The sequence below is a fragment of the Mytilus edulis genome, chromosome 1 (genome assembly GCF_963676685.1).
Source record: "Mytilus edulis chromosome 1, xbMytEdul2.2, whole genome shotgun sequence".
In the NCBI taxonomy this organism is placed as follows: domain Eukaryota; kingdom Metazoa; phylum Mollusca; class Bivalvia; order Mytilida; family Mytilidae; genus Mytilus; species Mytilus edulis.
In genome coordinates, this window is record NC_092344.1 from 113,332,663 (window position 1) to 113,389,301 (window position 56,639).

At 32.2% G+C, this 56,639-nt stretch overlaps 2 protein-coding genes across 5 annotated transcripts; both read right to left on the bottom strand.

Annotated features, from left to right (window-relative positions):
* Nucleotides 1-1,696: 1,696 nt before the first annotated feature.
* On the bottom strand, nt 1,697-14,736 carry LOC139500268 (uncharacterized). Its single transcript, XM_071289013.1, has 6 exons — nt 14,658-14,736; nt 10,925-11,005; nt 9,025-9,263; nt 3,462-3,606; nt 2,719-2,856; nt 1,697-2,476 (listed from the first exon to the last, which is right to left on the bottom strand). Exons 2-6 carry the CDS (start codon nt 10,995-10,997, stop codon nt 2,271-2,273), a joined length of 801 nt encoding a protein of 266 aa, XP_071145114.1. The 5' UTR covers nt 10,998-11,005; nt 14,658-14,736; the 3' UTR covers nt 1,697-2,270.
* A 17,309-nt stretch (nt 14,737-32,045) lies between these two features.
* Nucleotides 32,046-41,223, bottom strand: LOC139500279 (uncharacterized). 4 transcript variants are annotated; one of them, XM_071289030.1, is made up of 7 exons: nt 41,155-41,223; nt 39,380-39,470; nt 37,513-37,593; nt 37,021-37,259; nt 33,734-33,878; nt 33,128-33,265; nt 32,046-32,836 (listed from the first exon to the last, which is right to left on the bottom strand). In XM_071289030.1, the coding sequence occupies exons 3-7, from the start codon at nt 37,583-37,585 to the stop codon at nt 32,631-32,633; spliced, it is 801 nt and encodes a 266-aa protein (XP_071145131.1). In that variant the 5' UTR covers nt 37,586-37,593; nt 39,380-39,470; nt 41,155-41,223; the 3' UTR covers nt 32,046-32,630. The 4 variants fall into 4 exon arrangements, with proteins under 4 accessions (XP_071145131.1, XP_071145144.1, XP_071145136.1 ...); XM_071289043.1 differs by having other exon boundaries at nt 39,380-39,474; nt 41,180-41,220; XM_071289035.1 differs by having other exon boundaries at nt 39,380-39,474; nt 41,197-41,219.
* Nucleotides 41,224-56,639: the final 15,416 nt, after the last annotated feature.

A 56,639-nucleotide genomic window follows, 5' to 3' on the forward strand; every position in this document is an offset into this window, starting at 1 on the left:
AATATTTACTTGACACTGATTCCAAAAATATCTGATTCTACATACTTTTATTCTTATAAGGTATGAAAAATAGATACTTCCGGTTTACACAAGATCACTTCCGGTTGTTTTTTCAAGGTAAATGGTTTGAAAGCTATTGCAAAAAGTCCCATGGCTTTATCATGTATACATATAAGATAAAAGCAAAGGTCAAAATCTAGAACGTCAAATCAATATATGACCTTGAGATCAATTTGAAGGTTATAAACCAAGAACTTTAAATCAAAAGACTATAGGTCTGAATTATATTTGGTTTATGAGTTATGTCACCATACTCGTATTTTTAAATACAAGAGGGGAGAAAACTCTCTTTTGCGTTCAACGAACCCTTACAATTAAAATTTATGTGTCGCAACTAACAATTAAGTAAAAATTATTTGTCGATATCTTATACAGTTTTTGGATATAAGTAAAAATAAGCCAAAATCAAAATTTAGACTATGACCTTGACCTTTGACCTTGACCTAATTTTCATTTTTTGGACCAAGGACCTCAGATCAAAAGATCTTAGGTCTCTATCACTTATGTATATAAGATAGAAATGCATATAACTAATATCAAATGCATAAGGGGAAATAACTCTCATATGGAGTGTTCATATCGCTTTGGTCAAAATACAACAAATCATGCGAAAGATATAACGAGCAATTTTATAAAATAAATTTGTCGTAATCTTTCAGGGTTGCGAAGGAGTAGTGGACACAAGGAAAACAGTGTTTGGGGAGAAAACTCCTACAAAGAAAAGAATTCGGTTATGCAGGGTAAATTTCAAAGCTGTTCGATATCATATACCAAATATCTAAGCCACATATTGCGAAACAAATATTTATTGCAAGAACAAAATTAGGCGGAAGAAAAAAAAAATAATCAGAAGAAAAACAATATGTTTTTCCACAGACCTAATTATGTATCAGTGGAAAAGGTCTGTGGAAAAGGTCTATTATTTGTGGTGAAGAAAATTTTGTTTTCTAAATAATCTACAATACTAACAACGCGAAATTAAGGAAGGGATCATTGCATGTTATTATTCTGATGTCCTTTCTTGTCAGGTTACTATACGTTATTTTGCCGAGTCGTTATCTTACACTTGCAATCGGGAGTGCGTGATTTTGCACTATGACCTCACTGCGGCTTCGAGATAAAAATTAACAACAAAGCCGTTTTATAAGATATTTTTTTCTTCATGTGCAGTGCATGTAATGAAATTGTGTCATGATTTGATTTGATTTTTGGTGTTGTAGCGCCACTTTTAAGCACCGCATTTAGGCTATTTCGTAGCGGCCAGTTTTATAGGCGGAGGAAGTCGGAGTGCATGGAGAAAACTATCGACCTTCGATAGGAAAACTGACAATCCTAGTCAATTAAGCACGAGCGTCATATGCCACTTTAAAAAAATCGTATGTTTTATCATGGAAACGCTGGTTTGGTGTGTCATTTTGTTCATGTGAAGATTCTAGGGTCCAGTTACTGTATTATTTGTATTTAGTTGGTACTTTTATTGTAATTATTCCGGTTTTTGTCTATGATAATTTTATTGGTGTGTGTTTGTGTAATTTTATGCTGAGTTCCAGAATACTGAAACGAATTGGTCGTTTCATCTCAAATGTGTTGAAAATTACATTCACTTGAAAATAATTAAAAGATAAAAGTTTTGAGATAAAGATATGAAATTTAATATTCACAATTAAATATAAAAACAGTCAATGTACATAATCAATTAATCAAGAAAAAAATCATTATTTTTTATAAGATCGCATCGCATATACACTTTTTAGATAACATTTGCTTCTACATAAATCCTGAATAAATAAAAAGGTATATAATTTAAATAATGTAAACACAAACCATGTTTTATAAATACATTGCATTATTATTTCATCAAGTATTTCAACAACAATGCATTTTGACCTAGACTTATATAAAAAAAAGAAATCTTTGAAATGTATTATATAGACTCTTCAATACGGAAATGTTCCAAAGTTTTACATTTTGATTCTGTTACGGAACAAAATATTACCGTGACCATATGTCTTTTACACACTTAGTCGCACAAAACAAGAAAGGTCACACCATTGAACATGGCGTAATTCGTTGAGTCGACATGACATCCGACAATCTTTTTTTTAAAAATCAAGATGAAAATAATCACTATCACTGATTAGATAGACATTTCATTTAAAGAATATAAAATGGATTTCACATTAAAAAAAATAAGATATTTTTATATCGGTTTACATTTTTGAAGCTGTATTGTATGCTGGCGAAGGAGCATTGTATGTGTAGCCAGCAAACGCAGGCGCTGATGGAGTATGACCATTTCCGGTTTGTTGTGTAGGTTGACTTCCTGTTGGTTGAATGGGATAGCTTCCTGTTAGTGGTGGAGCATAGTTTCCTGCTGGTTGTGATGCATAAGGTGACTGAAATTGTCCCATCCTTACTAAAATGCAAAACTAGACAAATGAATGATACCCACCCAAAAAACAAACAAACAAGAACAAAAACAAACAAAACCCAAGTCAACGAAATTGTAGCTACCACGTTATTTATAGTCAATGTCTAACTAAATCTGTATTGACATGTTTTAACATTTTATGCAATGTCTACAATCAGATTGAATTAATGACTTTTATACAAAATAAAAATTCCAAGAACGACTACCATTAATAGATATAATCTTACCTTCAGTACCTGGGTTCATGACCTGTCCAGGTGATCTTCGTCCTCTGCAGGCTATACATAATATTACTCCAATAACTACACATATCACCAAAATACCACCAACAACGCTACCTATTATTATTCCGATAGTTGTATAGTCTGAAATCAAATTATTTGAGTCGTTACCAAACGAGTCTACATTTATACACAATTTCATAACTACATAAAAACTGAAGTTTGAACAATCAGATTATAAAGATATAACAATAACAGAGTTGGGTCAAGTCCTCGCCTTTGACTATAAATAATTAGTATGTTTTTTTTTCGCTGAACACTTAAACTTTGTCTTAGATCGGTTTTTCAAATCTCCTGATCATATTATACATGGATGTATATTTTTCTGATTTTTTTTAACCATTTTATACTAAATTTGATTAATAATAGGTGAATTTCCATACAGTTTGAGTTACAATCGCGAAATTCACACCTCTTCAAAATTAACAATGCCTCGTTGTCCTTAAATATGTATAATTTAATCTGATAATCTACAAACATGTCAAATGCACTGGTGTTTTATCAATATTTCCACACCTCAATTATCGTGTCGTAAAAAAGAAGATGAAAAATTCAAGAGCAAACTGCTCAACCTAAAAGACAGCTAAGAATAATATATATACTGAAAAATAACGTCAGTGAAGTGCGACCTTCAACTTCAAATTGCATTATAAGTTAATGACGGAAACTGTAATCATGTTGTAACTTACAATTGTACGTCATTACAGCTTCAACTGTCAGTTTCACTTGAACATTCTGACGATTTCTTGAACTTTTAGATTTTAGATAGATGTACATATATTCATCTTGTTCTCCACAATATTTCGTTGTTGGTTTGTCATAACAGGTATATTTCTAATAAAAACAAAAACAAAAACATGACTAAAAATAAAAAAATCCAAACGAGGAAATCTTTGTATACAAAGTAAGCATACGCATAAATTTGATTTACATGCCACTTAAAAACATAAAACATAAAACTGGGTATAAAATGATGCTTGATTGAACAAATGAAGAGTTCGGTCATAGAAACAAGCAAATCGGAAACATGTGTCTGAATTTATGCCACTAATGTTGAATATTCAATTTGTAATAGCAAATATGTATTTTCCTTCAGTGGGCCATGCACTCTGTGATATCGCGATTGCTTCCCCTGATCTTTGTTCAGTGTTCTAGACATCTTAGCAAACTTCGCTTTAGAAAAAAAATCGTCAGCATGTTTAAGCCTTTGCTCGTCGGTTTGATTTACGACTATAAAACAGAACCTCATGTATTGTTGTTACATGTAGAATTAACACCTAGTCAATCAGCTGGTTTTTTTGTCTGCCGTAAAAGGTTGACACAATATCTCCCCTTAGCAGCAATAAACTAAATAAACATGAGTATTGGATATACATGTCACAACCCGTTCGGCATTCAAGAGCTTGTAGCTGCTACTTACACTTTATAAAATGTCATCAGTGTCTGAGCTCAATTTTACGAAGTAGGGTTATGTCAAAGAACGTTTTGTTTTTATTAAAATAATTCATCGAAAGATACCAAAACCTTTTTGATATAAATTCCCTGTACATGATTGTCTTGAAGTATTTATTGTGGTTCTAACATTGATTATCATGGTAATTACGTGTTAAAATTTTTCTTTTGTTTGTCTAAATGACCTTTAAAGTTTGATCTGTTTTTGGTAATATCCTTTTGGCTTGGCTTGATATTCATCACACAATGTTGACAACTTGCCATATTTTGGTATTAATTTTGATTCACCGATAGGGACTTTGCATAAAAAATAAACACATTTACTCAAAAACCAGTTGTTGGTATATAAATAAAGGATCATATTCATCTAATTAATAAATTCATGATGGTATGATACGAAACCCCTAAAGGTTTGACAAATTTCGTTGACGAATATAGTCCCTAGTGTGGATAGTGTGTTACTTGCCAATTTTTTTACCCCTTTCTTATTTATTTCTTCATGTTTAATGCGTAAAATAGCAAGCAGGGAACGAACTTACACTGTTAAAAAAATTGGGTCATGAATTTTAAAGTGAAGTAGTGATTTAGTCCAGCTAAAAAAAGGTTAGAAATTTACATTTCAGAAGCTGTCAAAAGACGTCAAGACCCCCTGAACATAAAATTGTCTTTATTTTGAGTTGAAGTCGATGAAGTTTTCTTTAATTTTGATATAATTTGTCCCTAAAGTAGTACAAAACACTGTAAAAATATTTTTAAGAGAGCGCAGGCGGGATTTTAAAATTTTTTGTCTAAACGAAATGCGCTACGAAATAATTGTGTTTTCGGACCTAAAGGAATACTAAAGGTATCTATTCAATTATCTGACTCGGACTTCTTTTAAACTGAGGTCTACATTGGCTAGCGGTATATGGGGAGGGTTGAGATCTAAGTAAATAAAGGCAACAGTAGTATACCGCTGTTCAAAACTCATAAATCCATGGACAAAAAACAAAATCGGGGTAACAAACTAAAACTGAGGGAAAGGCATTGAATATAAGAAGAGAACAACGACACAACATTAAAATGTAGCATACACAGAAACGGACTAAGCATTAGACAAAATCCTATGAGAATAAAAAATATAACATCAAAACCAAATACATGAATTTTGGATAGATAAGTACCGTGACACGTCTTATAGTAATGTGAATTCATACTCAAAAATAAGTGAAAACAAACGACACAACGGAAACACAACGTTAAAATGTAACACACATAGAAACGAACTATAATATAACAATGGCCATATTCCTGACTTGGTACAGGACATTTTTAAAGGAGAAAATGGTGGGTTGAACCTGGTTTTGTGGCATGCCAATTCTCCTCTTTTATGGCCATGTGAAATATAACATTAAAATGACAACACAACATTACAGGACTACAATATAAATAAATAGGAGAACACAATTGACAAAGAAACACACGAATAATAGCTAACAAAAGGCAACAAGTTTAAAATTTTAATACGCCAGAAGTGCATTTTGTCCACACAAGACTTGCTAGTGACGCCCAGATACAAAAGTTTGAAAGCCGAAACAAGTACAAAATTGAACAGCATCGAAGACCAAAAGTTCAAAAAAGTTTTGACAAAAACGGCCAGGGTTTTCTGTTAAGTACCAGAACATCCCTATTATTTAGAATAATATATACTTTTGCAAACAGTTAATTTTATAAAATGACTATGTAGTAGTGTCATTTTTAAGCCTATCAAATAATAACAAAAATATCTTTAAAGTTCTTTAATTAATTGTATTTCTTATTAACGTTTAACTCTTGAATTTTGATAAAGGAATATTATTATTTAAATTCAAATCTACACTTACTTTTTATATTTAGTTCATGAATATTCAAAAGGTTCTTACTTTAAATTACGTTTTTGATTGGTCATTGTCATTTTCGCGGTCAATTTATATTTGGTATTGACCAGGTAAATTTGCACGGGAGATTGAGAATTACAGTCGCATTATATTGTATCTCGAATTTATATACCTGTATTATTGTGAACACAACATATTACCTATTTAATGTAAGTTAACTTCTTTGTTATATAATTAATATTTCCCCATGTAAATAATAAATTTAGCAAAGTTTCTATGTTAGGATTTCGTTCTCCTCGTAAAGTTTGGTTATTACATAAGTATGATAGATGTACCCGAGAATATTTTATTTAGCTTCGTGCTTCATATATTTTATTATCTACCGTTAATTTGTCACGATAGAATATATAGTACAAGATAATTTGCATAGCTATTTGATTATTGACACAGATAATTTATATTTCATAAATGGCGGCATATTAGACAAAATAAGGACAAAATAAGGAAAAGTGCTAAAGTTGATATTTATTAGTACACTTATATTATACATTGTAGTGATAGAAGTTTAACTATGAGTTATTTTGTCATATTGTATATTTTAATAGTTTACGAGTTCGAATCTTTATGATTGCATTTTGGTTTTAGGACTCCATTGATGTAATTATATAGAGAAGGTATTTGTGAACTGTGTCTTGTCCTTGCCAGTAAAAACTCACTCCACAAGTGGTAAGAGTATATCTATGAGGGGGGGACAGGGGGTACCCTTCTCCCTTCTCCCACCCCTCTTCTCCTTTCTCCTACCCCCGTTCTCCTTTCTCCCATTAGAATAAAACATCTCCTTTTGAGATATTTTTTCTTGAAATATTAGAAAAAATTTTAAAAGGAGAGATATTTTATTTTTTCTCCTTTCTCCAACTTTTTCTCCTTTCTCCTAGCCTTCCTCTCCTTTCTCCTTTCTCCCTCCCCTTTCTCCCTGTCTCCCTTACCCCTGTCCTCCCCCTCATCTATTTTTAACTATGTAATGTTGTAAACAAAACGTTATGGATTATTCCCCTTTAAATATGCGGTTTTAAGCATATTTAATATATTGGCTTAATTAGTCTTTATAAAAATAGTATTTACAATTTAATGATTGTTGTAATGTAATTGTATGTAAAGAACAAACAATATATTATGTTCCGATTAGTTTAATGTTTTATTTGCAGTTTTAACTTTAGTTTTGTACCGTACACATAGTAAACCAGTAAACACTATATAGTATATTATTTACGATGAAGGGTTACATTGTTGTGTAGTGTAGCACAATGAGAAATAAAAGTACACGTGACATCAGCTCACTGATTGTCTCTTAAATGTATTCGTAGTATAGTACACAATATTAAAGTGCATTGTATTGTACCATTACTATATGTGATAATGTGTAATTTAAGATACTTGTGTTTTATAATAGAACTGTTATTTATAATTGTGATATTGTTATTTCAGAGTTTTATCTTTTTTACTACTGGTATAATAAATCATCCGAACCCTAAACAGCGTTTATTATTACTTGACCCAAGAATTGACCCTGTTACAACTATACAAAAGATATACATGATAAAACCGAAGTATTAACTAAATACAGGAAACAACCGAAATACATTACTTAACCCGACAAAATGAAACACAAAAAATATACACATATGAATAAGTTAAAACCTCAACGCCAAGTGACGTCATATTTGAAAAACGTTTAACCCAGCCGTATTTTTGCGCCTGTTCCATGTCAGGAGCATCTGGCCTTTGTTAGTCTTGTATGAATTTCACTTTAGTTCATATATTTGTTTTGAAGTTAAGTATGACGTCCATTTTCTCTATTTTTTTTTATTTTGGCGCCAGCTGAACCCTGTCTTCGGATGCGGGATTTTCTCGCTGTGTTGAAGACCCGTTGGTGGACTTAAATTGTTTTCTACTCTTTGGTCGGATTGTTGTCTCTTTGAAACATTCCCCATTTTCATTTTCAATTTGATACTGTACCCTAATGTTTTACATTTTTACCTGTGATGTCAAGGTTTTTTTTTCACACAATATGTTCAAAATAGTGGAATTGTATGCGACTTTTATATCAGTGAGAGGTTTAGCTAGCTATGACACAAGGTTTAATCCACTTTTTTGTACACAGGGAAATGCCTGAACCAAGTCAGGCATATGCCAGTGGTTTTCAATTCATTTGATATGTTCGAGCTTTTGATTTTGCCATTTGATAAGGGACTTTCTGCTTTGTATTTCCCTTGATGTTCGGTAATTTGATGGTTGCAAATGTTTGTCCTACTCGTTGCAGGATGTTAAATCATGTTGTTGTAGCATCTTTTTTATATTATTTTATGTTTCTAAACCTAAGTCAAGTTTACTACACAAGATCTAGTATTATTCAAAGCTATCACTCCAAACAATATGTATTGATTTTACTGTATGGTAAGTTTTATAATCCTATACAAAAGATACACACATATCATCTGCATGCTTCTCTCTCTACATACCAAAAAACTCATCATGCGTTATATGCAATCTGAGGTAAAACCGACGGAATTATGCAATCAACTCACGTTGAAATGTAGATGTTGATATAGCCTAGGAGCCTATGAAAGATCTTGACAAAGAGGAATTGGTTAAAATTCATTTGAATGTCATATTTGCATTTTTAACGTTGCTGGGCTTCATTTAAGATTTGAAATCAAGTTTATTTATTGATGCTTTGGTATATGCTTGTAATGGTAGGTCATGTCTGAAGTCTTGAAAAGCAACACGACCAGACAGACTACGGTATATATGAACGAGACTGTAGATTAGGAACAGAATGACATTATAGAATTGATTCTTCAAAACTTTTTAGCTGAAAGTAATTGTTGAGTACATTACATATATATGAATATGAAAACAGGCGTAGTTCTGATCTTATTAATACCTTTAATGGTGTACCATCATAACTCTCCCTGTAAGATAATTCAACTGCACAATCAGGGTCCTCGTACACTTCCGGTGTTATACAGATCTCATATTCATTCAGATATCCATCATCTCTTCCGACAAAAGACATGTAATTACACCAACTGTCTAGATCATGTTGTCCATTGTATACAATTGTTATTGATTTGTCTTCGTTTATATGTTTAAGGGACACAGAACAGTCTTGTCCGAATGTATCTGAAAAATACAGTTATGATAAGTTAACGCTTTATTTTCTTTTAAATATTTATTAACAGTAGTATTATGCATTTTTTTTTAAATTTGAGGTTACAATTGCATATAGTCCCTAGTGTTGACAGTGGGTTACTTGCCATTAATTTTTATAACCCTTCCAAATTTATTTCTCCATGTTTTATGCCTCAAATTGCAAGTAGGGGGGTGAAATTACACTGTAAAAAAAATTGGGTCCAGAATTTTATAGGAAAGTAGTGATTTGGTTCAGGTGAAAAAGGTTGAAAAATAGTACTTCGGAAGCTGTCAAAAGATTTCAAGACGCCCTAAAGATAAAATTATCCTTATTTTGAGTTAGAAGCGATGAAGTTTTCTATAATTTTGATATAATTTGTCCCAAAAGTAGTACAACACACTGTAAAAGTTTCTTTGAGAAAGCGCAGGTGGGATTTTTTTTATTTTCATTTATGTTCTAAAAGAAATGCACTACGAAATTAAAAACCAATTGTTCAGAGAACCATTGATGGTCTTTCCACCACTTACAACATATTTTGATGTGAAAATATTAAAAATTCAGTTGATATGTCAGTTCCTATGACTTTATGATATCTAAATATGAATTTGGAGCAAAGGTCAAAATCTAGAACGTCCAATTAACCTATGACCTTGACCTCAATTTCAAGTTCATAGACTAAGGATCTCAAACCTAAAGACACCAGTTCTTTAATATGTATGGTTAATGAGTAATATCACTTTACCCATAATTCTAAACATAAGAGGGGCGAAAACTCCCATTTATTGTCTTCGCACCCTTTCAACCAAAATTTATAAGTGACGACATGTCGCAACTAACAATTTAGTAAAAATAATTTGTCGATACGTTATACGGTTTTTGAAAATAAGTGAAAATAAGCCAAAATCAAAATTTATAATATGACCTTCACCTTTGACCTTGACCTTATTTTCATTTTTTTGGACCAAGGATCTCAAATCAAAAGACCCTAGGTCTCTATCACTTATGGTTTACCAGTTAGAAATGCATATTCTTATATCAAACATAAAAAGGGGGATAACTCTCATATGGAATCTCTATACGGCTTCGGTCAAAATAAAACAGCACATCCTGAGGATATAACGAGCAATTTGGAAAAATAAATTTGTCGGTTTCTTATACGGTTGCGAAGCCTTAGAGATAACAAGGAAAACAGTGTTCGGGGAGATAACTCTTATTTGGGAAAGTATTCGGTTAAGCAGAGTTGGTTTCAAAAGCGTATAAACTGTTCGATATCATATTCCAAAAATCTAACGACATCTTGCGAAACAAAAAAACAGCGAAGGAAAAAAATTAGGCGGAAGAAAAAAAAAAAAAAATAATAATCAGAAGAAATCCAATAGGTCTTTCCACGGAAAAGTGGAAAGACCTAATAATTGTGGTCTCGGACCATATAATCAAACAGAAAGAAACTACGAAACTATAAATATAACCCGTGATTATATTTGTTTCACATTATGAAATTCGTATCAGTTTAGGTGATTGGTCTATTTTTCATATCACGAAGACGAAAAAAATAAGCATCAAATGTTTCCTAATCATTACTAGCTGTAACAAATAGTATACAATAAGAACTATAGCAAATTATAAATACAATAAAAGAATAAATTCTTACATGTTTTTTCACTCTTTCCTAGCACTGCTGTAAGACAATTAAGAAGAGACACAGTTGTGAATAGCAGTTTCATCTTGTCACCTGAAAATAACAAACTGAAGTAAAGTTATCAAATAGTCTTCATTGAAATTATTTTTTCAACTAGGATACACTTAGTATGAGATATGTAAAGTAAGTTGCAGCTGTAGTTAATAAAAAAAATTTATAAAGATGTGGTATATTAAGATAAAACTATATAAATTTTGTGCGTCCAAAACTACTTTGTGGATTAAACTTCATCTCGAACGCTAAAACCAAAACATTTGAAAGCTATGAAAATGTAAATTTGTATAATCGTTAGGAGTAATATGACCAAAAGATGACAAAATGACAAAATATGAATAACTACGGGTCACTTTGAGATCTTGTAACAACAAATTCTCTGAGACTTAAATATCGAACACTACACATTCAACAGAAGTTGTGAAAAGACACAATATGCAGTCTAAATAAAGAATGCATATGTCTAATTTCAAATTTAAATATCGATGGAGTTAAAAACCCATAAATGATAATTGCTGCATTCATAGCCGTGCATGAACTTGCTCTTTCGTTACTTAGTGAACTCGTATTTTTTTTACAAACCAACACGATCGTTGTGATCTGAAAATGATGCTTTAATTGAGATGCCAAAAAATGCACGGACCAAAATGTATGGTGAACGGATTTTAGATGAGGCCACGGGGATAAGCCTTCCAGCAAATCCTCGAAATGAACAATCACTTAAGCTATTTTAAAAAGGACTAAAGATGCTTTTAATCAAAGTTGCATGTCTCGGTTATTGTATAGAAAGGTATATACTATGAAAATTAGAGCGAGGGGCTTTGCCCCAAGCTCTTATTTTCATAGTATATACCTTTCTATACAATATCCAATTTAGCACATATTTACAACTTGAGTAATCCTGTAATTAGTCTATTGATATGTTTTAGCTGACTGGATGTAGCTCATTTACGTAGTTTTGTAAATCTACTCACTATAATATCATTGTAAAAATGGGATTTCAAAAGGCCCTTGACTTTAGAATGTAAAGAAGGTAGCTGCTGGTGTAAGTATGTTTATTGATATGAACGAAGCGTTGTTTTACTATACATGTACTTATTTACATGGTAAGATGACAAAATGAATTGACCAAGAGCAGACAATTCTTAAATTGCAGTGAAAGCTTTACATTCTTGAAAACATTTTTTTAATTTCACATAAAACCTTAAACAAGCTTTTGAATGAGTACAAACAGTTGGATCCCCCTCCCACATCTTTGGTTGAAACACCTTTCAAAAATGGCTGGATCTGCCCCTGGTATGTACCCATAGGTAGTCTAGTGGATAGTTTATATGCATGAAATATTTGTCACTGGACATTAGGCAACCAATAATCGACCAATTTATGACTAAATATATAAAATTGCTTTATTAATAATTTCCCTTTAAATGATTCATGGTTGACTCTTTTTGTGTACAAAGTAATTGCATGGAAGATAAAGGATTACAAATTTTAGATTGTGTTGTACTTTAATCAAGGTATAAAACACCATTATTATTACTCTTTATTTAAATGAAAGAAACTTTTTTAATTGTCAAAACAATATTTAATTAGATCAAAAGATTGATAAGTAGGATGTTAAAAATCTGTTTGAAAACTAATTACAAACGCTTTAGTTAAATTTGGAACACATTATTTATTTCAAAATAGCCAGTAGCAATTTTTGTTCTAATATCTTGATTACAATACAACGAAATCTTACCCTTGTGGTCATTCATGCGTAGTTACTTAGTACACGGAAAAAGTATGTACTATGAAAATTAGAAGGCAAATTCAAGCAATTTGATTGGACGAGAAGTTGTAAGTATGTGCTAATTGTGGATCGCTCATAGTATGAACCTTGAACCGTGATTGATTGTGTTTGACTGAAGTTGACTTGCTGTTATAATATTTTGTACATTTTAGTTTGATTTGTTTTGTTTTTGTATATTTTGATACGAGTTGATTTCTTGTAGTAACATAATTTATAAATACAAAATATTAGTAGCATATCAGCAATTTTTAAATTGATTAAGTTTAGACAACAATTATTGAAATGTTTACTGATTAATTGATAATTCTTTTAATCCACTTTTAATCAATTTGGTTTTTATGAGTCTTATTTTGTTTTACAAGTAGCTGATTTAATGTTGAATGATTTTAGACGTATCGAACTTAGTAGTTTCGTGTATGTACAATGTACGTGTATATATTTTAACATGTAAAGCGCTTAGAGTAATTTAAGTGTTATATAATGCGCTTTAAACATGTTCTTAATATTAATTGAGAACTAGATAGTATTTGAAGAAATGAAATTAAAAACAACTAACTATAAAATAAAAAAAACAAAAACGAATGTTCAAATCTCTTTGGTGTTACTATAATGTAAAACAGACAATCATTTAGAATAATCCCCATAAAGGAACCAATACAGCTTGTTTATCATGGGGTGATCAAAATATTTAGATATATCGAAACTTTTTATTCCAAAATTAGTGAAGGTTTTGAGGAACAAATTGTGACAAAAATCTGATTTGATAATCTATCAGTTATTCATATAACATTCATTGGAAGACTTAATATTGTTACATGCATCGAGGCATGTTTAAATATATCAAAAACTCCGAAATCCAAGGTAAATTCAGTTGAATGTCATTTTTAATAAATAATAATATTTCAAAACGTTATTCAACTGTGGAAAACGTTGCTCATTAGATGAACATGCGTTATTCAAAGTTTTCCCTGTAACCTATAAAATTCATCGAATGAATCTATCCAAAATATTACATGACAAGAGCGATGCCAATATGTTGCAATAGCAATTACCTCAATTCTATTTGTATTCAAGAAGTCAACAAGATATCGAACATCAGACATGATTCCACGATATTTCAAACAATCATGATTCAGTTCCGTAATTGAGTAAGCCTAACCCTCTTAGCGCATTCAAGATCATACCCGGTTTTTATCGGGATTTATTGTTGTGCATGGCCTTTAGCTGTTATGTTGTGTTTTGTGTACTGTTGTTTGGCTGTTAGTATCTTTCTCGTTTAGCCATGATGTTGCCAACTTACGAGTTTGACGTCCCTCTTTCCATAGTTATCAACTATAACCATTTTATGTTTTATGTTTGCTATTGATTTGTTTCTTAATTCTTCGATAAATCTTTTAGATTTTATTTTTATAGATTTCAAGATTTCTTTAAAGATTTAAAAGTCTACCTCGTTAACTTTGTTTTAAAAATGTTAGCTACCCTCGGCATTTGTCATATGAAAACGATGAATGTTAGTTAGTTGATAGTTTCCGATTTAATATACAAAAGAAGATGTGGTATGATTGCCAATGAGACAACTGACCACAAGAGACCAAAATGACACATACATGAACAACTTTAGGTCACCGTACGGCCTTCAACAATGAGCAAAGCCCATACCGCATAATCAGCTATAAAAGGCCCCGGTATGACAATGTAAAACAATTCAAACGAGAAAACTAACGGCCTTAAGACCTAATGTGTTCGACTTTGATCTTCCATTGAATGAAAAACTGGAATGATTTGGGATCTGAGAATTTTTAGCAAACCATGACTTCCATTCAATATGTTTATTATGAACTTTGATCAAAAATAAATACTATAATACAATAAAGAAAACAATTAGAAGAAATAACGTACATTTTTGTTTCTACTGACCACACAATGAAATGAGTTTAACTAACATATTACACTTATATACCCGATATCCGTATTGTGAAATGATAAACAGGTAAAACTTAAAAGATAAAAACATGGATACCAATCCAAAGTAATGATCAATACACACCTGGTTAAAGTATGGAATATCAAGGGCGACTATATTTCTAGTATTCTGTAACACATAAACGTGTTTATCTGGGTTTTTCTTTCAGTTTTGTATTCTATTATACTCATATATTTCTGTTTAGTAGATAGTTTTTCTCTATTCAATCTATGTCAATTCATATCGATTCATGGCATTCTTGTTCGGTAAAATATTCATGAAGGTATAAAAAGGCTGCAATGTTTTAGTGCCTTACAAAAAGAATGGCATTATGCACGACAAGATTTAAATGATATTGATTAGATATTGTTTTTGATATTTATTGGCATCGAAATAAAATATAGACAAGCTGATTGATTCAGATTATATCTGTAAAAAGATAAGATACCAAGTGGGCAATCAACAAAATATTAGATTAAGCACAAACAATACACACAATGGAGAAAAAACTACGAACAGACAAACAACAATAACACATTATTACACAGAAAACTGTTGTAGATTGAGGAAAACGAACACCACCAACAACCGGAGATGAACCAAGATTCTTTGGAAGAATAGGTAATATGACATAGAATTTGGTTTAAAATCATTTTCAAAACAATAAAGAACCAAGTCGCCACGCAGAACACCTTAGTTGTTTCCAATAACAATGCTAAACGTCTGTTGAAAATAAACTTTCTGCTTCATTTTCAAAATCCAGCATCTTCATTCAATTTGTTTTAATTTCTGGACATTATCTTTAATCAGACTGGTTTCTCTTTATCAATGCAAAAATTTACTTACCTTTCATAAAGTCACATTAATTATGTGTTTCATTCTGTTTATCAAACGGTGTAGAACCAATTCATTCAATCAATTTTTAAAAGTGGTGAACTAGTTTGAAGATAAAAAAGTAAACTTCAAAAGAGAGAAAATTGTATCGTGAGTTCACTAACAGATGTTTTGAACTATTTAGTATCCATCACAACACTCATCGAATAGACAGATTCACACGAAGTATGAAAACTTATGTTGGTTGCTAATAAAAAAAAAGGTTGCAAATACAATGAAAATAGGTCTTGTGGAGCATTTGGCAGATTCGGCGCTTATAACGTTATATGAAAGGATATTGCAATTTAGGTTTTCGTTCTTTTCCTGGGGTAAAGACAGTCATATTCTCTAACATTTTGAAGATTAAAAACTGACCTCCTTACCAAATCGACAAACCCTGGTTTATCTACTCTTAATGATCAATTATCATTATGTATTATTTTACCTTGATTTGAATTTTGACAATCAATTTATGATGACCAGGAACTTGATAAATACGAGCAACAGTATTTATCACTGTTCAAAAATAATAAATTACTGTCTCTAACACATGATTATTAGAATTAATTTCCTCCCAAGTAGTGAGAGTATTTATCTGTTTTCTAAGTGAATTGGCAATACACAATTCCTTTAGATATTAAAAATGATCATTGGATTTAAATGAATGATGATTCTTTATTCAAAATTACTCCAGTGACATTGCCACTGTTGACAAGCGGATGATGGTAACTAAAGTTACCACCATCCCAATATGGCGGATGGGAATACCCCTAAGATCTTTCCCTCTTAAATTCATTGTTATAACATAATTATGGCTAAAGAAACTCAGCCATCGGTTGGTTATTAACATTTGCAATGAGTCTGTATAATATTAACTGTAAACATAAGTAGTTGTCCGCTACTTAGAAAATAGAAGGTGACTGTTCATGTTATTTTTGAAAGATGTGGTTACTGATTTCTGGAATGGTGGTAACTTACCAAAAAGTTGCACAAAACGACAAACTAAGTACTAGTACACAATTGAAAACAACACGTTTGATAATTCCAATTCGTCCGAAGCGCTTTTCTGGGTTAACCTTCATTAGGAACGTTCATAGCCAAACATTTGAAATTTGAGGATGTGAAAGTATCGGAACTGTTGAAGAACTATATGTAAAAAAATACCTAAAATAAATACCCAAATTCATCTAGGTCAAGTTTGTCTGGTGGATTTGAAACCTTGATTCTTAATAATTCAAAATTTATAAAAAAATTCCGGACAATTATAGATAAGTTTGTTAAATCATGTCAGTACCGAAGTACAATTTAGCCGTGATATATGGCCCCTCGCCATTTCGTCATATATTATGATCCACAGTTGCCGCAAGTACTAAGTATCGGTATCAGGGACGGATTCAGACGCTGTGAAGACAGGGGGGGGGGGTTTAGTATTTTATTTAATATTCTTTAGTCAATTTGTCAAATGAAAAAGACAAATTTTCCAATAAAATAATGGGTGTCAATCCCCAGCACCCCCGGATCCTCCCCCTTTTTGGATCCGCTGGGTATCTTGATCTTTATTAATAAACAAATTTATAATACATATTCACCATTGATATTATTGTATTCTATCGAAAATACAATACTATGGAAGCCACCAACGAAAGTGAAAGACGCTTGATTGAGGTAAAAAATAAATTATATTGTACACTGGTCTATACTGGCCCTGTACCAAGTCAGGAATATGACAGTTGTTATCCATTCGTTTGATGTGTTTGGACTTTTGATTTTGCCTTTTGGTTTTTGATTTTCCTTTTTGAATTTTCCTCGGAGTTCAGTATTTTTGTCTTTTTACTTTTTTCTATACTAATTTTAAATTTTATTTATTTGCACCATTAAAGTTCTTAAATTTGATGATTGCTTTTCATATATTCTGTACAGAATATCTAGAATTTCTGTTTTACTTGTGTAAGACATAAAATGTGCAACCGATTCCTTCTATTCACTGTATGCTTTGATACATGAGACTGTGTGGGGATATGAATAGGGGAATTTAAATGACATATATACCTAATAATTGTAATGAATATGATTTAAAGGATGTGTGTCTGACAAGTTTGAATGGTATGAAATGTTTTCAAGAGATCGTGGTATAATTTAAAATCTGAAATTCGACCAGGGAAATAAAAGGATCTGTATGCAAAGCAACCCAATTTCTCAAGAAATATTGACTCCTTCATGCTAAAAGTGGACTCATGGTCACCATGCATGCTGTGTTAACGTGTGCTGAAGAATGTCGGTTTCATCAGTTGCAAATTTGCATAAATTGCACATAAAACCACCAACTGAAAAAACAAATCTATTATCTAATACTCGATATTCGCGTATGGTATGACCAGAAATCGAAATCAATAAATCTATTTTGTAATAGATTTGATAAATTATAACAGCGAATGAACGTGAGGGTGGTGTATTGCTATCGCCTAGGTTTCCATTACGTAATATTTGTTTTGGATTTTTAACCGATCTATAAAGATTCTATAAACATGATAATTACGGGGATATTAAAAATAGCATTTATTATCGTTTGTTATAAATACATATCTTCAATGGCTACTGATAAAAATATTTTGCTAAGAACATAAATATACAATATGCGTTCATTGTCGGAAAATATATAAATTATTTGTATGAGCTTTAGAAACAGGACGGGCTCTATTAGATTTTCTACTGTTTCGTAGCGAGTACAAATAAATATATATTTTCCAACAATGTGCATAAACTATTTCCTGAAATTTGCAACCCAACACTTTCGTTGTCAAATGTAAATCATTGTCCCTATTTTTTTCAAAGAAATCGACATAGTTTAACGCGGACCGCGAAGAGGACCTCAAAATGAACTGGTTTGCAAAATGAAAACTCGACATTACCCCGTGCTCAATATTGAAGCGGGGTAACAGAAGACTTTATTTGTACGTGTACCAATAAAGCAAAAAATTATTTGAAGACCTACTATTTGAGCAATAGTTGGCTGATTGAAGGATAAATTAATGATATGAAAATGTTTTGTCGTTTGATATATATATAAGTAAAAAATCATTGATAATATCTTTGAACAAGTACCGAAAAATCATTTTGTGTCAAAGCATGCGGAAGTATATCTCAAAGAACGTTTTGCGACACTCTCGGCTAGCTCTGGTAATTATGCCCGGAAGATTTATTTTTTCGGGAAAATATAAATGCCTACTCATATGTCCACCATCATGTACTTGCACTGCACTATTATTACAAAAGTAGAATATAATGATAAACAAATGGAAGAAAATTATATAAACCTGTAGGTTCTTGTGTATAATTCGGAGTTTAGTATGGCGTTCTTTATCACTGTAATAGTATAGACATTTATTAAGGGGCCAGCTGAAGGACGCCTCCGGGTGCGGGAGTTTCTCGCTGCATTGACGACTTATTTGGTGACCTTCTATTGCTGTCTGTTCTATTGTAGGGTTGTCGTCTCTGACACATTCACCATTTCCATTCTCAATTTTATGTAACTGTTATATGAATATAATATATAACAACAAACCATGACAAGTATATACTGATTTGTATCACCACAATATTATAGTTATTGCGGTGAGGTTGAATTTCCTGTCATTTATACAACATACCCGCACGAACTTGTCTCAGAAAAAAATCTCTTTACATTAATTTCAGTTTCATGTATTAATTTTGGGGCCCTTTAAAGCTTGTTGATCGGTGTGATCCCGTACATTGGCCTATAATGGTTTACTTTTATAAATTGTTATTTGGATTGAGAGTTGTCTCATTGGCACTCATACCACATCTTCCTATATCTATAGAGGTGTTTCTTTCTGTCATAAGTGCTTTTGGCCATCCACAAGAACTTGCAGTCAGCTGATGTTTAGTACTTCAGTACTTTGATTGATTTTGGTTTAAGATCTAAGTAGCAGAATACGTGTAAGAGAAACTGACATATTATATAAACAAAAAGAAATAAACAGGTTAAAGGCGACTTAGTTGTCTTTGATTGCTCTGCATGAGTAGAGAATTTAGATGGAACAAATCACACTTTTAAAGAAATAATGGACAGTGCAGTAACATATATAATTCGTTAGTTGGTATTACAACACTGTTTGTGAAATAGTTGCATTAAAGAAAGTTTCATTTTGATAAACATTTAAATTTGTTTACCCTACACATTTTTGTCTTTTGCGCTAGTATTGATCTATACTCCAATATAGCGGTTTCAGTTAACATGGGTTGTTGTGTTTCATTTCATGTATAGCGATGTTAAATTAAACACTGTATGATTTGAAAAAAAACCTCATGTAATATAAAAGTTACCATCATCTCCAAACTATTTTGATCAATAGTTACCATCATCCCATCTTGGAATTACCATCATCAACGCAGTTTTATTGTGTTCAATTTTCTCAGTAACGGACAACTGTTTACAGTTAATATTTTACAGACTCATTGCAAACGTTAATAACCAACCGATGGCTGAGTAATGTTAGTCACATTTATGTATCCTCAATGCTCATCAACTTTGTACTTATTTGGCTTTATAAATATTTTGATATGAGCGTCACTGATGAGTCTTATGTACACGAAACGCACGTCTGGCGTACTTAATTATAATCCTGGTAACTTTTATGTAAAAACAAAGAAATTAAGAGCGAAATTATTGGGATGGTGGTAACTTAAGTTACCATCATTCGCTTGTCAACAGTGATTGTTTCGTGTTCGTCGGGGTAGTAAGAGGAACAATCAAAACACCAAGGGCGCTATGGACAGACAAATAAATGAAAACCAAGGCAAACTTGGCAAAAATTAAGATGAATATTGTTGAAGAATTTCTCAAGTATCAAATAAAGAAATAATATTTGTTTTATTATTAATCTATAATAATTCACTTGTTTCAACTGATATTTTGATTTTTTTAAGAATGAAAAATCAAATGTAATATACACCTAAACCTGCCATTATAAATCAACCTCTTGACTATAAGTACCTTTTCTTGTGTCCTACTATCGTTTTTTATGTAGTATTGTAACTCGACAGCACAGTCCGGGCCGTCGTGATTCAGAGATGTAATACATAGCGTAGAATTATGCTTGAACTGGAAGGTACATTGTATTACAAGCACTGGATAAGCTTCCGCCTTCATACGAAACATAAATCTCGTCTTCGGGATTCACCGTTGCTACTACAGAACAATTTAGGCCAAAGGTGTCTGTAACATAAAATTTTAAGTGATAAAACCGTGAAATCATTCTTAAACAAAAAAAAAGACAAATAAAAGTATGATACAAAAATAAAAAGATGTTGTATGATTGCCAAAAATCCAATTATAAACCAGCGATAAAATGACGAAGATATTAGAAACTATAATAGTTCACCATACGGTCAACATCAAGCCAAACTTATACCGTATAGTTAGCTATCAAAGGCACGGGAATGGCAAAGTGTGAAATAATTCAAACGAGAAAACAATAGAAAACAATTAAAAAAAAGATGATGCGTAACGATCAACTAACTACAATAAACAAAATAGGCTTCTGACTGAGGAGAGGCACAAACAGAACTAGGCGGGTTAAAAAATGTTATCCAGCGCTTAAAATAATAAAGGTTTCGACATGGTTAGCATTGTTATATGTTAAAAGAAGGTAAGCATTCGAGTTTGCTTTAAGTTAAAGTGAACCCCTTTTGTTTTTCCACTTATCGAGATCAAAAGGGCGACATATGATGTTCATATGCCAGGAACCTCACCAATGGGTAATTGAAATGAGAAGATGTGGTATGAGTGACAATAGACCACGCTCAATCCTAGTCACAATGTGTAAAAGTAAACAATTATAGGTCAAAGTGTGGCCTATAACATAGAGCTTTGGCTCACACCGAACAGCAACCCTCAAAGAAAAATATACATGTACTAAATTGAGCAATTGCTGGTTTTTGATGAAAATAGGTATACATTTAGAACTTGTTGAGCAATATATTGATAGGGAATAGTATTATATGTGTAGTATGTATCATACCAGAGATTTTATTTATAGTTTTCTACATAAGGTAATGCCTGTACCAAGTAAGAAATATGACAGTTGTTTTTTCATTCGTTTTATGTATTCGAGCTTTGGATTTGTCCATTTGATAAGGGACTTTCAAATTTAAATTTTCAGTATTTTTGTTATTTTACTTATAATGTACATAAAATTTCACAAGTTGGTATGTTATCGAAAATGTGATATAAGGGTTTCTTTGCAATTATATAAAGACATGTAAACCATCAAAGTATTGATTAACATCGGTAACATGTGTCACGGTATAGAAGTTCCTAAGTAGTATAAGTTCCAAATGGAAAAAGTATTCGGAAGATTATTTCAACTGGAATACATATCACAGTATATTTTCATAACGGAATAAATGGTATAGAATATTTGTTCCAACAGGAATAGATATTATGACATTGTTTATAACAAAGTTTGTAGTGGAACTTCTGTTAGGTGGAACAAATATATGTTGACACATGTACATCTTTGTTTGAACTTACAAACTGTCTGCTCTGAAGATTGGTGTAGTGGTACAATGCTGAAGATCATCCATATGACAGGAGTCTTCATTTCTGCAGTAAAAAGCAACAATATATATGGAATATGAGATTGGCGTGTTAGAGTTATGTAAAAAATAGCTTCCATGTGCATCAAAAACAGTTTTCATTTGCGTCAAAATAGAAACCTTTTTATTTAAATATTATATTATCCGCTTCATTGGTTAGTTGATTGGCTGATTGCAAACGGAAGTGGTATGTATTGATTATTGGGTTTTCTACACATTGATATCGTAAAATATCAGCCTCGAGTCACAATCTGAACCTATTAAAAAAAAGCTTCACATTGTGTCGAGCGGCTGATCTCTATCTATACGAAGAAAATCCGATTATTTGTTAATCGTTCTACTGCTGGTCGTATTCTTCTCACTAAGACAGTTTAACGCCTGATGTTAATTGATGAAATAATATTCTCAAAAAAATAACATTTATTGTATGACTATTTAGTTGCTCTTTTCTCATTGACTAAAAATGCTTCTTAGTTAAAACGTTTTATTCCCTGCATGCTAATATTGATAGCGAAATTATCATTTGATTTGTTGAGACTACCCCACGTGACGTCGAACAAAACTTCGTATTCCCCTCTGAGTAGCATATTCCCGTCTGAACATCCATGCAAGACGTTACGCGCGATTAATTTTTTTCAGAGATAGTTTAGTAATTTAGTTTTTAAAATTATTTTAGATCTAAAACTAAAACAAACAGAATAATGATTAAATTATGATCGGTACTGATTTTCATTGTAAATGTCGTGTTTAGTTATTTAAAACTAGCGGATAAGAAAAGAAAGTTTTCGCAGTTGCCTATTTTTTAGTGACCAGGGATTAAACCAACGAATCAGAGAGTTCATTATTTATTTGATTATCTATTTCATCATTGGTAATCGTGACTACCTTAGGTACCGCACTAGTGTAGAGCAAAATATTATCCTATGAAATATTGTACCATAAGACAACATTTCACAACTATGTATCATGAAATATTGTCCTTGTCTATGGAAAAATGTCCGGAGAAGGACAAATTTTCATAGCGAAATTTTGTTTGTATATAAACAATATTTCACAGATAAATACTATGGAATTTTGTCTTGTTAAAAGGAGGTTATTTGTTGTGTGAATTGAGACAATATTTCACAGATTAATACTATGAAATTGTGTCCTGTTAAAGGGAGGTTATATTTTGTGTGTATTGAGACAATATTTCACAGATGAATACTATGAAATTTTTTTCTGTTAAAGGGAGGTTATATTTTGGTTATATTTGTGAGTATTGAGACAATATTTCATAAACAGATTGTCATGGAATTTTGTCTCAAGAAGGGGAGGTTATCAACATATATTCATGTTAGAGAAGGTATATAGGATTTTTTTTCTGCGACACATTCCTGTGTATATATTTACAAAATAAGCGATTGTCAGTACATTACTTATATTTTTACATTTATCTTTATTTATTTATATTTTTACAGTATAATTATATGTAATAAAATGAAATATAAGTTAGACAATTCTTTAATCTATAATTAACCATTTGTATAGTATCTATGCAAATTTGAAACTCACTATTAGTAATAATATAAATTCCTTACTGAACAAAACAATTTCAGTTATAAATCTAAAAATGTGCATGCTGCATGCTTGTGTACTATAGTATTTCTAATTGTGTAATAATTCAATTAAAAAATATTTTCAAAGCCAGTATTTCATAGTGAAGTATTATCATGAACAGAATTTCCTAGTGAAGTATTGTCCAGATTGAGGTGACAAAATTTCATGGACAAGGACACTATTTCATAATGAAAAATTGTCCAAGACAATATTTCATGGGGGACGATATTTTATGTTACACTAGCACTGTCTTGTTCTAGGCTAACTTTGGATGATATGGGAGCTTACTTGCGTCTACGTTTCAATAAACCAAAGACCATTTGAGACTCGTTGCTTTATGCGTTTGGTGCGTATAGTGACTGATCTCTGATATAATTACTATCACTTAAGTCTAGTATTAGAGTTTTTGTCTCATTTTTCATAAAAAAATAAGGAAGTGCTTATTAAAAGCTCGAAGTTCTGCCATAGATAGTGATCGAATCTTACTGAAATGTCTATCCTTAATCAGTTTTTTTTACAGATAAAAATTTGATTGTTTCCCATGTGACAGATCAAAACGACTAATCTGATCTTTGACATTCATTATCGGTATTGACAATAGGCCTTTTAAAAATGCACAGAGGTCAAAGTCCAAGTCCGATGAACCGTTTACCCGGAGGTGAATACAACGGTACTCTAGCTCTAGTATTGTGAGTAGATGTGGTGTTTTGATTTGTTTTACAGATATGTTCAGATAATTTTGAACAAGATGCAAAAACAATTTTCGTGAGCAAGTAGAAAAATGTACGTTCACTTACGGTCTGTCTGATCATGAATTATATTCCACATACACACATTTTTTCAAAGAATATACTCCTATGGAAAAGTAACAAATCTAATAATCTCAGGAGCGAATATAAAACACTTCCATCACAAGGGGCTATAACTCCGCGCTTTTGTTTAATATATTATATTCATGAAAATGATAAATCATGAGAGGTTACTTTAAGATTTGTATCTGCTTTTAATAGCTCATAAATGATTATGTACCAAAATTTGAGCAAATTCTAGATTTGTTCTTTCGATTTGAGATCCAAATAATACCAATTCAAATATAATGTAAAAGTCCGAGTCTTTTACCACTCTGTGTTTTTGTTAGATGTATTTCTGTTTGTATCAATATGATGAGTTAAGCCTTTTTCAACTAATTTGTATATTCGTTCTTATGTTGTACTGTTACACCACTGCACAGGTTAGGGAGAGGGTAAAGATCCCGCTAACATGTTAAACCCCGCCACATTCTGTGTGTATGTGCCTGTCCCAAGTCAGGAGCCTGTAATTCAGTGTTTGTTGTTTGTTGATGTGTTTTTTTTCGTTCCTTTTTTTTGTAAATTAATTAGACCGTAAGTTTTTGGGATACGATTGCTTTCAAGCAATCTGTAGACTTTTACCGTTGACTCAGGGCTGCACCCCCTCACGTCATCCGTTTGATTCTAAACATTCAGCAACATCTCAGATTCTTATAATTGTCTTGCTTTAAAAGGTAAAAACAAGCAAAAGGATTGAACATAAACAACTTTCCTGTAATGTTCTTCTCATAATCTTCATGTTTGATATTTACTTTGACTTATATGCGTGTTTTTAACAACACGGAAAATCAAAATTAAGCAGTATTGATATTTAGTGTTTTTATAAATTTAGAAACACGTCAGAGGGAATTCCCCAGTTTTGATAAATGCGAGAGTTCTCTGAACTCCGATAATTCTATTTCTGTCATATAAGAACTGAAGTGGAGTTTTTCTATATTTTACTGTTATGAAACTGATATTTGATACTGTACTCTCATAAAGAAATGGAGAACCACTCATCATTTCATTAAATAAACGTTTTTGTTCCAAATCGCAAGTCGCGGGTTTGTTTATGTATTAATGCGCATGCGTATAGTTTTCTTGATTTCAAGGGGTATCAGATTGAGTGGTTGCTCTGGATTCCCTGCTTCATTTATTAATTTGAAACTCATGGGATTATTTCTATGTCTGTCTGCTATTGAAGGTTATTGTTGCATAATTTTAAATCGTATGCATCATTTAAATTATAAAAATAAATGTCCACATCGTTACGGATTTACCTATAACACCCCTTAAGCCGAAATGGAGTCTGCCATATTGTCGTTTCGAGTTGTTTTCCTTCCGGAAGTATTTTCCGTCAAAATTGATATACAGTGAGTACGACTCGTCAAGAAAAATAAACTCGTTAGATTTCGATAAACGTCGTATTATATTAAGAACGATCTCCATTTAAACAGAGGAGTGTGTACGGAAAGGAGTCATGCCCACTGATCCAAAGGAAATTAATATTTAAAGAGTTAGAAATGGGGTTCCTCCTAGAATTAACGGTGCTAAGATACGAAGTGAAATACCTTCTATCATTCTCAGTGACTACTGTGGAAAGTAAACTTGGAATTGATAGTACAAAAATAAAACACAATAAGTACGTTGCTCATAAACTAGTATGGTATATTGTATCTGGGATTGGCAATTTTTAAAGTTGAGGGACTATTTTGTTTATTACATTTTGCATGTGCAGTTGAATTAGTTTTGAAAATAAATAATACTATCCAGCTGTACCAGGGCTGCCAAAAATGCGTGAGACTCACGCATGTTCATGCTTTTTTGCGGCAGTATTCTTGGATCTATTTTTTCCCTCTTTGATATTTTAAATTTTGGCCAAAATCTCACGTATTTGCTTAATGAAAAGTTGGCAGAACTGCTATGCATGTGTCAATGAAAACCATGGCAATCGTATCCTTCAGAGCATTTTGCTCTTTGATTTTTTTGTTTGAATTGTTTTACATTGTTATTTCGGGGCCTTTTATAGCTGACTATGCGGTATGGGCTTTGTTCATTGTTGAATCCCGTACGGTGACCTATAGTTGTTAATTTTTGTATCATTTTAGTCTCTTTTGGAGAGTTGTCTCATTGGCAATCATACCACTCTACTTTTTTATATTCACAACCTATCACATATTTTAGCTTATTTTGTTCCTGAACTTTGCATTTTCGACTTGAAGTATCAATTTTAAAAGATCGAATTTGATATTTGAACGTATCCATCTTATCAAAACTCAATAATTGTATAATATATGAATTAAATGTCTCATGGTCAAGTTAGATTCAAGATCTCGAAGTTTTTTTTTATAAAGACAGAGATATGTGGTATGATTGCCAATGAAATATCTACATGTACTCATCAGAGTCAAAATAATTTAGAAACAAGGAATATAGAGCACAAGATGGCCTTCAACAATGAGTAAGCTTGGTAAGAAAAGTCTTAGTTTTTTTCCCATTTGTTTATTCTTATGTACATTTCCCATATGTAATGCAGCTTTCTCTGACATTGTCTGTTATAGTTATATAAGAGTTCGTCACCATAATACGAATCAGGTATCCATTATTATCTTACCTCCTATACATTTCCAGGAATATGGTTGGTTAAAAGCGTCCGCGTACAAACTGTGTATATTTGATATTAGGTTAGTAGGGAGGCGGGGCTTATCTCATTCACGGTTAGTAGTGGAGTTACGTCCCTTTTTATTCCATATATGGTAAGAAGGGGGCGGGGCTTATTTCATACACGGTTAGTAATGGTGTTATGTCCCTTTATAAAAACAAAACGGTACTGAGAAAAAAACTTAAAAGTTCCAACATGCGAAGAAATTGATGATTAATAAGATTGAAATAAATTCATAAATATTTTATATTGTCCATTTCGTTTACAAATAGTGTGAATGGATCGATATTTGCTTGGTTTCACATCGTTTAATTCTAAATAAGTCTATATATATGTTCCGGACCATATGAGTATTTGGACCATATGCGTACGGTAATGACCATATGCGTATACTCATATGGTCCGACCATACGCGTATGGTTCCACCGTACGCGTATGGTCGGACCAGATGAGTATATACTCGTTTGGTTATTAACGGGTCGGACCATATGAGTATTTGGACCGTATAGGTATTTTTTTCCAATGATATGTATTAGAAAACTTTATAAAAAACAATGATTACTATATGCAATTGTATTATTTACAATTTAAAGAACATTAAATATTGATGCCAAAGTTAGTTTTTATCGCTTAATTCTATACTTGCATGTATGCGTTAGGTGACATTTACTTCCACACGGTACTATAGCTATTCATGAGTCCTGGGTCATTCCGATGTTTCTACGGTTTTTTTTAAAAGCTCTAGATCTCCAATATCGTAACATGACGGAAGTACACCAGATCACCAGACAACTTTAAAAACTAGAATCCTTGCTGAAGATGTCATTTATTTAAAAAAAAACTAAAACAAGTATAAGTATAAACATTTCTGAACATTGCACTGCTAATGCTAATTATATAGAGTTTCAAAAGTAAGCAAATTATTAGACTCTTTATCCTGTCGACTTTAACGTCAGTCTATAGTAAAACAGTTCATTAAGATATGTTTGTCATTCACTCGTAATAACATATCGGTAATGAAAAAAAATGTGTTTTAATACTACAGTTTTGACTAGTGATGAAATTTACTTTGTGAAACTGCTTATTACATTTTGTTATTGTTATTATTAAATTTTAATAGATCTATAATAAAAAAAAAGACCTTTGATAGTGTCTTTTTAATAACGTGACCACTAAAAGGGTCATATGAAGAGGTTTTGTTTTAAGTATTATAAAAGCAAACCTGTTAATAACCCCGACCATACGCGTACGGTCCGACCATACGTGTCACAGAGAAATATATTAATTTAGAAATTAAACCGTGGTAAATCTTAAAAGGGTAACTTTAAAATGAATAAAATGGCCAAAGTATTGGTGACTATTGGTGTCCACCTTGATAATTAAAATATAATAGTTTAAACATGATTATTGATTTGACAGTTGTTATTTCTCTTTTTACAACTAAATGATTATTGAATATTGCCTCATTTCATTTCTTACCTTTGAAGTTAACTGTGTCCTCTTCAAATTTTGTATTTAAAATATACACATATTACGAAATATATAATTGTTTTCGTTCTTGATAATGAACTCGTACTGGGGACAATGTGCTTGACCTCTTTCATACATATTCTGTTCCATTATGAATTTCAATAAAATTGAATATCCTGGTTAACAATGAAACACAAGACAATGCCAATGCTTTGCACTGGTCAACACAAAATACACATGTACATGAATGGAACAATATATTTTATAGGTTTTATTCGGAATTGATGAAAATCTCACAAAACAATATTAATCATTTTAATTTAAAATCCATTTTGTAGTGATGGATGATTATATAAATTAAAAACCAATTGTTCAGAGAACAATTGAAGGTCTTTCCACCAAAAAACATGCATTCAAATATGAAAGAAACAAAATTAGATTTAAAATGTCATTTCAATCGTCAAATGATAGTTTATTGTACATTGATTAAAAAAATATATGGTTTCTTTTCAATATTTTTGGGAGATATAATTTGTTACTTCTGGTCTGAAAAATGTTACTTCCGATACTATTTGAATATTTTCTTGACACTGATTCCAAAAATATCTGATTCTTCATAGTTACTTTTATTCTAATAAGGTATGAAAAATAAATACTTCCGGTTTACACAAGGTCACTTCCGGTTGTTTTTTCAAGGTAAATTGGTTTGAAAGCTATTGCAAAAAGTCCCATGGCTTTATCATGTATACATATAAGATAAAAGCAAAGGTCAAAATCTAGAACGTCAAATTAATATATGACCTTGAGATCAATTTGAAGGTTATAAACAAGAACTTTAGATCTAAAGACCATAGGTCTGAATTATATTTGGTTTATGAGTTATATCACCATACTCGTATTTTTAAATACAAGAGGGGAGAAAACTCTCTTTTGCGTTCAACGAACACTTGCAATCAAAATGTATGTGTTACGACATGTCGCAACTAACAATTAAGTAAAAATAATTTGTCGATATCATAAACAGTTTTTGGATATAAGTGAAAATAAGCCAAAATCAAAATTTAAACTATGACCTTGACCTTTGACCTTGACCTAATTTTCATTTTTTGGACCAAGGACCTCAGATCAAAAGATCTTAGGTCTCTATCACATATGGTTTACAAGATAGAAATGCATATCACTAATATCAAATGCATAAGGGGAAATAACTCATATGGAGTGTTCATATCGCTTTGGTTAAATTACAACAAATCATGCGAAAGATATAACGAGCAATTTTATAAAATAAATTTGTCGTAATCTTTTAGGGTTGCGAAGGAGTAGTGGACACAAGGAACACAGTGTTTGGGGAGAAAACTCCTACAAAGAAAAGTATTCGGTTACGCAGGGTAAATTTCAAAAGCGCATAAACTGTTCGATATCATATACCAAATATCTAAGCGACGTGTTGCGATACAAATATTTATCGCAAGAACAAAATTAGCCGGAAGAAAAAAAAATCAGAATAAAAACAATATGTCTTTCCACAGAAAAGTGGAAAGACCTAATTATGTAGCAGTGGAAAAGGTCTATTATTTAACTGGTGAAGGTCAAATGAGCCAGAAGAAAACTTTGTTTTCTAAATAATCTACAATGCTAACAACGCGAAATTAAGGAAGGGATCATTGCATGTTATTATTCTGATGTCCTTTCTTGTCAGGTTACTATACGTTATTTTGCCGAGTCGTTATCTTGAACTTGCAATCGGGAGTGCGTGATTTTGAACTATGACCTCACTGCGGCTTCGAGATAAAAATTAACAACAATGCCGTTTTATAAGATATTTTTTTCTTCATGTGCAGTGTATGGAATGAAATTGTGTCATAATTTGATTTGATTTTTGGTGTTTTAGCGCCACTTTTAAGCACCGCATTTAGGCTATTTCGTACCGGCCAGTTTTATAGGCGGAGGAAGTCGGAGTGCATGGAGAAAACTATCGACCTTCGATAGGAAAACTGACAATCCTATCATATGTCACTTTAAAAAAATCGTATGTTTTATCAAGGAAACGCTGGTTTGGTGTGTCATTTTGTTCATGTGAAGATTCTAGGGTCCAGTTATTGTATTATATGAATAGAAGGTTCTGTCATTACTTAAATGTTTGAAAAAAAAATGCAGTTCAAAAGTTGAATTGATTACGTCATTTTCGATGTTCAAATATTGTGGTATACACTGAAACCCTGGTTTTCCCCTAAGCAATGAACGGTGTCACCGTCAAAAGCAATGACTGCCTGTAACAAACGCCAAAATGATTGTCAGAAAGGTCAACCATTTCTGTCCGGCACGTTTTGGTTTCTGTTTTGCACCCTTTGATTTTGCAGTTGTTCCACCCATTACAATGTGTTTTGTCAATTATGCGGTTTAAACTTTAAGGCTCTAAATGTTTTTCTGCAGTCGATTCTTTGCCAGTTCAGTTAATGGGAAACATTTATGGCATAAATCTGTGCAAAGTTTCATTCATCAATTTGGTTAGCAGTTGACGTTGCGGCCGTAGATCTGTCTCACAAATGCCGTTGTCTAATCAAATTCTATTGACGTTGCATTGTCACTACATGTTGATTTAGTCTTTGATGGTCTTCAACAAATCCAGTCTACCGGTATCATTGTCGGAAGGACAGTAAGACGAGTTTCTGACGTCAATTTTTTGTGTTGCAGCACGTTCACGTTTTCCTGTTTGCAGAATTCCAATGAGTTGATTCAGCTTTTCATTCCTGAGTTTTAGCAATATGGAGATGCAACATTTTTTAAATGATTAAAGTGTGTCCAAGGATTGAACGAACTGTTTTACAAAGAAAATAAAACGGAAAAAATCTTTTATTGGCTCGAAATTTCTCTTTTTGAAATTTCGTGCGATCTAAAAATCTGGTATGTTCAATAGCCACAGGTAAGTCAGATGTTTATTTTTCGAAAGGGATAGACATATGATGAGCATGAATAGTAGTTGTATAAGGATCAAACATTATTTGGTGAAAAAAAATCTACAAAATGAGTGTTGCGTTTTTAAAGCCAGTCAGTATATTTGTATTTATTTGGTACTTTTATTGTAATTATTCCGGTTTTTGTCTATGATAGTTTTTTTTTGGTGTGTGTTTGTGTAATTTCATGCTGAGTTCTAGAATACTGAAACGAATTGGTCGTTTCATCTATTGGCGTTCTTTTAACAGAAAACAACATTCAAACGATGCCTAAAAAATTGTGTTGAAAATTACATTCACTTGAAAATAATTAAAACATAATTTGAGATAAAGATATGAAATTTAATATTCACAATTAAATATTAAAACAGTCAATGTACATAATCATTTAATCAAGAAAAAAAATCATTATTTTTTATAAGATCGCATCGCATAAACACTTTTTAGATAACATTTGCTTCTACATAACTCCTGAATAAATAAAAAGGTATATATTTTAAATAATGTAAACACAAACAATGTTTTATAAATACATTGCATTATTATTTCATCAAGTATTTCAACAACAATGCATTTTGACCTAGACTTATATAAAAAGAAATCATTGAGATGTATTATATAGACTCTTCAACACGGAAATGTTCCAAAGTTTCACATTTTGATTCTGTTACGAAACAAAATATTACCGTGACCATATGTCTTTTACACACTTATAGTCGCACAAAACAAGAAAGGTCACACCATTGAACATGGCGTAATTCGTCGAGTCGACATGAAATCCAACAATCTTTTTTTTTTTTTTAAATCAAGATGAAAATAATCACTATCACAGATTAGATAGACATTTAATTTTAAGAATATAAAATGGATTTCACACTCAAAATAAAAACATATTTTTGTATCGGTTTACATTTTTGAAGCTGTATTGTATGCTGGCGGAGGAGCATTGTATGTGTAGCCAACAAACGCTGGCGCTGATGGAGTATGACCATTTCCGGTTTGTTGTGTAGGTTGACTTCCTGTTGGTTGAGTGGGATAGCTTCCTGTTAGTGGTGGAGCATAGTTTCCTGCTGGTTGTGATGCATTAGGTGACTGAAATTGTCCCATCCTTACTAAAATGCAAAATTAGACAAATGTACACTGTTTAAGATTCACATAGAGAGACAGTTATCTACCTTGAAATATAATGATACCCACCCAAAAAACAAACAAACAAAAACAAAAACAAACAAAACCCAAGTGAACGAAATTGTAGCTACCACGTTAGTTATAGTCAATGTCTGACTAAATCTGTATTGACATGTTTGAACATTTTATGCAATGTCTACAATCAGATTGAATTAATGATTTTTATACAAAATAAAATTTCCAAGAACGACTACCATTAATAGATATAATCTTACCTCCAGTACCTGGGTTCATGACCTGTCCAGGTGATCTTCGTCCTCTACAGGCTATACATAATATTACTCCAATAACTACACATATCACCAAAATACCACCAACAACGCTTCCTATTATTATTCCGATTCTTGTATAGTCTAAAACAAATTATTTGAGTTATTACTATATACATGTAAGCCTACAGTTATACGTAATTTCATGACTACGTAAAAACTGAAGTTTGAACAATCAGATTATAAAGATATAACAATAACAGAGTTGGGTCATATCCTCGGCTTTGACTATAAATAAATAGTATGTTTTTTTTTTTGCCGAACACTTAAATTTTGTCTTAGATCGGTTTTTCAAATCTCCTGATCATATTATACTTGGTTGTATATTTTTCTGATTTTTTAACCATTTTATACTAAATTTGATTAATAATAGGTGAATTTCCAGACAGTTTGCGTCATAAAAAAGAAGATGAACAACCTAAAAGATAGCTAAGAATAATATGCATACACAAAAGATATATATACAGAAAAATAACGTCTGCAAAGTGCAACCTTCAACTTCAAATTGCATTATAAGTTAATGAAGGAAACTGTAATCATGTTGTAACTTACAATTGTATGTCATTACAGCTTCAACTTTCAGTTTCACTTGAACATTCTGCAGATTTCTTGAATATTTATGTATTAGATAGATGTACATATATTCATCTTGTTCTCCACAATATTTCGTTGTTGGTTTATCGTTACATGTATATTTCTAAAAAAAACAAACAAAAACAAACAAAAACAAAAAACCCGAAAACATGACTTGAAAATAAAACAAAATCCAAACGAGGAAATCTTTGTAAACAAAGTAAGCATATGCATAATACATACATTTAATTTACATGTCACTTTGAAAACATAAAACTCGGTATACAATGATGCTTGATTGAACCAATGAAGAGTTCGGTGATAGAAACAAGCAAATTGGAAATATGCATCTGAATTTAGGCCAATAATGTTGAAACTTCAATTTGTGATAGAAAATATGCTTTCCCTCATTGGTCCATGATCTCTGTCCAGTGTTCAAGAAATCTAAGCAAACTTTGCTTTAGGAAAAAAAATTGTCAGCAGGGTAAAGCCTTTGCTTTTTAAAGCCGGTTTCATTTACAGCTGTAAATAAAGGCAACAGTAGTATACCGCTGTTCAAAACTCATAAATCCATGGACAAAAACAAAATCGGGGTAACAAACTATAACCGAGGGAAACGCTTTAAATATAAGAGGAGAAACACAGAACTTGATGTATTGTTGTTACATGTAGAATGAACACCCTGTCGATCAGCTGTTTTTTGTCTGTCGTAAAAGTTGACAAAATATCCCCCCTTAGATTCAATATATCAACTTCACCTGAGTATTAAATATACATTTCACAACTCGTTTAGTATTTAAGAGCTTGTAGCTGAGCACAAAGTTGATAAAACAAGGTGTTGTTTAAGAACGTAGTCCTTTTTCTAAAAAAAAACTCATTAAAAGATACCAAGACCTTGTTAATAATTATTCCCTATCAACTTCTTAAATTCAACATGAATGCCCTGAAGTACAGATTCTCCCATTTTTGCTTATATGCTGTGTCTTTAATATTCTGTTCACAAAACTTTGAATTTTTCGAAAAACTAAGGATTTTCTTATCCCAGACAAAGATTACCTTAGCCGTGTCTGGTAAAACCTTTTGGAATTTCGGGTTCTCAATGCTCTTTAACTTTTAACTTGTTTGGTTTTATAACTTTATTGATCGCGCGTTTGGCGTATTAAATTATCATCCTGGTATATGTACTTTTGATAACTATTAATGTCATTTTGTTTTCTTTGTTGTCATAGTTGTTATGTCATTAGAGTGGAATTTTATACAAGCAGGTTAAATCTATCATTTTCTGCATAAGGAAATTCCTATGCCAAGTCAGGAATATGACAGTTGTTTTCCATTCGTTTGATGTGCTTGAGCTTTTGAATTTTCCATTCATAAGGGACATTCCGCTTTAAATTTTCATTGGTGTACGGTATTTCGTTTTCTTACTTTTTATACCATACAGAAAAACAAGTCTGCAAATTGGTGGTTGCAAATGTGTGTCCGTCCCATAGTAGGATATTAACGCATGTTATCATGACATTTTGTATATATTATTCTATGTTTTAAATATACACATGATCTAGGATTATCCAGAGCTATCAGCACACATGATAAAATTGAGAATGGAAATGGTGAATGTGTCAAAGGGACAACAAACCGACCAAATAGCAGAAAATAACAAGAGGCCACCAATGGGTCTTCAATCCGCACCCAGAGGCGTGCTTCTGTTGGTCTCTAAACAAAAATGTGTACTAGTTCAGTCAAAAAAAGACGTCATACTTAACTCCAAAATATATAAAAGAAACTAGAATTAAAGATTTAACTAGACTAACAGGGACCAGAGGATCCTGACATGGGACAGGCGCACACAAGGGGCTGGGTTAATATTTTTTTAAGATCTCACCCCCTTTACCTCTAGCCAATTTAAAAAATCCAACACATAATAATACGCACAGCAGACTCAGTTTAAAAAAAGTCGAGCCAGATGTCAGAAAAGGAAAGTAAAGAAATTAAACAAAATGACAATAATATATAAATTAACAATGTACTACTAGCAGTTACTGACATGCCAGCTCCAGACCTAAATTGAACTAAATGAATGACGATGTCTTCATCATATGAAGACATCGTATTTCAAAATATGTAGAATATTTAGGTATTTTTGATTAAAGGTATGTTGATTTTTTTCAGTACAAGACACCACAAAAGTGTTGCTTTGAAATGCAATAATTGCCACTTTATTTGAACTTAAAACAAGACAGGTGTGCCTGTTTGAAATGGAGGAATTTAACATAGAAAGCAATGGGACCATGAATTAGTGTTGTACTTCCTACAAGATTAGTAGTGGAGTTACGTCCCTTTATATTCCATATAAGGTGATAAAGAGGCGGGGCTTATTTCATACACGGTTAGTAGTGGTGTTACGTCCCTTTAGAAAAAACAAAACAGTACTGAGAAAAATCTTAAAGGTTTCAACAGACGAAGACAGTGATGATGAAGTGAAATAAATTCATAAAACACATTTAAATATAACAAGTTGTCATTGTTGGCATCTGTTTTTGTAGAATCAAAGGAAGTAATTTCTTAATCAGGTTAATTAAGAGATAATTGTATTGTATTTGAAGCTTTAAGGACGCGTCGCCAGATAAACTTAATTTGCGACACTAAAACTACCGATGGACGTCCGAAAAGCTTCAAATACAATACAGTTATCTCTATTTTAATGCAAAACAAGTTCATAATTAAATTTCAATCATTATTTCAGTGTAAAATCTAGATTAAAGAAAATTCCGCGAAAAGATGTTATCTTCTTTGGTCCCTACACTAGGTGACGTCATAGGTATGTTTTCCGGTTTCCGGCGTCAAACATTAACACCGGGCGTTTTCTGGCTTCTTTGATAAAAAGAAGATATTTAGGTGCAACATTTGAGATTTTTGGCTTATTATTGTAGAAATTACATGTCAATACATTCAGCAATTCAAAATGTCGGCTTCCTTAGTTACATACAAGGAGATAGAGAATTTTACGCTAACTGTCATCCAATCAGAACCATTAATACAAAATAATTGCATTATACTGCTTACTGTATTGAAGACTTGCTCATTTTTATAGATCACTAATCTAAATTTCACACGTTCAGATAGTCGGTAAGATAAATTCGTTACATAGTGTGCTTCCCTCTCACCCCACACGGAATTTACGGACCCCATATATACCGTATTAGGTCACTAGTACACTATGTAACTAATAATATAAGTTTAGGGGATAGTTTTGATCTAATTATTACCTTCAATGGTGTACCATCATAACTCTCCCTGTATTGTAACTCTACTGCACAATCAGGGTCCTCGTACACTTCCGGTGTTATACAGATCTCATATTCATTTAGATATCCATCATCTCTTCCGATAAAAGACATGTCATCACACCAACTGTTAATATCACCTCGTCCATTGTATAGAATTGTTATTGATTTCTCTTCGTCTATATGCTTAAGGATCACAGAACAGTCTTCCCCAAACGTGTCTGAATTATACAGTGTCAGACAGTTGTATATACACGCTTTATTTTCTTTTAAAAAATTATTAACAGTAGCATTGTGCATTTTTATTTATTTGAGTTTACCATTGCAGTTAATCAAACAGAAATAAAATGAAAGTATAAATATAACCAGTGATTAAATTTTGTTTCACGTTGTCAAATTCGAATCAGTTTAGGTAAATTTTTCATATCACGAACTATAGCAAATTATAAATATTACCAATGCGTAAATTCTTACATGTTTTTTCACTCTTTCCAATCACTGGCGCAAGAAAATGAAGAAGAGACACAGCTGTGAACAGCAGTTTCATCTTGTCACCTGAAAATAACAAACTGATATGTGAGAAGTACAGTTATCAAGTAGTCTTCATTGAGGACATTATTTTCTTTTTAACTAGAATCACTTATTATGAGATTTGTAACGTATATAGTTATCAAAGGTTCCAGGATTATAATTAAATACGACAGACGCTCGTTTATTTGCACAGACTCATCAATGACGCTCAGATAAAAAAGTTATTAAGCCAAACAAGTTGAAGAGCATTGAGAACACAAAATTCCAAAAGGTTGTGCTGAATACGTCTAATGTAATCTGTGCCTGGGATAAGAAAATCCTTTGTATTTTGAATAATTGAGGCATTTGCAAACAGTTAATTTATTGTTTCCAAAACTAATTAAAAAAAAACCAAAACCGGAAAGCAAAAAACCCGTAAAGTTAAAAAACACCACAAAACGAAACCAGTCTCTTATTTATTGTAGTTAAATTTACAACAATAAATAAGAGACGGCTTATAATGTTATCCATTATAACAACAGTTAAAAAAATAGTAAAATCACATTAATATCGAACTCGGAGGAAAATTCAAAAAAGGAAAAGTCCCTAATAAAATTGCAATATTAAAAGCTCAAACACTTCAAACTTATGGATAACAACTGTCATATTCCTGATTTTGTACAGGCAATTTCTGAGGTAAAAATGATGGATGGATTGAACCTGGTTATATTGATTGCAAAACTTGTTACTTGTGTGACAGTCGCATTAAATTCCATTGTATTGTACAAAACAAACAGACATAATAGGTAAAAATCTAAAATTTCATATAAAGGGTTCAACATTATGTTATCATCCTAATCACCATAAAAACAAACAAATGGAACAAAGAAGCACACAAAGGCATACATCAAGTTTAACAACCTTATTCATTGCTAATTTATTATACTATTGTATTTATCTATGTAAAATCCAACGAAAAAAGATTGAAATCTTTTAAAGAACTGGAACAGAATCCCAATCATGACAGACACGAGTTAAAGGCAAAGGTAAATAAAAGAAACGTTTAAAGTTGATCAAAGGGTTGCAATGTATCTACAAACTGTAAATACTACACATATGACTTCACTTCATTAGGAGCAAAGTTTTGGAAAAGAAAAGATTTCATATGATATAAAGAAATTAAATAATTACAATATGATTGATTAAATGAGTCAAGTATGTCATATACGTTAGAGTGATTGAATCAGTTGAATGTCATATGAAATAAATAATAATATTTCTGAAGGCTATTTAACTGTAGAATTCATAGAAAACTTTGCTTATTCAATGAACATGCGTTATACAAAGTTTTCCTTGTAATCTTTCAAAATATCACCTGACAAGAGCGATGCCATTTTTTTTTGCAATAGCAATTACCTCTATTCTATTTGTTTTCATGATGTCAACAAGATATGGAAAATCAGACATGATTACACGACATTTCAAACAATCATGAATTAGTTCCGTAATTGAGTAAGCCTAACCCTCCCAGCCCATTCAAGATCCTACCAGGTTTTTATCGGGGTTAATTGTTTGGTAGCGCCTTAAGCTGTTATGTTGTGTTTTGTGAACTGTTGTTTGGCTGTTAGTGTTTTCCTCGTTTGGCGATGGGTTGTCAGGATATTTTCGACTTTTTGAAGGTCCGTTCGTCATTGTTAGAGTATAATTATTAAAATCGGAGATATATTCCTCTGTCCTTAGTTATCAATTATAACCCACATTTTTAACAATGCAATGTTCAATTGTACATCCAAATGATAAATTTAAGCAATCTGTACCCTTCAATACTTACTAGCACTTTGATTTTACTACCACAAACTGTAATTGAAACCAATCCACCACTGTTGACAGCTTTAGAAATCGGTAAACACCAGCGTTTCCCTCTAGCTTCAAATAAACAAATTTAAATAAAACATGTACATATATTTTTAATAACAATCTGTATATACAATCACTTCAATTGTTATGAAATATTATAATGAATTTGTATAAACATTTGTCAATCACGCATGCGCAACAACATGTGTTCTTCAGTATTGAAGCCGTGTTGACCTTAAAGAAGAAGAAGAAGAAGAAGAAGAAGAAGAAGAAGAAGAAGAAGAAGAAGAAGAAGAAGAAGAAGAAGAAGAAGAAGAAGAAGAAGAAGAAGAAGAAGAAGAAGAAGAAGAAGAAGAAGAAGAAGAAGAAGAAAAAGAAAAAGAAAAAGAAGAAGAAGAAGAAGAAGAAGAAGAAGAAGAAGATTAATCGTTCAGTGCCAAGAATTAAAATAGAAACAAATTTATCCACTAAATTCTTTGGTTACTTGAGAAATAATATACATGAAATTTATCTTATCTATCTTAAATATATACTGAAAATAATCACATTTGTTAACAATACTGTACACTTTCCGTAATCATGGAACAATATATTTTGCAAAATGTATACATGTAATAACCATGAACTGTAAAACTAACTATAAATATGAATTCACTGAATAAATTCCCTGGTTATCCAGTGACTAATACACAGGGATATTCAGCCAACTGCTGTAGGTCGAGTAATTTGTCATAACAGCAAAGAAAAATGCAATAAAGATATTATTTAAAGAAACAAAAACAAAAAACCCCCAAAAAAACCATTGTTAACTACAATTTATTGCTGACCTTAAAATATTGACTGTATTAGACAATTTATGAAGTCAACATATAAAATGTTCCGTTATCAATACACACCTGATAAAAAAGTATGGGACACCAAAGGCGACTTTATTATTGATGTTCTGTAATGTAACTTAAAGCTCACAGTTACACTGTTTCATATCATAACATATACATATGACATGTTTTTAGTATATGGCGCATATATTTGTAATACAGATATACACTTGAAGAATAATACAAATTGTATTCCAATATAAATTTGCATTCAAATAACAACATCAAAGAATGACACGACCACATCAAAAAATGAAACAAACACATCAAGTAGTGTAAAATCGTAAAATTTTGAAACATCATTACGTAATGTTAAAACCATATAAAGAATAGACAAATCATCATTACGAAATAACAAAACCACATCATGTAACGAAACAACTACATAACGTTAAGTCACATTCACATTTAGTAATGTTAATACCACATTAACTAATGTCACAACCACATCGAGTAATGACACGACCACATCGAGTAATGACAAACCATATTGAGTAATGACAAAACCATATCGAGCAATGACAAAACTTTACCAAGTCAATGCGAAATCATAACGTGTAATATCGAAACATCATTAAGCAAAATTAAGTAAAGACAAAATATCATCAAGTAATAGTTAAACAACATAAAGTTATATCAGAGTTCCACATAAGACAGCTGTGGCGTTCCATAGATTGTTTCCAATTTAAGACCTGATGTGTTCGACTTTGATCTTCCATTGAATGAAAAACTGAAATGATTTGGGATTCAAGAATATTTAGCAAACCATGATGTATATTCAATATACGAATTATGAACTTTGATTAAAATAAATACTATAATACAATAATAAAAAATAGATGAAATAAAGTATACTTTTGTTTATACTGACCGTACAGTGAAATGAGGTTACTAACATATTACACCTACATACCCGCTACCTGTATTGTGAAATGATAAACAGGTAAAAATTTAAAAGATGAAATGGAAACCAATCAAAAGTAATGATCAATACACACCTAGGTAAAGTATGGAATACCAAGGGCGACTATATTATTCGTATTCTATAATACAGCAACGTCTTTTTCCGTTTTTGTCTTTCAGTTGAACAGTTCTGTATTTTATTATACTCATATAATTTTGTTTGGTATATAGTTTTTCTCTAATCAATCTATGTCAATTCATTTCGAATCATGGCCTTCATGTTCGGTAATATATTCATGAATTGTCGGACGATATAAATAAGCTGCAATGTTTTAATGCCTTACAAAAAGAATGGCATTATGCACGACAAGATTTAAATGATGTTGATCCGATATTGTTTTTGATATTTATTGGCATCGTAATAAAATATAGACAAGCTGATTGTTTCAGATTATAACTATAAAATGATAAGATACTAAGTGGACAATCACCAAAATACACACAATACAATGAAAAAAAAAACTACGAACAGACAAACAACAATAACAAATTATTAAAACTGTGGAAGATTGAGGAAAACGAACACCACCAACAACCGGAGATGAACCAAGATTCTTTGGAAGAATAGGTAATATGACATAGAATTTGGTTTAAAATCATTTTTAAAACAACAAAGAACCAAGTAGCCGCGCAGAAAACCTTGGTTGTTTCCAATAACAATGCTAAACGTCTGTTGAAAATAAACTTTCTGCTTCATTTTCAAAATCCAGCATCTTCATTGCTTCAATTTCTCTTTATCAATACAAAATTTTGCTTACCTTTCATAAAGTTACATTAATTATCAATACACGTGTTTTTCATTCTGTTCATCAAGCGATGAAGAACCAATTCATTCAATCAATTTTTAAAAGGGGTAAACTAGTTCAAAGATAACAAAAGTAAACTTCAAAAGAGAGGAAATTGTATTGTAAGTCCACTAACAGATGTTTTGACTATTTAGTACCAATCAGCACTCATCGAATAGACAGATGCACACGAAGTATGAAGGCTTATGTTCATTGCTAATAAAACACGGTTGCAAATACAATGAAAAAAAGTCTTGAGGAGCATTTGGCAGATCCGGTGCATATAACGTTATTTGAAAGGACATTGTAATTTAGTTTTTTGTTCTTATTCTGGGGTAAAGGACAGTCCTGTTCTCTAACATTTTGAAGATTAAAAACTGACCTCCTTACGACACACCTTGGTTTATTTACTCTTAATGTTCAATTATCATGTCATATTATTTTACCTTGATTTTAATATTTCAATCAATTTATGACCAGGAACTTGATAAATACAGGTAACAGTAGTTATCACTGTTCAAAAATCATAAACTACTTTCTCTAACACATGATTATTAGAATTAATTTCCTCCCAAGTAACGATTGTGAGAGGATTTATCTGTTTTCGAAGTTAATTGGCAACACACAATTCCTTTAGAATAGTTATCAAAGGTACCAGGATTATGATTTTGTACGCCAGACGCGCGTTTTGTCTACATAAGACTCATCAGTGACGCTCATATCAAATATTTATAAAGCCAAACAAGTACAAAGTTTAAGAGCATTGAGGATCCTTAATCCAAAAAGTTGTGCCAAATACGGCTAAAAACACATATTTAAAATAGTCCTTTGATTTTAATGAATGATGATTGTTTATCACTCCAGTGCCATTTTTCGTCTTCGTCGGAGCAGAAAAGGAACAATCAAAGCACCAAGGACGCTATGGGCAGACAAATAAAAAACCCAAGGCAAATTTGGCAGAAGTTGAGATGAATATTGTGGAAGAATTTCTCAAGTATCAAATAATGTTTGTAACGTAATGTTTAAACTATCCAATTCTTCCTCTTCCACAAAAGTTATTCCCAATTTATTTTTCAGATTTTAAGTCCAATCCTACCTTTTTCAAAAGTTATTTCCAATTCATTATTAAAAGATTTAATGTCTGAGAATATATGCACATACACTGTTCCATGTTAGGGGAGGATTTCGTGACAGTTACAATGTTTAACCTACTACATTCTGTGTGTACTTGTCCATAGTGAGGACCCAGTACTGTGGTGATTGTTGATTGTTGCTGTATATCATATTTATTGTTCATAATTGTTTTGTACATAAATCAAGCTGGTTTAGTTTTATTGTTTTACATTTGTCATTTCGTGGTCGTTATAAGCTTACTTTTGCTCATTGTTGCTGCAGGCTACATGATCTTCATACTAGATAGTAATTTAAAACTTCTGAAATCTTCTCCATATACTGAGGATTGAATTTATCTTATGTAGGAATATTCTTATCAGAATACATATTTCAATAATGGTGTCCAACAGTGGTGTATGGTTTAGTTTCACTATGTACTAGAGTTTGAATATGCCATATAAGAGGTTTAAGTTGGATCACTATGCACAAACATTACATTATACCCAGAAATATCTGAAGTTGTGTAGTTTTCTTGTATATCAATTTCTATCACACTAAATGTTAATGTTATTATAAAGGTCTAGCAATGATGCAACATATAATTTTGGAGGCTCGACGGTTGCCTATAATTGTTTACATCCATTTGGATTTTGGTGGATAGTTATCGCATTGGCAATCATACCACACCTCTTTTTTATAATAAGTGCACATGCCTTATCTACAAAAAGCTGTTAACGAAGAGACATGGCTTGCCCTTTTGTTATTTTGATAATGCAAATATTATAATTAAAACAAAAATACTTTAATATGAAAGTGATTGTCAGAGACAACGAACCATGACTGATGGTACAGGGCTGAACAATCTCTAGGGAAATGAGATGAGTCAATGCTTAAACAACTGCCTACCAAAAATCATTTACTTTCACAAGTAGTTGCCTTTACACAAACCTTAACACAAATTTAATATCTAAGTCATGAATTTATATCTAGTGCATTCTTTAGAAAACTATATAACTTGTCACGGCATTCTTTCAATCAGTTTAATTGAGGTCTGGAGCTGCTAGTAGTCTGTTGTTATTTATGTATTATGGTCAGTTTATTTATTTTCTTTTGTTACATCTATTGACATCGAACTCAGACTTCTCTTGAACTGAATTTTAATGTGCGTATTGTTATGCGTTTACTTTTCTACATTGGCTAGGGGGAGGGTTGAGATCTCATAAAAATGTTTAACCCCGTCGCAATTTTGCACCTGTCCCAAGTCAGGAGCCTCTGGCCTTTGTTAGTCTTGTATGATTTTTAATTTTAGTTTCTTGTGTATGGGGCCAGCTGAAGGACACCTACGGGTGCGGGAATTCTCGCTACATTGAAGACCCGTTGGTGGCCTTCGGCTGTTGTCTGTTCAATGGTCGGGTTGTTGTCGCTTTGACACATTCCCCATTTCCTTTCTCAATTTTATTGGAAGTCAGTTGAAAGCAATGCTAGATAGTTGTGAATATAAATGTGTATTCAAACAGTTACTATTTGAATATACATTTAAAGCTCGGCTATTTTATTTTTTATCTGGGAATAGATATAATTTTTTGAGAACCCTTTTGCTAATCCAAGTTTCTACAAACCAGATGTTTAATGCCAATTGCACAAACCAATAGTAATACAAAGTTAACCACTCCGTGTGCTTTGCAATCTGAATGCAATTATTCTATCAGTCATATCTTTATATTCTGTTTCATGCATATACGCCTTCAAATTATCAACTGATTATTGAAGCTGTATGAACTCATTGAAGGTGTTGCATAGATAAATTTAAAGTCCAATTTTCATTTGGAATGAAACCCTGTGGCATGCAACTTATAAGAAGGGTTCGTATATTTTTTCTTAAGAGTTACACACCAGCTTTATTGGGCCCTCTTATTTTAGTCTCATAACACATATCTAATTTTAAGGATTTTTTTTTATTTTACTTAAATCAGTCCAACTATTCTACAGAGAAACATAGTTTTGAAGAATATCTTATTTATGAAGTTCTATGAATACCTGCACCTACTCTCAAAAGAAACAATTTACATAAAATATATGAAAACATTAAACGGTAAGAATCATCAGTGACACTCGAATAAAAAGTTTAAAAGGCATGGGTATACCTTGGGTATGGAATTTGGGGCTTTTTGAAATTGTCACAGTTAATAATAGGACAGCGACTCAAAAAAAAAAAAAGGAGAAACAGCTAGAGGTTAGAATACCGTAAGTTACACGATGACCGTGCTTGAAAGTCACATTTCAATCTTTTACTGTCTTGAAAAAAAAAGCGAAAATTCTCATTCACGAGTGAAATTTATATGAATGCATGCACGTAGTATTATTGTCCAATAAATAGTAAATAGAAAGCATACGCACTGATACTCTGAATAAGAATACGCATTTGCGGCATCGCATATATTAATATAATTGTTTAACTCGGATCTCAAACTACCTATCTGAAGTGTTTTGACTCTAGCTTCATTGACAGTTTATCCGGAATGTTTGTGATAGTGGACAAGTGAACAGGATGATGTATAATGTGAATGAATCAAGACGTGAATAATGCCTGGTCAACGCAACGAACACAACTGTACCATAGTACAAATAGTTAGATGCTATAAGATTGAACTATTACAACAAACAAATAAAAAAAATGAAATTGTATAATAAACATACATTCCAGTCTATCATTCGACTATATGAATATATTGCTATACAAAATATAAGCAGAGACTTATAAATTTATACTTCAACAGTATATAACAATTAAAATTATGATAGATTCATTTTGTTGTAATGATTGTAAAATGATAATTACGGTTTTTAAAATAAAAATGCGTGTGATTTGAAACGTAATGTTTATTCACGATCGTTTAAAATTTTGATATTTAGCAAACTTTTGGTACGCATCCCTGCTCATTGGTGCTCTAACATTATATAAAATTTTCAAAAATGTATTTAGTTATCAAAGGTACCAGGATTATAATTTAGTAAGCCAGACGCGCGTTTCGTCTACACAAGACTCATCAGTGACGCTCATATCAAAATATTTATAAAGCCAAACATGTACGAAGATGAAGAGCGTTGAGGATCCAAAATTCCAAAAAGGTGTGCCAAATACAGTTAAGGTGATCTATTCCTCGGATAAGAAAATCCTTAGTTTTTCGAAAATTTCAAAGTTTTGTAAAACAGGAAATTTATAAAAATGACCACATTATTGATATTCTTGTCAACACCGAAATGTTGACTACTGAGCTGGTGATACCCTCGGGGACGAAACGTCCACCAATAATGACTGTTCAAATGTGTGAGACATGATAATGCGCGTATAAATTACAATGTTGATTATATTTTATTAAGAATGAATTCAATCTCAGTTTAAACTAAACAATGAATATTCTCTTAGGCCGTGTTCACACCAAACGCCGTGTACAGTAAACATGTTTATATTTGGTTTAATGTAGTGTACACTAGTTTCACATTAAATTTGTTCACATCTATACACCTTGTTTAGCTACCTGTACATGAGATTTGTTCACACTTGTAAACTATATGTCATTTAAATGTTCATTACGTAGAACCAAATTCAACTTTTCAAACAACTTTCCTAGCAGTTGGGAAACGACCATTTGACTTTAAAAAAAAAGGGGATGGATTTTTCCACAATTCGATTTAAAAACAAAATCGGATCATACATGATATTAGAATGAACAAATATTCTTTATCCAAAGTTTCCTCACACATTATAGTGTTAAATATTGAATTGGTACCATCGAAATAAAATAAAAATATATGAACTTTCGCGCAAGAAAAAATTCTGACTCAGAATCCTCCCCCTTTAAAAAAAAAGTAAAGTGGTTGCTCCTTAAGAAAGTCATTTTAGATGATTTGCAATAGTTTAAAGATGTCTCGATTACGCATTAAAAACGTGGCCTGCACCAGTGTGCTTACAGACGAAGAAAAGGAATTGCGATATTAAGGATCACTACATTTCTATCTTTTTTGTTTGTTTCAAATGGTATTTTTTCTCCAAGGAGTATTTGGCAAAGGGAGGGGGTAAGTTTTTTATTTTTTTATTTCTAATTGTATTTTAACGGATCTGAGATACTACACAAACAAACAATTAACCTAGCCCTTTTTCAGTAATGCATTTATGAGTGACTCGTTGTTTGAGTAAATACCAGTGGAAAATATTTCTGTCAGTGTGTACGTCCAGTAGATTCGAGAAGACCTTTTCAAATGAATTATGGGTTCGTCAAGAATGATGGATGAGTCTTGATAAAGGTTAATAAGACTACGTTAAGTGTTTTTATACCAAACACGCCTCCGGGTGCGAGAATTTCTCGCTACATTGAAGACCTGTTGGTGACCCTCTGCTGTTGTTTTTTATTTGGTCGGGTTGTTGTCTCTTTGACACATTCCCCATTTCCATTCTCAATTTTAAGTTTAGACAAAACTGTGTGTAAAGAAAATAAGTGTTATAAGTATCAATTTTATAAAAAAATCTTTTCTTTTTTAAATATACATGGGAAAATTAACGTTCTGAATGCCTAGTTTTGTGATCACTTAACCTACACAAGGCCTACATCGACTATCGACTGCATGTAGACAAAACATGATTTAAACTACATGTAAACATTGAGTTTTATCAATGGGAACGTAATTATGTTTAGTTTATGTGTAAGTTACACTTACACAACACCGAGTGTAAGTCAATGTGAACACTGCCTTAATCTGGTAGTATCTATTAATGAAATTAGATTTTTTTTTATAATCTTTCTGCTTTCCGACCGATAAATATTTCAAACAGAAAAATCGTTTTTTCTTTTTGCTTTCCGAAATATTCTCATGCTATGATCTAAATATCAGCAAGCTATTCTCAGGTTTATTGTCACAATGCACGACAACACGCTGTTTTAATGCACGACACAATATGCGTAGAGGGACCATCTCAAAGCATAAATGATACAATTGCGTTATCATTATACTTGATATTTAATAAACATTCACATTGTTAAACTTACATATGGTTTTTCAAAGGCAAATAGTTTCTTACAAATAAATGATTTTTAAATGCAACCTAGTCTTAATTGTTTTATTTTCAAATCTACAAATGAACTGTGATTTTTGAAATATACAATGTCACGTGGTAGCCTATCCACAGAAGAACCATTTCAAAGACAAAGACCTGTATAAATTTCAAACCAATACAAACTTGAAGCTATAATTTCGGATATTGCAAGTCACAGACTTTTCAAGCCAGTTCGCATTGGAAAAGATGAAAAAGAGAAAAGATTTTTTCTTAATCTTTCCTTTGCCAACAAAGGTCTCGATGGCGTCAACCTAGGCAATATCCTTTATAATAAATTAGTGCAATCGAAAATACCTCCTTATTTCAAAGACCAGTCTGTACCAATAATTTCTTATACCTATACCAAACCTATTGCAACTAAAATTTTCAATTACAAACGCGTTTTGCCGGATCTCGATATTGACGACTTCAAGTCTAAACCTCCTGATTGCACTTGTGCTAGTTCCAAATTCACATATAATCCTGCTGGCCACGTTATTACCGGTGACCTTAACATTGTTAATAAAACTTCTCTACGAAATGTGTTATCGAAAGGTCCCAAATATCGTGAGCCTAAATCCATCAATTGGAAATACAACTTTAAAATTTTGATGGATTCATTCGACGGTTATGCCAGGCAATGGGCTAAGCGCGAGAAGGAAGACGTAGACACTCTTTCCGAATGGATTAAGGCAGTGAGGTCGTTGATACAAATCAGAGTTAAGAAACTGAATGGGTCCATCAATGCCCATGCTACGTCAATCTTTAAAGACCCAAATGTTGCAAAACACCTATCCAACCTCCATGACAAATATGTTGTTGTCCCCGCAGATAAAGCCCCAAATAACATCGTTTTTGTGTGTAAAAGTCACTACATCAACTGCTTGATAAACGAATTAGGTATTGACAATTCACTTGGAAACTCAACATATACCCTCACGACACTTACCATAGAGGAAATCCTGGATAATCATAGGTCTGTTCTATGTTCCTTTGGAATTTCAACCAAAAATGAAGAACTGGATCTTCCATCACTGTATTGGATACCTAAACTACATAAGTGTCCTTACAAACAACGGTATATTGCTGGGTCTTCCAAGTGCTCCACGAAACCTCTTTCTAAAAAAGTTCAAAGTTATTGTGAAACTGCCTATTCTAGAGGTGGCGTGAATCAGATGTGGATACTTAAAAATTCAAAATATCTTTTAGAGTACATACAATCTAACTCTCTTTCATCTTGTAACAGTATTAAAACATTTGACTTTTCTACTCTGTACACAAGTATTCCACATTCCAAACTAAAAGACAAATTGAAAGAGTTGGTATTACTTTGCTTCATAAAAAGAATGGCCAACGTAGATACAAGTATCTTGTCTTAGGGAGGGATAAATCATACTTTGTAAAGTATCACTCTGATTCAAACAAAAAATTCTCTGAAACTGATATTATCAAGATGCTTGATTTTTTGATTGACAACATATTTGTTACGTTCAGAGGACGTGTTTTCAACAGACTGTCGGCATTTCAATGGGAACAAACTGTGCCCCTCTACTCGCCGACTTGTTTCGTTATTATTATGAGGCTGACTTCATGCAGGAACTTCTTAGGAAGAAAGATAAGAAGTTAGCAATATCCTTTAACTCTACTTTCCGCTATATAGATGATGTTCTTTCACTAAACAATTCAAAATGACCTACCGAATTAAACTATTTACAGGATTTGTAATCACATAAGCAACACGACGGGTGCCACATGTGGAGCAGGATCTGCTTACCCTTCCGGAGCACCTGAGATCACCCCTAGTTTTTGGTGGGGTTCGTGTTGTTTATTCTTTAGTTTTCTATGTTGTGTCGTGTGTACTATTGTTTTTCTGTTTGTCTTTTTTATTTTTAGCCATGGCGTTGTCAGTTTGTTTTAGATTTATGAGTTTGACTGACCCTTTGGTATCTTTCGTCCCTCTTTTAAAGCTTTGGGTTATTAATATTGATTCACCGATAAGAAATTTGCATACAAAAAAAAACATATGTACTCTAACACCAGTTGTTCGCATGATATGGGTTATGTTCGTATTATTTTACAATTTATGATGGTATAATACTAAAACCATAATGGTAGGAACTGTGCTTGATTTTCACATGATGCAGACATAATCTTTTAATCAGTTTGGCGTTTCAGTTACTGTTAGTAGTCCTTTGTTAATGAATGTGTTATCGTCATTTTACTTTTAAGTAAGTTCTTTTGTTATCTATTCTGATATGGGAATCGGACTTCTTTCAAACTGAGTTTTACTGTTCTTATTGCTTTGTATTTGTTCTTTCTACATTAGCTAGAGGTATATGGGGAGGGTTGAGATCTAACTCAACACGTTTTACTCAGCTGTATGTTTTTGCCTGTCCCTAGTCAGGAGCCTCTGGCCATCGTAAGTGTTGTATGAATTGTAACTTTAGTTTATAAATATATTTTTGAGTATGGCGTCTATTTTCTCTAGTACACATTTTTGTTTTTGGCCAGCTGAACCCTGCCTCCTAATGCGGGATTTTGTCGCTGTGTTTAAGACCGTTCGTGACCTTAGGTTATTTTCTACTCTTTGGTCGGGTTATTGTCTCTTTGACACATACTGCATTTCCATTCTCAATCTGAAACTGTACCCTAATTTTTATTTTTTTACCTGTTATGTCTGGTTGATTTTTTTTCAACCATTATTGTCAATATAGGGGAATGTTATGCGACTTCCAGACAAATGAGAGGTTTAGTTACCTAAAAAGACATAGGATGATTTAAAGCTATCACAACAAATAATATATATTTTATCGTATATTACGTTTTATAATCATATAGAACAGATACAAACACATCATCTGCATGTTTTTCTTTGTAAATACCAAAAACCATCATGTGTTTATACATTCAGAGGTAAACCCGACGGAATTATGCAATCAACGCACGTTGAAATGTATTGTTGATATAGCCTTGGAGCCTAGGAAAGATCTTGGCACAGAGGAATTTGTTTTTATTCATTTGTCATCTCAAATTTGCATTTTTAACATTACTGTGCTTCATTTGAGATTTGAAATGAAGATTCTTTATTAATGCTTCGGCATTGATTTTTTTTGAAATGATAAATTATGCATGAAGTCTAGGAAAGTGACAAGACCAGACAGACTACGGTAAATATGAACAAGCCTGTAGAATTGGAGCAGCATGACAGTTGTTGTTTTTTTAAAGCTGAAACTGAATTGTTGAGTTTATTCTCTACAAACCAGTAACAGTCTGAAATGGCATTTATCTGTACTCGACTGTATTGATTTTTACTCTACCGGTCTGAATGGGTCTGAATTTTACTTGATAATATTCGACTGCAGACTGAACCATACTTAATTAAAAAAATTTCAGGACCGATAGATATTGACTTGAAAGACAATGTAACCCCAGATTTGCTCTAAATGCTTTGGTTTCAGAGTTATAAGCCAAAATCAACATTTTACCCCAATGTTCTATTTTTAGCCATGGCAGCCAATTTGGTTGGTTGGCTGGATCACCGCACACATTTTTTAAACGAGATACCCTAATATTGATTGTGGCTATGTTTTTGTAAAAGATTTGAAAAAATTACGAAAATTTTTAAAAAAATTACTATAAAGGGCAATTACTTCTTCAGGGGTCAACTGACCACTTTGGTCATGTTGACATATTTGTAGATCTGACATTGCTGAACATTATTGCTGTTTACAATTTATCTCTATCTATAATAACATTCAAGATAAGAACCAAAATCTGCAAAATTTCCTTAAAAATACCAATTCAGGGGCAGCAACCCAATAACAGGTTGTCCGATTCATCTTAAAATTTTGGAGCAGATAGACCTGATAAACAATTGTATCCATATCAGATTTGCTCTAAATGCTTTGTTTACAGAAATATAAGCCAACATTTGCATTTTACCCCTATGTTCTATTTTTAGCCATGGCGGCCATTTTGGTTGGTTGGCCGAGTCACCGGACAAATTTTTAAACTAGATACCCCAATGATGATTGTGGCCAAGTTTGAATTAATTTGGCCCAGTAGTTTCAGAGGAGATTTTTGTAAAAGTTAACGACGACGGACGACGACACACGACGACAGACGACGGACGCCACGTGATGAGAAAAGCTCACTTGGCCCTTTGGGCCAGATAAGCTAAAATCAAGCAGTTTCACACATTTAATTTCATCACTATTGGAAACTATAGTAAACATATTATTTTTTATATTTTCATTACCAATATGTTATGACGAGTGAATGGTAAAATGTCGACTTGGGAAGATAACTTCCATGAATATCCGTTAATGCTCTGTTACACAAGAAGTCATCTGTTTTACTATAAACTGACATTAAAATTGACAGGATAAAGAGTCTAATGATTTGTTTACTTTTGAAACTTTATAAAATAAGAATTAGCAGTGCAATATTCCGAATTTTGTTACTTATATACGTGTTTTTGTTTGGACACTAGGTTTTAAAGTTGTCTGGTAATATCATGTAATTCAGTCAGGTTACAATGTTGGAGATCTAGAGCTTTTTAAAAATACCGTAGACACATCAGAATTGCTAGGGACACAAGAAAAGCTATGGCACCGTGTGGAAGTCATTGTCACCCTATGCAGTCCTGTAAGAATGCAATCAGCGATGAAAACTAACTTTGGGCTCAATAGTAAATGTATTGTAAATGATAAATTTGCATGTAGCCATCATTGTTTTCTTGTTGACTTCAGTCAAACACAATCAATCAAGGCTTGAATATATCGTAATTTTACAACGGGTTTGCCCTTTATGCCAAATATTTTCAATTATGTGGGTACAGCAGTCAACATTGTGATATCATCTTAATAGTAGTTTAATACGTGACTACAAAATAATATAGAAACATGGATACCAATTCCAAGTAATGATCAATACATACCTGGTTAAAGTATGGAATACCATGGGCGACTATATTATTTGTATTCTGTTACACATAAACTTTTTTATCTGTGTTTTTCTTTCAGTTGAACAATTTTATATTCTTATATACTTGTATATATTATTTTGTTAATAGTTTTTCTCTATTTAATCTATGCCAATCCACCTCGAATAATGGCCCGCATTGTTGGTAGCATATTCATGAATTGTCAGAGTCGAGAATTGTTGGGGTATAACAACTTGGGAAGATCTAAAAAAACTGCAATGTTTCAGTGCCTTACAAAAAGAATGGCATTATGCACGACAACATCTAAATGATGTTGATTAGACATTGTTTTTGATATTTATTTGCAGCTTGTTAATATATAGACAAGCTGATTGTTTCAGGTTATAACTATAAAAAGATAAGATACCCAAGTGGGTACCCACCCCCTTTCCGAAACAAAAAAAGATTAAACACAAAACAACTACGAACAGACAAACAACAATCACAAAACATTACACAGAAAACTAAAGATTAAGGAAAACGAACCCCACCAAAACCCCGGCATGAACTAAGGTTTTCCGGAAGGATAAGTATTCCATAATATTCGATTTCGTGTTACTCATTGCAAGTAAAACACGATGAACAGACCGTCGCATTCGGTATTGTCACTATACAGGACACGAGAATGAAATAATTGTAACGAAAACCGAAATAAATCCGTGGTCATCTTAAACAAACATAGTTCATAATGGTCAACCAAATAATGGTGGTGTCCGTAAAGCATAGGAAGGGACGACTCTAACTTTATCACTTGGAACAATTGATGTAATATCTTCATTGTAAGTAGCTACCATATACCAAGACAATATGTCTAAAGATACATCAAGTGGGACATATACAATTCATGTGTTGATAGAATTTGGCTACATGTAAAGGTTAAGTTCAAAGGAGAAAACTGACTCTCATTATCAATTGCTAGATGGAAGCAAAGTAATGAAGGAAAATATTAGTTAGATCTTATATATGATGTGAATTTAGATATATGCAATCAACTTGTCACCCATGGTTTATTTTCATAATATAACGTGATGTTAAAGGATAACTAAAGGCAGTAGTAGTATACTGCTGTTCGAAGGTCAAAAATCGATTAAGAGAAAACAAAACCGGGTTACAAACTATAACTGAGTAAAAACATCAACTATAAGAGGAAAACAACGAAACAACAGAAACAGTGGAAGTGCACCAAAAAGTAAAACGACAATACAACACACAGAGATACGAACTATAAGACAACACCTGCCATTTTCCTGTACGGGACATTTTTTAGAAAAAGGTTGGTTGAACCTGGTTTTGCGGCTTGCCAAACCTCGCGCTTTGACACCAGTTATTAATATATTATTGGGAAGCTCTGGTATGAAATCATCTTCATTACAATACCTAAGTCGACATGCATTCTTACGTAGTTATATCCCGTAGCAATGCTAAAAGTCTTTTTAAAATAAACGTTATGTAGATGTAACAAATATTTTTTCAATTTCAAAATCCATCACCTTCATTTTTTCAATTTCTGTACATTATCTTACATACGATGATTCGGTGTGATCAACTTCTTCTACAATCTCTATCCACATCATTGAAACTTGTTTACTTACAAATTTTTTTTATTATGCCCCACCTACGATAGTAGAAGGGCATTATGTTTTCTGGTATGTGCGTCCGTTCATCCGTCCTTTCGTTCGTCTGCCTGTTCGTTTGTCCTTCCGTCTGTCCCGCTTCAGGTTAAAGTTTTTGTTCAACGTAGTTTTTGATGACGTTGAAGTCAAATCAAATTGAAACTTAGTACACATGTTCCCTATGATATGATCTTTCTAATTTTAATATTTAATTATAGTTTATATCCCAATTTCACGGTTCACTTAACATAGAAAATGTTAGTGCGAGTGTGGCATCCGTGTACTTTGGACACATTCTTGTTTATTATTGTCATAAAGAATTTTTTTGTTATTCTAATCTAGTCTAGTCTTGTTACTTTGCTGGGGGTTTTTTTCTGATATATTTTTCTCTCATTATAGAAACTAGAACACACCCGCGAAATCGCACCTGGTCTGTCCGCTCTTCAAGTTATCTTTTCATATTATGTTACCTTGATTTGAATCTTCTTAATCAATTGATGCGATCAGAACCTTGATAATACAGGCAACAGTAGTATATTGCTGTTCGCTGTTTGAAAAAAAATAAACTGCTGTATCGAACAAATAATAATTAGAATTAATTTCCTCCCAAATGACGGTTGTAAGAGTACTTGTTTTTTTTTTTAGTGAATTGTCATTACATAATTCCTTTAGAACATATATTAAAAATAATCCGTGAATTTTAATGAATAATTGTTCATCTAAAAATACTCCAGCGCCAAGCGCCATTGTTTCGTCTTCGTCAGAGAAGAAGGAATAATAAAAAGCACAAACTTTATTTTAGACACCTTATGGAACTTCCAGCCCAGAAAGTTGACAATTAGAGTCGGTTGAAAAAAAATCATTACGATAAAAGAGATGATTTAAGCCTTCCAATTGTGCACGTTCAGTTTGCATGAGCAATATTTAAACAGCGCCTGTGTATGCAGTTTATATACCACAGCTTGCGTTTTCTATTGGTAGAGGGTTGCTGGTCACAATGATATTCAACAAAATAGCAGGCATCCCTGGGACGTTTCATTCAATCAAACTCGATCGTAACGAATTAAATTGCATCACCAAATCAGACAAATAGCCCCATTGGAACTTACCATGGCTGGCCTATAAACGATTGTTAATACTGGGGCAATCTGCTTTCTGTCATAACCAGAATTCACCTTTAATTTAAGATGGGATTTGTTTTACCCGTCTTTAGTTTTGTAAATATGTTTGTCTTTTCTTTGTCTTTCTTATTCTTACATGGCGTTGTCAGTTTAATCGACTTATAACTTTTGAATGTCCCTTTGTATCATCATTATTTTTCACAAATGCCAAAACACTATGATAAAGTAACTTCAAATATCCCAGATTTAAAAATTCGTACGGTAGGCCTGCCTTTTTATCTACATTCGGCTCGCCAGTGACCAACGAATCAAGACATGTAGAAGGCAAATTCAAATGCGACTTTGATACGTATTAAACTAAGGCTGTACATACATATGCATGAGATAGAAAAAAAAACTTAAATGTTTCAAACAATTCTTTTTTTTATAAATATTGTCAAATCAAAAGGATTAAACTTGACTGGTAATATGATTGGCAATGACACGTTCACCAGTAGCAGCGTCATTAACCAAGTGGTTGTAAAAACTCGTCCAATATACTAGGGTAAGAATTTGATACGCAAGATATGCATAGCACTCACCAGACGGATTAAACTTGACTGGTAATATGATTAGAAATGAAACGTTCACCAGCAGCAGCGTCATTAACCAAGTGGTTGTAAAAACTCATCCAATATACTAGGGT

Excerpts from the sequence above, each read along its gene's own strand:
- LOC139500268 (XM_071289013.1), bottom strand. The coding sequence starts at position 10,997 with ATGAAACTGCTATTCACAACTGTGTCTCTTCTTAATTGTCTTACAGCA. Across the intron at positions 9,264-10,924 it reads AGGAAAGAGTGAAAAAACAT|ATACATTCGGACAAGACTGT; the intron begins GTAAGAATTTAT and ends TGTATTTTTCAG. Across the intron at positions 3,607-9,024 it reads ATGATGGTACACCATTAAAG|AAATATACCTGTTATGACAA; the intron begins GTATTAATAAGA and ends TGTTTTTATTAG.
- LOC139500279 (XM_071289030.1), bottom strand. The coding sequence starts at position 37,585 with ATGAAACTGCTGTTCACAGCTGTGTCTCTTCTTCATTTTCTTGCGCCA. Across the intron at positions 37,260-37,512 it reads TGGAAAGAGTGAAAAAACAT|ACACGTTTGGGGAAGACTGT; the intron begins GTAAGAATTTAC and ends TGTATAATTCAG. Across the intron at positions 33,266-33,733 it reads AGCTGTAATGACATACAATT|ACTATACAAGAATCGGAATA; the intron begins GTAAGTTACAAC and ends AATTTGTTTTAG.